The following is a 71,512-nucleotide window of genomic DNA, read 5'->3' as shown; positions in this document are numbered from 1 at the left end:
ACCTATTTTGATGATCAAGCCACTATAGAACTCATGTTCCTCCGTCTGGCTGGCTCATATCTTCCGCATCCAGCGCAAATTCCAGAATCGTCATGCCTTGTTTGTACGTCGTGCAATCCGCCACGTGATGATCGTCATGCCTTGTTTGTACGTCGTGCAATCCGCCGCCGTGCAATTCTTCGGTTTCATTAACATGTACTCCCTTGATTTTTGTCTCATCTCCTCTGGAGTTGGTGCATTATCATTCGAAAGTGTATAGTACGTTGCCAGCATTGTTCTCAAGTCGTCACTTTTTACCCCATCGATGAACTTCGAGGCGATGCTGAAATTCCTTCTGATCACTCCTTCTCCTCAAGCTCTCAAAATCATCCAGGAACCGATCGATTGATTCATCGTCCCTTTGTCTTCTTTTTTCAAATCTCATCATAGCTTGGTGGCCCTTCATTCCTGATCCGAATTGGTTCAGCAATATCTCGAAGATCTTGTCCGCAGTATCACGTACCTCTTCCTTCTTTGCAACTACACAGTTCAACGCTGTGCCCTCTAGGTTGCTCAAGATTGCCGTGCAGGCCTGCCTTTCGTCATTCAAGTTCTCTTGTTCCAAGTGTAACCTCATGACTTCTACCCATGTGTCGATGCATCCATCTGAGTCGTCTTTGAATTCCTTTGGTTTCTTGAAGGTTTTCCTGGATTTGCCACCTCCTCTTTCACTCGAGTCTGTATTCCTTGTAGCGAACGCTTCCAGTGTCCTATTCATCATTTCCCAGGTGTTAGCCCACGTCATGGCATCGGGTCCCAAATTAGTGCTCGTGGTGGAATCCCCTGGGCCATTTGTTGAGCTCGAGGTTCCACCCTTCATAATTGTATTGGCCCCCTGCCCCTGCGCTCGCTGCACTCCGGGGTAACGGTGTGGACTCTCGTTTATTCCGTTGTGGTTCTACAAAATCGAATCTTTTGCCTTGCGTTCGATCTGTTACCAGCTTGTCTTGTGATGTAGAGTTTCTCAAGAGTTTGGATTGTATGGCACATGAACTTTCAGCCTGGTCCCTGCTCATTGTGTCGATTCTCGTCTCCAGACTCCCTAACTTACTGTTCACAGTGTCGTACCGTTTCTTCATTTCTTGCATGTCTTTTTTGATAACTTTCTCTCTCTCTCTTTGTCGGTAGCCTCTACCTTGTCTGAAATTCGCTGTAGCTTCTCTTCAGTTGCCCTTGCCAGATTGAAGCAATTGTCCAGGCTCTGGTTCTTATTATATCTTATCTCCTTTTTTAGCATTTGTCGATCCTCTTCACTGTACTTCATAATCAAGCCACTATAGAACTCATGTTCCTCCGTCTGGCTGGCTCATATCTTCCGCATCCAGCGCAAATTCCAGAATCGTCCCAAGACTCTAGAAGTTGTTTTCTCTTGGTTAGCTGTTGCCCCATTGTTAACAGTTGCCTCATGGTTAGCTGATGCTCCAAGTTCGACCTGATCATCGTCTCGATTGGCCTCTGTTGTTATTGCAGAAACTGTTCCAAATGTCTTGCCTTTCTAGGTCGTTGGTGCTACCTCCTCCTTCTCTCTTGGTTTCATTCCGGCCACCATTGCAATCCTCTCTGTGAACGACGTTCTTTTTGTTTGAGAATCTTCTTTTATCGTTTCTGGCGTGTTTCTTGTTGTATCCTCCACGATGTCAATCGGCGAGAACTCTATCGTTTTCTTTTCCTGTTCTTCCGCATTTGGCATTGGTGTCGATTCCGTTCTCTTTCTTTCCACCTCATCAACACTCTGATCTGGTGTCTCAAGATCGATTTCTATGGCAGATACAGTTTGTCTTTCCACGGCGCTTTCTTTCGTGTTGTTTTCCTTGTTGTTTTGGCTTCTTGTGTTAACCATACTCACTGAAAAATTACTTTCTCATTACTTTCGGATCCGATAATGTCACCTTCCGTTGCGACGAGTTATGATTTTTCCTGGACTCTAGTACTCTTTTGTCTGCTATCGGCATCCTACTTTGCCTCATGACTTTTGTTTACAATTCTTTCTAATTTACAATTTTGATATTTACAAGTTTATTTTCTACAGAAAAAAATCTAAAAATTCTTCCCAATTTTCCTTAAGAAAAAATCATTAAGTGATCTTAATCTAGTTGACTTATAGCAGTTTTTTAATCGATCTGAGTGCTGTTTTGTGATTTTACTTAAGTGTCGGGATGCTTCACACTGTCCCAAGAACTCACACCGTAGTATTGGGACACTTCACCCTGTCCCAAGACCTACCACTCAAGTGTTGGGCTACCTCGAACTGTCCCAAGACTTTACCGTACTGTCCCAAGACTTTTCCCGTACTTCCCAAGACTTCTTTGTACTGTCCCAAGACTTTTCCGTACTGTCGCAAGGCTTCTCTGTACCGTCCCAAGACTTTTCTGTACTGTCCCAAGATTTTTTCGCACTGTCCCAAGACTTTTTGGCACCGTCCCAAGACTCTTCCGCACTATCCCAAGACTTCCTGGTACTAACCCAAGACTTTTCCGTACTGTCCCAAGACTTTTCCGTACTGTCCCAAGACTTTTCGGTACTGTCCCAAGACTTTCCGGTACTGTCCCGAGACTTTTCGGTACTGTCCCAAGACTTTTCCGTACTGTCCCAAGACTTTTCGGTACTGTCCCAAGACTGTTCGGGTCTGTCCCACGACTTCTTGGTACTGTCCCAAGACTTCCTGGTACCGTCCCAAGACTTTTCGGCACTGTCACAAGACTTTTTGGTACTGTCCCAAGACTTCTTGGTACCAACTCAAGACTTTTCGGTACTGTCCCAAGACTTCTTCGTACCGTCCCAAGACTTTTTCGTACTGTCCCAAGACTTCTTCGTACTGTCCCAAGACTTCTTCGTACTGTCCCAAGACCTTGCCACTCAAGTGTTGGGACATTTGGATCTCTTCTTCTTCGTTGTTGGGACTCTTGAACCACTATCCCTGATACCACCACTTGAGTTTTAGTATAAAAATTTCCTAAAGGGTTTCAATTACTAACGCCCCTGTTTTTATCTCCCTTTATTATTCTAATTCAAGTTGAAACCCAACTTTTTTGCAGGTGTCTTGTGATCACCTGTTCGTTCAAAACCAATAAAATTATCACCGAAAACGTAAGAACTTAAACGTGAAAAACGATAAAAACAGAAAGATGAACCCACCTAAAATTCCAAGGTGACCAATGTCGTCCTTTCGTGAAAAAAATCTGGTACCTGATTGCCAAGCGTTTTCCTCTCCCTACTAACGTTCTTATGCGGTATTTTCTTTCCGGGTTACAAAAACTGTCTATTTCCGTCCCCCCCCCACCCGATCCTACCAGGGTACCTACCTTAATTCGACCTTAAATTTGGATATCCTTGCTTTGTAATTCACGCGTGTAAGATTATGATGTAACTAGATCGACGATATCGATTAATTTGTTACTGTAACGTGTTCCCCCTTTTTACAATTTGTAACCGCCAACCTGTAACCTAACCAGCCCCCCTTCTAACCTCCCCCCTATCCAGCTACCCTCTTAAGCTGAAAATTACCTTAAGCGCTGGGTGCTAAACCTCTTGAGAGAAAACCGTAGAACCTGTTTCCAAGCTCTGCTCAAGTAAAAACGTTCCTGAAAACAGTGGGGTTCCGCTTATCCAATTTTACACTTATCTCCTATAATGTAATGTGGATTCTAACGATACCCGTTTGACCAACCAGAACACCCCTGTGTGTCCTCCTCTGGTTGTTCTGATTCCGTGCTGGTTGTCTCTTTGGCGTGTACAGCACCTCTCTCTAGCACCACTTTCCCTCTTGGCTGGTCACCTCTTCCAGTCAAGTCTACCAGTGGTCTGTCGATTGACCAAACAGAACCCCCCTGTGTGCCTTATCTGTTCGGTCCCGTCGGTGCTGGATGTCTCTTTGTCGTGTCCAGCACTTGTCGGGTTCCCTTCCTGTGAACCACTTTCTTACTTGGCTGGTCACCTTTTCCAGTCAAGTCTCCTAGTGGTCCAGCTAAGTTGCAAGCTATCTATAAACCCTTGACAACGCCCCACACTCGGGCACCTTTTTAAATTGCTGAAACGATCGGTCTTATGAAAACAGTATGGGTATACTATTTAATTAATAAAAAAGGTTTGATCCAACTAATCTGGTATCAAAGTCACTGTCCTTTTTTGTTTTATGGTTTTTGTTCCTTTTTCTATTCTTATAAGGTTTTTGTTTCGCTTTCTCTCTTTTTTGCTCGTTTTTTGTCCCCCTAGTTACCCTCTTTACTCGGTTCGCTAGGCCTCGTTCAAAGAGCGTACCAGGAATTTTCTCGAGTTTTCATAAAAAGCTATCACGGTAAAACCGGAAGGTTTACACGTTCCCGCTGAACCGTACCACCGGTACTCTAGAATGGGCATGCAGCCCGGAGCTGTGTCAAGTGGGTTTGACTCCGTAGTCATGATGTCGTAAAACAGCCAGGAGCGCCATAAGAACACTATGTAACAGTCGCCTACTTAAGTCGCATATGAAGTTAATGAAAAATAGGCCCTATAACCATTGGCTCAAGAGTCAGGGACACTATCTCTTGTGTTTTTCTACCTCGAACGGTCGGAGTCAAATCGGTTCACTTGCGACATGAGACTAAAACCCTCGTTACAGCTTAAAGGCCACTACCAAAATACCCCCCACTCTAGAAAATAAGAACGTCCCCATACTTAGGTCTCAAAAATACCCAAAATACGCGAACGCCGTTGAAAACAGGGTCGGAACATTCCGTTTTAGTTGCTTTTTATTAGACAGTGGATTTTTGATCCATTTCAGATGGATCAACCTAAAACTCGCCCTACCTCAACATAACAAGTATAAAACACTCTCAAGAAAACTAAATTGGGTACTCACATACCAGCACACTCGAGAATTGGGGTAACTAAATCAACTAGCAACTCTAGCATTAGTGGGAATTAGGTTTTATTTCAAGAAGTCTGTAATCAACGAATTCCAGCAAAGGAAGTGAGTTTTAACTTGGGAATTGAGTTTTTGGGGCTGGACCAGTGGGAGACCGCGGTTGTCCACCTTTCCACCGAAGGTTCACTCTGGTCCACTTCTAATGAATATCTTCTTCTTTCGCAATCGTTCTGTCTCCTTTTTCAGAATAAGACAGCTCTACTCTAGTGTTATACTATATCTGGAAATTGCGAATAGCAATTTCCCGCTGCTTTTTTGACCACTTTCCCGCGATTGTAGTTCGATTGTTCTGATCTTATATTTCTGAGATTTTCAGTTGTCGCGAGAAAGTTGAGCATGACATGCTCAATTCGAATTTTTGAAAAGTTCCATTTCACCCCAAAATCACGTTGTTCGTAATGCTCAAGGTCAAACTTCCAAATATGACCGACTGGCACACACATGTACCGAGGATTGAAAAGCTGTTAGTCTGTTAAGCGTAGAACTTCCTTCGTGATACAGGTTGCGAACAGTGCCTGCGTGCTCGGCACAAGAAATGGTAACAAAACTTCGAAAAAAAAATTAAGAGAGCCAAGGTAACGAAAGCGCAGCTTAACAAGTTTCTGAAAGACCCGTAGCGTTACCAGGTCAATCTGCACGAGTTTTTTCCATATCCGTTTTTTCGGTTCATGTTGTAACAGTCGCTTACTCACGTCACATAGGTGAAAAAAAAATTGCCCTAAACTGTTGTCTGAAGTGCCAGGGATACTATCTCTTGCGCTTTTGTACCTCAACCAGTCGGAGCTAATTGGAGGTTCGCTCATGACATGATACTTCGACTGTTCTGATTTCTGCCTCCTTTTTTCATTTATCGCGAGAAACTTGAGCATGATGGCGTCAAATCCAACTTTTATTTGAACCAAAAAAGAGTAAGATTCTTTCGTATCACCGACTGGCACATGTCGACCCGATGTTAGAAAGACCACCGAAAGTACTGGCTTGGTAGAGACGGTTAAGAACATGTAAAGCTCTGTTTAGACGTTAGCCAGTCGTCTTAGGACTAAGTTTTATTTTCCGTTGATATGTATCTTCCGGGCGAATGTTACATAGATGTTTTTATGGCGCTCCTGGGTGTTATTCTTTTTAACATCATGACCAGCAGAACCGATAACGAGCACTCCGCGCCGAGCGGATGCTCACATTAACGTCCTTAGTGGGCCTAAACAGCCGGGGCGGAAGGGTAGTTCGGAACGCGGAAGCCTTCCGGATTACCATGAATAGCTTTTTAACCTAGTTAAGACCGAAAATTCACGAACCAGGAAGGGTGGGGGGATTCCAACCAAACATATAGATAAAACCAAACAAAAACCAAGATATAGATAAAACCAAACAAAAAGTAGTATAGTACCCAAGAAAAACAAAAAACAGTAAAATTAAAAAATCTGTAGATATCATCCCCCAGACAAGATGTGATCCGACCCTCCCGTTTGTTGTTGATAGATATATTGTTGTTACAGGCATTTATATCAGTCAGGATTGTAACGATCAATTTTGTGGCCCGTTTGTGAGGCTTGTACTGTAGGGTATTTGAGCATTTAAGCACGTTAATGATAAATTGCGCTGAATCCGGAAGGGTCAGCTGATTTGTGCTCAATTCGGAAGGGTCTTGGGAGACGACTGATCCGGCAAGCAGTACAAGGAGCAACAAGAAGGTGCTCAACGACAACAGCAATCGACTGTTGGGTATCGTTAACAAGTTTTGTATCCCTTTTGGTACAAAAATTAAGATAGTAATCTGTGGGGGGCTCGACAGTGGTGCACTGTAGTGACCCTTCACCGAACTGCGAATATCCGAGTTAAGCACCTTAATTCGGATATTAAACAAACCCAGAGGGGTATAGTATTACTAATATTATTACTAATTTTGCCTATATTAAAACTCCTATATCGTTTTTCAGTGAAAAACACAAAAAGCAGACCGGTTTTTAGGGTCAAAATAGCGATATTTTGACCCCCCACAAATCGCAATTTTTGAGATATCGATATTTTTTGAAACGGAAAAAAACGCTAAATTAGTGTGTTACATCGTAACTGCACTACTATAATAGATAGAACCGGTTAAGTTTAGTTCGGAAGTGGTTGGAACTATTTTGAAGCCAAAAACCGAATTTTCGTGATTTTGAGAAAACGGAACACTATAAATTCAGAAATTTTTTTGAAATTTTTGAGTTAGGACAGTAAAAATAGTTGTTCGGACAACGTCCCTTAGTGAATCTACAAGTTTTAAAACCCGCTACCCGAAAACCTTCCGGGTTGCAGAGAAATCGAACTTAACGTGTTTGATTTGGTGGATTCATCAATCCGGAGGGGTACAGGTAGCATAGTTTTTCGCAAATTTTTCCAACTAAAGCGTTTTAGATCGGGTCTTTTGCATTGAACTAGAAGATTATAGGCCTTTTGAGCTCGGATCAATACTTTTTAGGTCGAAAAGAACAGAATTGCGGAAAAAGCAAGGCGGAAGCTATAAGAGAGAAATTTCTTGATTTTAGAAAAAAGACGTTCTGGTTAATAACTTTGGAACTACTGGGCAGATCCAGTTGATCTTGGTACCAATAGATCAGAAATTAGCTGAGCTTGTTGATAGGGACAAAACTTTTTCGAAAAAAACGAGTCAAAATTTTTTGAGATTCTTTTTAGCAAATTCACCAATTTGGGAGGGTAGACCGTTCACGTTTTATAAATTTTTTTTAGGAAAGCCCTTACACCCCTACCAAAAGGTAATAGCGGTTGAATAAAGTAACTTTAGGCTGTTCTAGACGAAAAGGGAAGGCTAAAGGCACAAGAAAACCTTAATCGAGCGGAAGTTAGGCTAGCGATAAGACCCTTCACCGTTAGCGTGAATTGTCAAATAAGAGGCTTAACTTCAATCCGGAAGGATCTAGGAAAGGATCACATACCCTTCTTAGTTAATTTAAAAAGCATAATAGCATCGGAGAACGTATCCGGAGGGGTATAGGTTGAAAATAAAGGAAAACTCCGAAAAGCTACTTTTACAAAACCAGAGGGCTCCCAATCCGGAGGGGTCCAAAATTTTTCAAATTCGGAGGGGTCCCAATCCGGAGGGGTCTTGTTTGCACAAAACCGGAGGGGTCCCAATCCGGAGGGGTCTTATATTTACTAACTCAGAGGGGTCCCAATCCGGAGGGGTCTAAATTTTGCTAATCCGGAGGTGTTTCAATTTTGCCAATCCGAAAGGGTCCTATTTTTGCCAATCCGTAGGGGTATTATTTTATTAAAGGACTTAGGTAAAGAGAAAAAAGACTACAGTGAGAGGTATTAGGTTATTAGCAGACAGGCTAGGAATCAGTGACTGCACTGGTAACTTGCCTTTCAATAAAGACCAGACCAAAACAAAACAGGTCCGAACTCGGATATTCGCGACACTAAGTCTAGACTAAAAAGAGCGTAATTCATTGGTGTGGATTGAAACCCAATACGTTTATGTGAAAAGTGACTGCCCTGATGATTTAAGTAGGTCTAGCTCGGGCAGTCCGAAGGCAGATAGGTAACACAGTACTCGGTGGGTGCAATAGACGCCAAGCAGGGAAAGCTTTTTCTTTAGAATACAAGTTCGACTATTGTACTGCGACCGACTAAAAGTACAATACACATACGTTTTCATAGAGGTATTCTTAATCTGTAAAAAAAAATTTTTTTTTTATTTTAAATCAACATAATTTGTGCTTGATTGGGTAGTGAGTACACTATCTTTTAAATTGACTGATAACATCATATTGTGCTAGTTCTCAAAACTTACGACCGATAATCGGTTATTGTGAAATAATTATATACAAGCTGTACTCTGATAACATACAGGGATTCGTGGTCACTATTTAATAGATTCTTGTGATATTTATTGTGTTGTGTCATTATTATTGATAGTCAAACTATAAGGTCACTAGCAATCGAATTGAGTGTATAGACATTAAGAAGTGACAAATTGAGAACGAGTCAAGACAGGTCAAGGATACCTAAACGAGGTAATAGCTCTAGAAAATTCATACCTAAAAAGCAAAGAAAAACAATGACCGACCCTTTTGTGGATCGGATCAAACGAGCCCGGACCGACAAAGGGGAGACGGTTTCAGGCAGAATGGTTAAAACTAGGAGTCAAAATTCCTCAGAAGAACGAAAAGCTATGTTAGAAGTGGAGGTCCAAACGGACCAGGCCATGAATGAGAACCAGGAAGTACATGGACCGGAGGGGAGAGGCAGAAGGCTGGCGAGTGAATCTACTCCGGTAGAACAAGGCCATGATTTGCCACTTCCACCGGGACATTGGACCGAGAGGAGATGTCGGAACTGTCCGACATCTCAACTGAAATAGTGGCAACTAGAAGATCCCCAACAGACAACACCGTGATGGCAGCCGGGACTGAGAAAAAAACAACGTCTTCATCGTTCTCAGAAAAAATGAGGAACACCTTAGGAAACATCTTTCCATTCACCATGGGAGTGGGCACAGGAAATGAAGGTGAATCCCAGGAGGAAGAAGAGGACGAAGACGAGCAAGTGGATTATTGATCTCAAGTCAGCCTCAATAGTTCGACCCAGGAGAATGAGGCATACGTCGAAAGAGAGACTGGAACCATGGACAAATTTGGTGTGGTCAGAACGATAAGCAAAGACGCTAACACACCAGGCCAGTCGAGAGGCTTTGCGATTATGACAAATTCAGAGCCGCGAACTGTGCAGAGTAGAAACAAAGGGCTAGGCAACGCATTGGCGGATCCTGAAGTGGATAATGAAAAGACGTCGAGACAGAGAGTAAAAGCCCAAATCTCGACCAGCACGAAGCTACCTGGGACCGACAGGGTGACACCGCCACTAGTGACGCCACTCGTGGATAACGGGGCAGCATTAGAAGCCTTGAACAACATAGTGGGCAGTATAGGAGAACAAAACGAACAGATGTCCTTAAGAATGAGTGAACTAGAAAGAGCAGTTCACATCGAGAGAGAAAGTCTACCGGAAGAAATAAACCGCAATAGACAAGAAGTTGGTAGGAGCGAAAAACGCTTGAAAAAAAGAACGGACGAGAACATAGCGAAGAACTTGTCGCGAATGACAAGAGAAGCGGAACAGAGAGAGTTACGCTTAAGAGAAGACATGGAGAAGTTAAGAATTCAGCAAGAGCAGTCTCTTGGGACTCATGACACAAAGATAGATGCGATGATGGAGAGTCGAACTCAGGCTATCATGAATAGGTTAGACGGGCTACTAGGCAGCAAGAGTGGGCCAAAAGAAGGGGGACCGAACTCGGGAGGTCCCAGCAGGGAGCCGAAGGTGAACTTCAATGACCATCATAGGAGGAGGACATATGGATCCACTAGAGGTAGGGGCAGTTCATCAGGCTACGCCACAAGGGATAATAGAACATGGGGACCGAACAGTAGACCAAGTTCAACGGGGAACAGACAGACCTCTAACGAACGACCAACGCAAGGCACACATGCGACTGGGAGAGATGATTCCGGTAACAGGAGACATGCGAGCCCAGGGAGGAGTCATGTGGGTCAAGGGGGAAACACTCACGGTGATTCGGATTGCAGGGATGAACCGAATACAGAGCTTTTGACAAGGTGTGATGACACTCAGGCGGGGTACAGCTTTTGAACCTCTAAACAGGTCTTTACAGACATTCCTTACAAGGTTATCCAAAACCAATGAACGCAGTGAGAAGTCCAAAAGAGTCTTTAAGAAACCAAGATGCTACAAAGACGAATCTGATGGCTGTAATGATACCTGGATAGAGGTAATGAAACTGCTTTTCGAGGAAGAGGACTTTTCGAAAAGACAAGAATGCAGTGCGCTCACCAGTAACTTGGAAGAGACAGCCCTGAACTGTGTCATGGCCAAGAAGCAATATCAGCGTGATACAGCCGAGAAAATCTTCGAGATCTTGTTAAACCGTTTTGGATCAGAGGTGCAGGGGCACCAAGCAATGATGCGCTTCGAGAAACGGATGCAACGAGAAGATGAAACGATAGACAAGTTTCTAGATGACTTGGAAATGCTGAGAAGACGCAGCCAACCGGATGAATCGAACCGAAGGATGAACCTGGCATTAGCCTCAAAATTCATCGATGGTGTGAAGAATGATGAACTTCGAACAATGCCAGCAACGCATTACACACCACTATCAACCAATGCGCCAACACCAGAGGAGTTGAGGCTCAAGTCAAAAGAATATCTTTTGTTGAAACCTCCTTCGAGATCTGGATACTATAAGAACAATTATGGCAACTTTAACAACGGACCAGCAAATCAAGAGAACAACTGGTACAAACCGAGGGATGATATGGACAAGAGACGCTCTTGTGCCAATTGCAGTTCAACGGACCATCATGTATCAGTTTGCCCAACTTACAAATAAGGCATGAAAGCAATAGGCTTTAGCCTCGAGGACGAAGATGCGTCAGATGTTGACCATGAGGACTTCATGAGAGGAGTAATTGCAAAATTTGGCCCGAGGTGTTTCTTTTGCAACTTGGAAGGTCATTTTAAATCAGATTGACCGCAATTCTGGGATGCAGTGGCAGACATCAAGCATCCTAGGCATGAGGAAGCTTTATCAGGAGTGAAAGCCAGCAAGGCTCGCCTGTTGAGTGAAGCTGAGGCGCGCAGAAAAGACAAACTGCAAGAGCTGGCGACGAAGAAAATGCAAGCAGTAACTAAAGCGACATGTGAACCGGAACCAGTGACTGCGGCCAATGACTTCAAGATTGATTATAGGGCAGCCGCGAGGGATGCTCTAAATAGAGTGCAGCAGGAACTGGTGACGAAAGAGATCGAACAAAAAATGAAACTCGAGCTGGAGAATGAGAAACTAAAGGAGCAACTGAATACCTTTGAAGCAACGGAGGTCGAAGAGACTAAAACGCCAAGCAGTTTGAGCATGAAACTTAATGTGATCTCCATTCAGAGGTTCGGCATGGTGCCACAAGGAAGCAAGATACAGTCGATAATCTCAGTGGCTGGACACCAGGTAACCAGGTAATCAGAAATCTGAGTGAACCATCCAAGTTCACTTTGATGCATTTGGACGCATATGCAGATTATCTGAGGCAGGTGGAGCCACGCACTGAGTCGAGGGCTGTGCGAGCACAACTAACAACGGGTGGCCCTCGCATAAAGAAACTTCATGGACGCTACCTGGAAGTCTATGGGCCGTATCAAGTGATGCTGAACGTGGATGGAATCAGTATCTACACTAGGACTTATGTAACAACAGATAGTGACCAAATAGGGCAGATCTATTTGGGTGAGGAGGAACACAAAGTCCGCAGGATAGGTCATGACGCCATGATGGAACAAGATGCAGTACACATTGGGTATGAAGCAGATGTGACCGCACATCTGCTCGACGCCAACGGAAAGAAAATCGGAGTCACAGGACTTCTGGACACAGGAGCGGTAGTGAGTGTGATGCCAATAAAAACTTGGGAAAGAATGGGCTTCACGAGGGAAGATCTGATTCCAATGAATCTCCTACTGGCCGCCGCCAATCGAGGAGCGATCTACGTAGACGGAAGAACACCAAAAACGGTTCTCCACATGGGAGGACGGGATCTTTGGATGAGCTTCCTGGTGGTAGAAAATTTGGACAGAGATTTCCTCAGGAATTTTGACGTGATGATTGACTTGAACAACGGTCTGATAAGGATTAGAAACCCGGACCGGAAGTATGTTAAGAAACCGATTATTACGATAATAACAGACAAAAACAAGGTACCAATTTTTTTAGATAGAAAAGTGAAACTACAGCCAGGACAGGCTGTGGTGGCAATTTTTAGAATGAGAAATTTAAATTCGTTAAGCGATAGTAAACAGGTTTGTTTAGTACCGAATCCAAATAGTCAGAGTTCATTGATTTTAGGCCGGAGCTTCTCGGTAACGCGAAACGGACTGTGTGTCAGTGTGTTATTGAACACACTGGACACCACGGTTTCAATCCAGCGTGGAAAGAAGCTTGGTTACGCTTTGCCGATGAGGGCCGACTATGAGGAGACACAAAACTTGAAGAAACATAGTATGAAAGACTGTCCTTATCATGCCAATAAAGATAAAATTTTAAAGAGGATTAATGAATTAAAATCTATTCATAAATTGTTTTCAATGAAATCCGAAACGGACGACGGCTTATCGAGCTGCTCGAATTTTCCGAAACGCCCCTCGTCATATGAACTAGAATCTGACAAACCGGTTTTGCCAGAGATAGAACATTTAAAAGGGAAAATAGGTGAGGGAGATTTCGAAAAATTGCGGGACCTCTTAAATCGGAACGCAGATGTATTTTTAAAACATAAGGCGGATAACGGTTGCTGTAATTTCGTCGGACACGAAATCGAACTTGAAGAGGGCGCCGTTCCCCATAGGGAAGGCGCAAGACGAGTGACGCCACACAAGTCGGAAGCGTGCCGAGCGGAAATAGAAATATTGCTCGAATACGACATGATAGAACCCTCTAAATTGCCATGGGCTTGCGGTGTAGTAATGGCGAAAAAGAAAGGGGGCAGCTTAGGTTTTGTTGCAACTTTCGTTACTTGAACGCGGTAACGATAAAAGATGCGTACCCGATACCGCGAATAGACGAGAGCCTCTCTAAGCTTGGTGATGCCAAGTTCTTCACCACATTGGACTTGGGTTCTGCCTTCTGGCAGGTCCTTCTGTGGAAGAAGGATAGAGAGAAAACCGGATTCGCGTGCGAATTAGGGTTGTACCAGTTGAAGAGGATGCCCTTCGGCTTGTGCAACGCAACGGCCACTTTTCAAAGACTGATGGCTCAGGCTTTGACCATAGTGACAAAGAAGTACGGGAACCTTGTGATGTGTTACGTGGACGACGTGTTCATAGCGACACCAACCCCGGAAGACCATATTGATTGGCTCGATGAGGTCTTTGGATGCATAAAAAGAGCAGGCTTGAAGTGCAAACCATCGAAATGTGAAATCCTTAGAGATTCAATCAAGTACCTGGGAAGAATGGTGGACAGTCATGGTGTGAGGCCGGACCCGAGAGCAGTAGAAGCAGTGTTGACATGGAAGGCTCCAAGAACGGACACACAGCTCCTGAGCTTCCTAAGTTTTGCCAACTACTACCGGCATGCCTACAGAAAAGGGCATGTATGTTCTTGACACAGACGCATCAGTAGTAGCCATCTCAGGAATATTGCATCAGGAGCAAGAATGGAATGGAAGAACGGTTCTCCGTCCCATTGCATACGGCAGCAAGGTCTTGAGTGACACTGAGATGGAATATGGCGCACCAAAAGCAGAAATGTTTGCAGTAGTCACATTTGTGGAAAAATACCGCGCATACTTGGGGAGCGCTCCCTTTAAGTTACGCGTAGACAACAGAGCGTTATCCTGGTTGAAGACCTACTCGATGGATCAGAGTAATATTGGTAGATGGATAGTAAGATTGGATGGCTACCATATGATAATCGAACACAGGATGCGTGATAAACACCAGAATGCTGACAGCCTCAGCAAAAAAACTGAGTTCTATGAAAGATTGGAGCAGAAGCAAGCCAATCAGGCAGAAATAAAGGAAGGATTTTCGTTTCTGGACAAAGAAACTTACAAAGCGCTTCCCTTAACGAGATGGTTGGATAAGTCTGGACATCCAATTCCAGGGCATCCTGAGTTACTTGTAGAGAAAGCAGCCGAGATAAAGATCCTATCCAAGGAGGACCCGGTCCCCTTGGATCTGTTGCTGCGCTCAAACCTGGTCCAACAAGAACTCTCTCGCATGAACATAAACAGCCTCTCATTATTGGATAAAACGGTGCAGGTCACACCGCAAGTGATGCGGATGCTGAGTGGATTGTTAGAAAGAGAAGTGACCAGAGATGACCCCGAGTGGACAGCAGCAGTGGCTTCACTAACAATCAGGGAGAAGGTGAAGATCATACCGTCCAGACGACAACAAGAAGAGAACGAGAGGGATTGTAGGACAATAGTTCAGCAACTAGTATCCTCAATACCACACGAGGTTTTAACCAGTACTTCTTACGGACGGAAAGAACAGGGGAGCAGTACGCGAAGGAAAACCGTTACCTTTGTGGACCAGGATAGAGAAGGTGAGAAGGTAGAACAAAAACTGCTGCAAGATTGTTTGTCCGGGGAGACGAATGATGAGAAGGGCCAGCGAGTACAAGGTCAACACCCGGGACAAGGAAGTTTGCCGGGGAATCTGAGATAGATGAAAACTTTCCTGATGTCCGGGGAGTTCAGATGGATGCGGAGAAGGCACAGACATGATCTGGAGGAGCGTGCAGACTCCATCACAACCTCTTCAACAGATGACAATTCCCGAAACTCAGAAATTGACACCTATTCAGACAGAAACTCGAGCTCGGGATCAGAACTGTCCGAACTAGCGATCCACACACTACTAGTGGAAACTCTTGCAAGGGATCTGGACAGAGAGGTGTACCAGGATCCTGACAGTGATCGCTACCTTATACCAAGCGATAGAGTCTTTGACAACGCAGCGGATGATTTGGAGACAATAGCGGTATCGAAACGTTCGATAAGTCTGTTGCCACAAAAAGAGGTAGTCAGGACTGATCTTCAGCCGTTCAAGCAAGAAACACAGCCGCTGGCAAAGATTTGATGCGTTAAGATGGAGGAAGACACACACCAGCCCAATGAGCTCAATAGTCAGATGAGGGTCATGAAGACGTACTTGAAGGCGAGATACAGACTCTCGGATCTTCTAAGGGCGCAAAGAAATGATCGCATGACAAGCAACCTGAAAAGGTGGATCGAGAATGGTTCTCCGGATAAAGGGGACCTCGAGGAAGACAGTTATCGTCTCCTGAGACAGTACTTCATGCAGAAGGAAGGGAGGTTATATTTGAACAAGGACGGGATTGTGGCTTGCAAAAGAAGAGAAGAAGACAGAGTCCTATACAAGTATAACGCGATAGTGTTGCCGCAACTCTATCAGACAGAACTATTATTCAGATCGCATGATCAGATGGGCCATCAGGGAATCGACAAAGTATATCAGAGGATCCTGAAGCGCTTCGAGTGGCATGGAATGAAAAAGGCATGCGAGAAGTGGGTAACAGCATGTCTGTCATGCCAACAGGTCAAGGATCCAAGGAAGTTGCAATTTCCTTTACAATCGATCGAGTCGTCTGAATTCAACGAGGTGGTGCAGATAGATCACCAAAAGATATGCATGACAGACAGTTGTTATAATCAGGTGTTGGTCATGATATATCATTTCACGAAGTATGCAGAGGCCGTGCCCTGCATAACTACCTCGGCGGAAGAGACATGCGACCACCTGATCAATACGCGGATAGCGAGACATGGTTGTCCGATTACGTTTCAATTGGATAATGGAACAGCTTTCGTAGGAGAGCTTACGAAAGAGCTTATGAGACGCTCACAGGTTGCTCAGGCTCACTCCACGACATACCACCCCCAGACGAATGGCTTAATGGAAAGACAGAATAGGACGTTAGTGTCGATGCTGAGAGTATATTGTTCCAGGTACATGACCGATTGGGACAGATACCTTCCACAGGTGATGGGAGCCTATAATAGCACGCAACACTCCACCACTGGAGTTAGTCCACACATGATGCTAACTGGACACGAGAAGTCTTTACCCTTAACCTTTTTCTACCCAGAGTATGAGGGAAAGAAAACGTCTCCACAGGTCTACGTGAGGGATGTGATCAGACGTCAACAGGAGTTGAACGATTTATGTAGACGAAATACTCAGCAAGCACAGGCAAGGCAGAGAAAGAAATTCGACAAGAAAGCAGCTGGTGCAAAAGCTTACTCGGTGGGGGATTACGTATGGGTATTTCAGAACGTTATACTACCGAAAAGAACGAAAAAGCTCCTAAAAAAGTGGAGGGGACCCTTCATGATTACGGAAGTGCATCAGGAGGGACGCTTTTATAGACTGAGTACTGGCCGAGCCGCTCATTACGAAAACATTAAGCCACACAATCCATCGACAGAAGACTGGTGTATACCTGCAGACTTGGAAGAAGGGGATTATCTAATGATGGATCCTGCTTGTGAGGTCAACGAGAAGGGCACCAGGGAGAAGAACGATGGAAAAGAAGTCGTGGAGGAAGGAACGAATACACCGCTGGACCTGGATCCAAACGAGGTGATCGAAGCGGACGATGAAACCTTACCCTATGCAGAGGAGAATTGGCAGGATCCCGAACAAATGGAGGTTCCCAAGAATTTGGAACCAGATCTTCCGTTCACGATACAGACTCGTCAGACGGACGAGACAAGACCCAGAAAGAAATATAACCCTAACGGTGACGACTTTGTAGTGGATAGGATAGATCTGAAGAAGATAGTGGAAGAAGTAGTGGGTCTAGAAGAAATAACTGTGTCGCAATACATCGACATAGTCGATGATCACGACGATGAGTGGGTCGACGACCGGTCGAAACCCGAGGTAGAATTCGACGACGAGCAACAGCATTCATATGAACAAGACTTGACGAACCGGCGTGTCTTAGAATGGCTGAACGAAATGACGTCGGACCCAGAGGAGACCAGTGTCACGATTCAAGAAGTAGATTGTGAAAGCATAAGATACATGAAGACCGAACGAGATGATCCTTCCTGGGCTGCCCAGGAAGGGCGACTACTCATTCCGGCTTCCAATCTCGATCCGATACCCGGTATGCGATCGACGGGGACGTCGATGGGTATTTTTGTCCGGGGAGTGGAGGTAGGACTTACCCACACTGAAAATTTGATAATAAAAAAATTAAGAATAGCAAGAGAGACAGGAGACTTAGAAGCAGAAACAGGCGAAGAACCTAAGAAACCTGACATAGTGAGGGTAGTTGAGTCATATTTTAACTTACCAAATGAATATTCAAGTAACATAATACTAACAGACAGTGATTTCATACTCACAAATAGAACATGTGCGATAGCAATCACAGCAGACATGAGTTTTAGGACAGCGTTAGCGGCAGATTTTAAAAGAGAATAAAAAAACATAGAGTTCCTATGGAAGCAAAGACCAGGGGTAGGGGGCGTAGCGGCCTTACCTCCGGCGGCGTCACAGATACCGGTAAAATACCTGTGCTTCTTGGTAACGAGGGCGACGGAGAAGCAGCACGTGGACCCAGAGAACCTAGTCTTGTCCTTGACGAAGTTGAGGGACTTCCCCGTGGAAATGGACGTGAAGGAACTCTCGCTTCCAGTGTACGATCCAAACAGAGGACTACTGCATCCTCGGGAATTGTACGCGCTTGTACACGTGATATTCTCTGATACTAATATACAAGTATATTTACATAAGAAATATTACTTAATTATAGGCCGAGTGACGTGCGAGAGGGTGTTAGGCTAAAGACTAAGTTGTGTGTAGTGTGTGATATGTGTGATATGTGTGATATGTATGTTATGTTATGTGTTATGTTATTAAGTTCTTGGGTAAGAAGGGGTTAGTGACCATGAACAACTGAATGACGATCTTAGGATTAGATCCAAAGTTTGGACTGTCCAATCTTAGGTCGAATTCCAAAATTTTAGAGACCGATTGATTTTAATAAATTTTAGGATAAAAATCTTTTTATCTGACTGTTTTTAAGTAAATTTTGACAAGAAGTTAAGATGAAACTGACAAATGTGATATTCGTGACCTCTTTTCTAGATCCTGATTGATCATTTAATTGCTCTCTTGAGTCAAAACCTTGAAATCAAATCAAATCGAATCTGAAGAACAGTATGGAGAATTTCAACTTGGATGAATTGATGGACCTGGCAGAGGCATATGTAGGACCGATGATAGAAGCGATCTATCGTCGGCTAATGGATCGAGACTTCGCTCTGGAGGAACCAGAGGTAGTCATGTTGCTGACCGCCCTGATACACATCTTGGGGCATGACAACCGTGGGGACCGCCCCACGGAAGTCCTATTGATGGCAGCATATGGAGAGAGGGGAGTACTAGATCGCCCGAACATGAGAGTGATGAGGTGGAGAAACGGGGCTCTCTCAGGGAGTGACTTGGCGAATGAGCCTGGATTGGGAAGTTCTAGGACTTACCAATCAGGTGAAATGCCTATACCCTCCAAGCCCAAACCCGAGCTGACGAGAATGCATCAGGAGATGAACAGCGAGGCTGCCTCGTCTGGTTCACCACTGAGAGCAGCTGTGCCACCAAAGAGGGCGAAAGTAGAACAAAAAGTTCAGACGAACCAAACCATGCAAGAACTGGATGGGATAAAGGACGAACTCGAAAGGACAAAAAGGGAGCTGGACGAGGTGACTAAGACCATGCTCATTGCGGAGGACGACAGAGACATGTGGAAGAGATTGTTCGAAGACTGTAAGAAAAAGCAGGGTGAAGAAATTGAGTGCTTGAGGCAGGACTACAAGGAGCGATCGGAACGTAGGGCGCTGACAACGGCCGTGGAGAAGGTGATACCCGCAAGGAGTATTCCTTGTGGGCAGTCCCCGATGGAGCTCTTGACGCCTCGAGAAATGAGTCAGACAACGGAGACACGGCTCCCGACAGCAACAGATCGAGTGACAATCCCGGACCCTAGTGACACCTTGGATGACACCGTCGTGGAACAAACGGTGAGGAAGCTGATAGAGACAGCTGGACGACTGGTCGCCAACAAGAATGCACCAGGTTCCAGGGTGACTGCACCCTATGGAACGATCGACGACACGGGCAGAGTAAGACTCTCCCAGACCGTGATCAGACAGGGAATAAACGACACGACGCCACTAATGGGGAGCTCTAAGGCCCCAGAGAGAAGAATACAGAAGATGCCAGCGAAGAAAGTGCCACGTGTAATAGACGTACAAAAGAATAATCAATTGAGATATAACTTCACGGGAGTTCCGGAGACAGATCCGAGAGCTTGCTTCAATCGAGCGACTTGGAACCCGGCAGTAAACCTGCAACAACCGCCACTGGGGACATCACATCCGATACTGAGAGACAGCTTAGTCAGAGTACTATCGAATTTGGGGACCTCTTGGGTCACCAAGGTGATGGCGTTCGGAGGCGCGACGATAGCCCAGTTATATCGGATGGTGGAACTAATGAATCCAGGGAGGATCCCCAAAGTGATGATCCTGGTTGGAACGAATGACATCTCTAGAGGTTCGGATGAGCAGGAAGCACTATGGGAATCAATGATGGTGTGCTTGTTTACTACTCTCTGAAAGAAATTCAACTGCGCGGTACTGACCGTTTGCACTAGGAGCTTGACAGCAGCAGGGAGAAGGCACAACGAAGGAGTCGTCAGGTGGAATAATATCTTGAGGAATCTCGCAAGTCGGAATGCCGGAAGAATGATCCTCATGGACATCGAACATGAGTTGAGAGCTATGGATCAGGCCAGGCTGACCACGGACTGCATCCACTTCGATAGTATAGAAGGACAGGCTTGGTTGAATCGAGTCTACCAAGAGCGGTTGGATGAGTTAGAAGTAGAACTATTTGACACAGGAAAGCTGAAGGAGGAAGGAACATCGAATGACACGGTGATTACCACCTTTGTGCCTCCTAGCCTGGAAACACGCTTGGAGACGGTCCCGGCCGTCACGAACTACAGACCACAGAGCTCCAGCGAACCAGGTCAAATCAAAGGACAGACGTTCAGGATCGATTGGGAGAAGCGCCGGTGAGGAGGACCATTCATCCTAGGAGAAGACTAGGGCCTGTCAACCCAATGGAAGAGGCAACTAGCACGTCTAGATCAGACACGAGATCGGAGACGACAAGTACCAGTCGAGAGGAGAGACGCCCGGATAGAGGCTCGTTGATGTGGTCAAGACCCATACCATCTCCCTGGCATGTGTACAAGGACGAACTAATGAAGCTGGATCTCCAGAGGGTGAGCTTCATCGAGGATGCCAGGAGGATGCTGAATGGAGCGAGGCTATCCGTCAGTAGACTGTACTCGGTAACAGGCGAAGACTGGTTAATAGCCGCTGGCATAACTTTCAGCTCCACGACGGCCTTGAGATTTGCTGACCTAGAGGGACTGCCCTCTAATAACACAATGGGACAGTGAACGCAAGACCATTGCAGGACGTGAGGTTGAATCATGATGAAGGGAATCGAGAAGAGAGACCTGGAAGATTTCTGGTAACAAGGGCGCCGATCGGACAACATGTGAAGGTTTTCAGTCAGTTGAGCTCACCCCCAGGTCATGTGAAAGATAGAATATACCCGAAACAAGTGAGTCAAGATGGTGACGTCCAAACGTACGGCGGATTGAAAGCAATAAAGAGATATGAGACCATCTTTGCCGCGTAAGACAAAGCAGAAATGAGGAAGGCCAAGATTATGATAGTAGCGAATTCAGAGTTCGTGTACACTTCCAAGTCTTTGTTACGGCCGGATGTCATAATGTTGGCACCGGTCGATCTGGTCCTACTGCAAGCCGTATCTCTGGCTATAGGGGTGCAAAGACAGACGGACATGAACCCAATCACGATCGTGTTTGCTGGCATCAATGACCATTTACACAGTAGAGGTTTTCTGAGCAGACTCAGAGATCCTACAACGGCAGAAAATGCTGTGTGGCCAGCGATAAAGGATATCCTTGAATCAATGGGTGAAGTGTTGGATTCGACGAAGGAGGGATCGTTCACCAAGGTGACACCGGGAGTAGTGTTCGCGCTGTCTCCGGGGTATGCATGTCTCCCGGATGGATTGAAATTCGTGTATGCGATCGTGACCTTGCTCTCGGAAGGGAAATATGATGTGATCATATCGGCTCCAAATCGCATGATAGAGATGGAGTATTTGAGACCACTCAGGGCTGAACTACCTGCGGTGTGGTCAGATATCTCGAACGCGATGAGAGGATTCAAGGACCATGCGCTGCACATGTTAGTGTTGGATGAGGTGCTGGGGTTGGAACTGTCCAATTTCAGTCGACAGCTCAAACTTAAACCGGGAATAGACGACGACCATCGAGTGGTCATAGCGATGCCGAATGACTTTTGATTCCGAGCAATGGAAGTGACAGGTGGAAAAGCGAGAAGGAAAAATTCCCAGGAGACTAGAGCTCATTTGGAGGCGATGGTTTTGAGGACCAAACCGGAGGCCAACCAGTGGCTACATCTAAGTCCTCGAGTAGCGGCATTGGGTGCAGATTTTTCTGAGCAAGGCCCCGTAATGATCAAGAAGATCCATGCCTACTTGTTAAAGGAGGCGAACCTAGCGGAAAATGCTGAAGAAAAGACAGCTGAGTTTGTGAACAGAATGTGCCAGATTACTCTGGAAATCTTCTGGACCCAGGAAGTGAAGGAGGAAGAAGGCTTTGAACGGACAGATAGCATGCTGGAAGGGTTAGGAATGCCGGAAGAATGATCCTCATGGACATCGAACATGAGTTGAGAGCTATGGATCAGGCCAGGCTGACCACGGACTGCATCCACTTCGATAGTATAGAAGGACAGGCTTGGTTGAATCGAGTCTACCAAGAGCGGTTGGATGAGTTAGAAGTAGAACTATTTGACACAGGAAAGCTGAAGGAGGAAGGAACATCGAATGAAGGAGGAAGGAACATCGAAAATGCTGAAGAAAAGACAGCTGAGTTTGTGAACAGAATGTGCCAGATTACTCTGGAAATCTTCTGGACCCAGGAAGTGAAGGAGGAAGAAGGCTTTGAACGGACAGATAGCATGCTGGAAGGGTTAGGAGCCGGATGGACCGCATCCTTCTTGGCGAAAGTCTACCCGAAAGTCTCTCACTACTTGATAAAGGAATTTCTCCGAGCAGTAGTGGAAGTATCCATTGTAAAACTACTAGCCTTGTTCGTGACTTTGAAAGACAGAAACAGAGAGAATCAACCGTTACGGATTACAATACAGTAGACGAGAATGATGAAGTCCACCGAGTGATGATGGAAGTGGAACCATTACTGGAAGCTTCGGGAAAACGTAATTGGAGGAGCATCATGTTGACGCATGACGAGTTTCCCTGCCACTGCTTGCTGCAGACCTGGTGGTATCCCGAGCGTAGTAATCTGGTGTTGATCTGGGACTCTGGAGAGCTGCTCTCCATGGGTTTACCAGACTCATCACGGCCCATAACGATAGTGATAGTGGGAGTTATGATGGCGATACGATGGCTGGAGGCTCATGTAAGAGAAAACAATAGACAGGAGGCACCGACGAGAGAACAGTTGCAGAAATTGGGTTGTCTAAAAGATTTAGATCTTTTTGAGACAATGTGCAAGATTCTAAACATTCCGATGGAAGTGAAAAAGATATGGGCAAGAAGACGATTGATGCCATGGTTCAGAGCTAACATGACTGCATGGTTGTACGAAAATGCCAAAAAATACAGTGGATATCAGCTGGACATTGGAGCAGGAGCTTTCAAGCGAGCTTTTGTGACTCATCGGAATGCAGTGACCACCGCTGTAAAGAGAATTTCCAGGACGAGTGAACGTAGTGGAAAGAAGAAGGAAGAGATGTTGAAGGAAGATTTGGAGAGAAACGTGACGTTGTGTCTCCACAACAGCTTCTGCCGAAACAGAGAATCTAACGTGGATCCCCTACCTTGTTGCAAACAGAGGGTAGAAGAGCAGAAGTATTGGAGGACTGCTTCTAACAGCGTCAGAATAGCTAACGATGTGTTGCAAGACACAGAAACTGAAAGTGCAGAGTCAGTGCCACAGGAGGAAGAGATGGAACATTGACAAACGGTCGAAAGAACAAGAGGCAAAAAGAAAGAAAGTTAGAAGATTTTAGAAGTTTTAGAATTTCTAAACGAAGAAAAGAAGAGAAACAAAGGAGTGACGAAAGAGAAGAAGTTAAAACTCAGAATTGTTTTATGTGTGTGAAAAAACTCAAGTGAGAAACTAAGCAACCAAGTTGTAATTGAAAACTGAAACATTTAGTTGAGCTTTGAACATTAAAGAATTTGTTGCATTTATAAATTTGCATTTGATTTTAGTCAGTGGCTTTAGAGACACTTACTATTTATTTAGAAAGGCTTGAGTAAAGAGTATACTTAAATATTCCAGCCTGCATCACTGTTTTTAATCAACTAGGAGAACTGATCACTTTGTGGTGATATGAAAGGTTTGGGTAATCTCTCGAAGAGAAAGATTGTTTCATTGTTCTTTCTAACCACAGAGTTTCTTAGTTTTAATATTCAGGACAATAACAAGCAAGATTTCCGAAGGGAAGAAGCATAGTAGGATCATTTTAGCTTGTTGGTTGGCAGGACTGTCCTGCAAACCAACATCTTTTAAAAATCTAGGAGAAAAGTTTTTAATCAGGGCATTGACATTGGAAGTCAGAAAAGATGTTTTTATCTTGGGTCATATCCACAATGTGCAGATTAGTGAAAAAATTTGAAGGCTATAGTGATGTAGTTTGATGCCATTTATATTCTGCAGTGAGTCGATGTGACGCGGATAAAAGTAATTTCGTGCATTTTGTAAATTCTGCTCGATGTCACTGTACCAATTTTACGAACATTGCGAGATTCAATGAGGACATTGACCGGACTGTCCGGGGAGTATGTGACATTCGACCAGAATGGACGAAAATGCAGATTCGAAATTTTAGCAACTAGCCTTCCGAATTGGCAGTTTTGAAGGATTAGCAGTGTTATTGGAACGATTAGCCAAACGGTGAAGGCTAGAATATTCTGGTGTTTCAAATTTTTAAGTTTTCGAAGTATGACGTCATATTTCTGAGAAACGTCAGAAACGACCATTTTGGCGGAAGAACCGAAATAGAAGAAGAAGAAGAAGAAGAAGAAGAAGAAGAAGAAGAAGAAGAGACTTTATTAGTGAATGATACTACAGATAAAAGTGAAATTTTGAGTTTGCATAATTCAAGCTTTGAGTTAAATTGTTAATGTTCAGGAACGACATGTGTTGCAACGGCATTTGATGAAAAAAGTGCATGGATTATTGAGATTGAAGGTTGATTGAAGTTGCTGTTTAAGGAAATTGAAGAGTAGAGTCTTGGTTTGTGAGACTGTAGTTGTAGAGTTGATGTCGACTTTTGCTATAACACTATTGACGCTATGAATTGTTCTTTGGAAAAAGCTCCCAATACCATTCTCTGACTGGATCTGTTACCCGGTCTCGATTCACTAACAGTAACATAGTCATTAATATCGAAGTCATAACAGTTATGTAACAGTTTGAAGAAGAGAAGACAATCAGTAAAAATAATTTGATAGCAAATAGGCAGTATGTTTAACATCACAAGACTGTCAGTATAATAAGTGGAATGCCTTTTTCTGGAATTTTTCCAAATCACGTAGCTTTGATAAATTTGGGTACCAAATACAAGAGTTATAAAGTAAAATGGACCTCACACAAGAAATGTACATTTGAGGCTTAGTTTTAACAGGTGAGTTGAAAGGAACATTACGCTTTAAATAATGAAAACACTTTGTGGCTTTACCAAGTTTCGCAGAAACATGGTGATTCCAAGACAAAGTAGGCGAGATATAAATACCCAAGCCTTTGATATGATCAACAGAGCATATTTCTGACCCGTTAAGATAAAGGTTGAAAATAAAGCTATTGTTTGAAATGAATTTAGTTTTGTCTGGATGAAAATCAAGACCGTTTTGGGTTGCCCAGGTCTCTACCGAATCTAAATCAGACTGAAAATTGTCATGACAGTTGTCTCGATAAAGCAGTTTCAGGTCATCAGCAAATAAAGACGGTGAGGAATACTTTACAACATAAGGAATAAAAGTGGGCCTAGAATGCTTCCTTGTGGTACACGCTAGAGATGTAACCTTTGCAAGATAGAATATTGTTAATACGTTCTCTTTGTGAGCGATTGGAAAGATAAGATGAAATTAACATGATAAAATTTTCGTCAAAACCAAAAGAACGACAACATCAGTTGCGATAGCGATAACGACGAGAATTGTGATTGGAAAACAACAACAAATTGCAGAAGTAGCAGAGACCGTTCCGAGTTGCAACTATTGTGTCGCTACAACAGTTGCAAGGCCGTTGCGAACAACGGTGAAGGGTGAAAGACAGCCTTCCGGAAGGAAGATAAGGGTCTTATTTCCCCGGATTCAAGAATCCGGAGGGGTCTCGGGACTGGAACTTAAATCGTTTTATACAAACTTTTAGCTTCCCTATTATGTCCTGAATTGAATTTAATTAACATCTGAATTCATTTTGTTAGGAAGAGAAGCTAGGTGTTGGGGGAAAGGGTTGATCCATCTTCGATGAAGATGACGATTTTTATCTACTGAGCAAAAACAATAATAATTCAATAAATAGTAGTAGCCCTGTTTTTAGGAGTGACCTCGTGGTCTGGAGATACTGAGACCCAGCCATGAGCTCACTATTTCTGCATGTAATCTAGTTAATTTGAGTTTTTTGACCGAAGCCGAAAGCAGTAACGTTTTTGTCGACCCGATGTTGGAAAGACCACCAAAAGAACTGGCTTGGTAGAGACGGTGAAAAGCATGTAGAGCTCTGTTTAGACGTTGGCCAGTCGTCTTAGAACCTAGCTTTATTTTCCGTCGATATGTATCTTCCGGGCGAATGTTACATTAGTTTTCTCATTCTGATTGGCATGATTCCCAACCACTTGACTCTTCACTTTTCTTCACGTTAAACTTTACTTTTCCTCAGTTTATGAAATTTCAATGGTTTTTTAAACGGTGATATTCTGAAGGTCTAGTGAAAAATTAAGCGCAATTTCAGTTTTTTCCTCTAAATTGCCTGTTTTCAAGGGTGATTTTGGTAGCCTTCATTTTGTTTAAATTTGCAGTGAATGTTGTCCAAAACACCCTTGAAAACTGGTATTTTAGAGGGAGAAAATCTTAATGAAGAAGAAGAAGAATTTTGCGCTTAATTTTGTCCTCTAGTGTAATTTCGGTTACAATAATAATTTCTGACCTTCTGATTTAATGTTTCCCATTGCCCTTGTTTCCCATTGCCTTGTTTAACCTTTCTTCCAATTTTCTTGAATACTAAGAGTACCAATTTTCTGCTATCCACTGGTGAATTGTGACTGTCTTCTTTTGGGTACGAAATTTCCTTCAATTGTTCATTTCAAATAAAGGTGCACGCTTCCATATGTCTTGGTCATGTTCTGTTTCAGCCGCTTTCCCGGGTTACCGAAAAGTTCGGCTATTTTAAGCTGAATTTTTGTCCGGGAAATTTTTTTTTGCTATTCGTGAATGCGGTTTTGTGGGTATGCATAAGTTTTGAAGGTTTCACAGGTAAAGAAAGGCTTCGCTTCTGTGTTAATGTTGCCGGATAAACGCATTCAATTTCAGATGGAAAGTCTATATTGTGTATATACTAATTAGTTTTTATGTTTTAGGAGGCTATGAAAATGACATGTAATAGATTATAATACAACTGCTATTCGGAAAAAATTTGAGCCATTTTCGTTCCGGCATGATGATGGGCTTTTGGAATTATGCCTCGTCGGGTTCTACCGACGTAAAACAAGCGGAGCTAATAGAGGGAATAAGCAATGAAGTCTTAGCGTTCGTATTTACGGCATTCGTTGGTATTGTTTCCGTGACTTCATTGATGTACAAATGTTTTGCCAGAGCCGTTAACCCTCAATTGCACCCGGATTCGATGGAACACGTCGAGATGACTCGTAGCGCCCGAAATATGGATGGAGGAGAAAATTCAAGTCGAACTCAGGGAGCTTTTGGGAGATTAAACAGCGAGTCCTGTCCCATATGTCTTGTGCCTTTTCGCAATGCCGATCCAGACTCTTCTTCCATGCCTGGATTGGCAGTCGAAACCAATTGCGGTCACCTTTTCTGTTCTGAATGTTTGTTAAGGTTCCACGAAGTGTCAACAGTGATAAGTGCATTGAATTGTCCTGTGTGCAGGCAGCAAGTGACCCTTCTTATGTGGGACAGGTCAACGCCTCTAGACAGACTCAGCGAGCAGCAACGAAGACAGGTATCATCCATACAGACATACAACAGACGATTCTCAGGTCAGCCTAGATCTTTGATTGACATTCTTCGAGACATGCCCATTCTGATTAGACACTTCATTCGCAATCTTTTCTCAGTTACAGGAATCAGACTTCTTTTTAGATTTCGCAGCTTTGTGTTCATTTCTACCTGCCTCATATATATAATTCTTCCTCTAGACTTGCTACCAGAAGCATTATTTGGCATTCTAGGCTTAGTCGATGATATATTTATTATTCTATGTGCCATAACTTGGATTTCAATCCAGTATCGTAACCAGATCTTAAATGATGGACACTAATACAATGCTTTAACTCAGTGTGAAATAAATTCTTACCTATTTATTATTGCTACATATCATTATGCACAGCTGTTCTTTTATTGAATTCATTTTCCTTGATTTATTTTTTGCTGTTGATATTTCACAATATCACTAGTCAATTAAACTTGCATTTCTAGCTAGCGAAAACACAAATTCATATTTTGATCTAGGAGGGATGTTTATATTCGGAGATTAAACTTTTAGAGGCACTACTTTGGTGCTTGATAAAGCAGTTGGGAAGAAATCGACCGTTTCGGTTTGAGCATAATATATCGTAAAGAACATGAGCAGCTTGAGCGGCGTATAAATTTTGAAACAGTTTTCAGATAGTGAATGATTTCCGAGGTGGCACACAGCCTCAAAGAAGCAAGTTTGTTTGACAGACTATTTCGGCACTTGAACTTAACCAAAATTTTTGTAAATGGATGGAGCGACGGAAACGCCCTGTTCGAGTTTCTGAACATAATGCCTCAAGTTCAAAAAAGAAGCTCCTTCTTAGAAGTGCCTTTGGACGTTCCTATCGAAATATCAACAGACAAGGCCAACACGAATGAAAAAGTAGACTGTTTCACCGGAAAGTTCAAGTCTCCTCTGAGTTTGCAAATGAACATGCGTGAAGAAACGCAAACTTGTCACTTTTGGAGCTGTGTTCCCAAACACGGATGCAGGGCAGTTGTGTTACACTTCGCTGGTGAGTAATTAATGATTCAAGATAAAAAGTGGGCTTGAGTTTTGATAGAAAAACATATTCCTTTTCCCTTAAGCCTGTCTCAACAAAAGACACCTTTCATCCACTTTTGATACATTATTAGCAAAAATGGGCTAAATCGTAAGCCAAACTAGAAGTTGTACTTAAATCTGCTAGCACATGCTTTTGAATTTTATCTATTTTGCAACCTAAAATTCATGGTTTATGGCTGTCACCAACACTCTTTATTGTTACACTAGCCAGCAGCATAGTTTATTAGTGTGAACTTTTCTAATCTAACTCGCAAATTAAAGCTTTCATTAAAAGTTCACTTATTTGATGGCCTTTTTGCTTTAATTTTGTAGCATTGGACATTTCAAAGCATTTGTTCTTTGCTTTTTTTGTGGCTAGTGTTTGTGAAGTATTAAGAGTCCGTGGCTGAGTGGTTAGTGCGTGAGACTCTTTATCTCTATGTCGCAGATCGTATCTGAGACGTAGCTGAATTTTTACTATTTCGAAGCTTACTTCTACTTTATCTCATTGATTTTTAGAGCTGTTCTTGTCGTTTTCTCGCTATTGTTCGCGAAGCGAAGTTTCGCCTCTCTGTCAAAGATAGCTCTTGAGCTCTTAACAAAGGCAAAACTTTTGTTTATCGCTGGACGTTTTGCGAAAACAAACGTTCTTGGAAATTAAACTGCATTTGGCTGACTAAATTATACATTTTTGGTGTGCTTGAGTTTTGTCCAATTTGACTTGAATTTCTCTGCTAACTTGTAATGTGTTGGCAGGTACAGGAGATCACGGTTATGTACGAAGAAAAGTATCTTTTGCGAAGCCACTTCTTGAGCACAATCTAGGGTCTGTTATTATTGAAAACCCTTTTTACGGAGTGAGGAAACCAAAAGAGCAGTTCAGATCCCAACTCAGATTTGTCTCCGATCTTCTAGTGATGGGCACAGCACTAGTTATGGAAGCGAATGTCATTATGAGGTACTTGGAAAAGCTAAGTCTGGGCTTTCCCTGTTTAACAGGCATATCATTAGGTGGTTACACTTGTTCCTTGGCGGCCACAACCTGGCCAAAACCAATTCCTGTGGTGCCTTGTTTGTCCTGGACTACATCATCAAACGTATATACTCAGGGATTGCTGAGCACATTTGTTAACTGGCCTAAGCTTCAAAGTTCAATGCCAGATTTAAACCAATTCGAATATCAAAATAGATTCATTAGATCTGCTTCTAGCACAAAACTTGAAGACACAATTTCAGCACAAGTTTTGTTGTTTCAACTGCTAGAAGCGGCCACCCATTTAGGAAATTATAGTGCCTTAGTTGACCCTAGATTAGCGACGGTTGTGGTTGCTACGAAAGATGCATACATTCCTCGCAATACAGATGATTTGACACTTAGTGTTTGGCCGGGAGCTACAAGGATCGATATTGAAGGCGGACATATGCAGGGAATTTTGAATCATTCTCACTCTTTTCGTGATGCTATTCTTCAAACTGTAAATAGATATGAACATTTATACTTAAAAACTTAGCAACTTATCATTTTCTAATGTCATTTTTCAGTTAGTTATAGAGTAATGAGAAATTATCCGCGGCTGACTGATGATAACAACCTCTGCACCTGTAAAATTAGAAGCCTTCGCCATCTGTTGATCAAGTTTTAAGATATGCACGTTGACCAACGAACGGTTTCGAAAACTTTTAGTCCACCTCTCCGAATAATACTCAAAGATCTGTTTATATTTTGATACCGTGTTCACGAATGGTGCAAGTCATATTGTTGCTCAAAATCAAAATGTGTTTTCATTATTTTTCTGTCTTTCAGATTTTTGAATCGAAACCAACCACTGTCTAATACAATTATGTCTGCGGGGTAAGTCTTTACCGGTCGTTTCAAGCTACTTTACTTTAAAATCCGAAGGAATCTTTTGTCCTGGACGCTATTGGGGGTATAAAAGATGCTATTGTAGAACGAACCTACAGCATGATCCAATAAAAGTTTCCTTAAATCGTTCAATGACCAACTAATTGAGGGTTCCTTCAGAGAAGCAGAATAGGAGCGTTCGGAAAACCCAAATTCTCTTCAAGTTTATCCAAAAACTGTTTTTTTAGCCCTAGCTCCTCACTCAGCCCATGAACAAAATAAACTATTCTAAAGGCGTTTTTTTAAGTCCTATCTTAGTATCGAGCCTTTAGCATTCATAGCCTTGAAAAATACTTATGAATGGTTAAGTTGCAATGTGAGGCACTGGCAATGTTTGTAATTTGCCTCGAGGATAAATAGTCTTGCTCTTCATTGATTGGAATTCTACTAAATAGATGGCTTTGTTGTGTTCAGAAGTGAAGACTCGTCTCGGACATGGAGCAGTGCCATGTTGGCACCTGAGAGTGCGAAGAAGCAGGAAGGTCTGTTCCCAGTGCTGGAAGAGCCGACAGTCATTATTCCAATTGCATCCCAGTCGGCACTCGACTACTTGAGCAGTTTAGGTAATGATACGAAATGCTCTTTTACGATGTTGTGGTGTGAATACTTAACAAGCGACCATTCGTAGCAAGCGACTAGTTTAAATAAGGCATTGAAAGTTCGCGACCGCCTGCTTTGCTGCGCTTACATTTGGCCAGAGTGGTAATATGCATGTGAATCAGTTTTTGCCGCTCAATCTTCTATAGTTTGTTGCCTGTTTCGAATTACCCCTTGATGTTGTGCGACTTTAGGTCCCGCTCACTTGTCTCTAAATAATTACACGCACTCATGTCTGTTATCAATCTACTCTTAAGAGTTTCTTCTTCTTCTTCAGATCTGGAGCCTCAGTTGAAGAAGTTGTGTGTGAAGGATGAACTGGTGTCTGCAACTTCTGCTGGGGACTCCGTCGGCACATTCAAAGGTTATATTATCATATTTGGTTAGATATGTATTTTCTGAGAGAGCTCATTTCTTTATTACTTTTTCTATTAGTTATACTTAATAATGTTGCTTTATCAATTATTTTCTACTCCGTTTGAAAATGCTGTTAAAGGAAATTCTTGTCAAAAAAATAGTCTCGGCAGCATTTAAAATGACACCAAGTTGACGACGTTTTGAGTGGTGAAGATGTAGAATTTCTGAAATTCTAGGTGTCTTTTTTTGTCCAGGAAGTCATCTATCTAGCATGATGAAGAAAAGCTCATGATGATGTCAATTGTTTTTTGCGAACAGCTCTAATTCATTGTCGATATAATCTTATTTATTCACTGTTAATGAACGAAAAGATATTCTACTTATTTAGGTCGTTTTTTTCTGAAAAGTATTTAAAATTTGTTCAGGCTCATTTTTGTTTTTCACGAATTGTTTTTGATCTATTTTCAAATTAATATATTTTTTTTCAATCTAACGAATGGAAGGCAAATTTTTATTTTTATTCTTGAGTTAATGCTTCAAATATGGATATTCAGTTTGATTTCATAGTGCAAATGATAGCTAGTTAAGGCTTCTAGTGACGGAATGAAAGGCCTCAACTGATTATCTCCCATATTTTTTTTTGAAATTCCATAACAATCAGTCGTTTTTTCATTTACTCCTCATATAATTGCAACACCAAGTAGAGTTATGACCTCCGTGATGGGACATTGTTACAATATGTTAAATATATTCTGATGTGAAAGTCTAAGATGAGTTTGTTTGCTTGTGTAGTGAGCGTGGAGCCTGTGTTCCGATCTACTCAGGAGGTGTTGTGTGTGCATGCCACCAGCACTGGCGAGATAGACAGAGTCCCCTGTGGCACCACAATCATCGCCTACGTCACAAAGAACATGGTCACGCTAGAGCAACACCACACTGAATATATCAAGGTTAAATTGAAACATGCTTTTTATCCTTCGCTTCGTCTTTTTTGCAGAAATACTAAAGCAAGTTAAGCGTAGATTAAATTTTCTAAAATTAAATATAAATTTCTCAGAAATATTTGGGTTTTAAGTTTACCAGAAAAATGAGGGAATATTGAATTATATCGTTTTGACAATTGAGTTTAAAAATATTTTGTTCTGAAAAATTTGTACTGAAGTTTACAATTGTGGTTTTGATCTCATTCGTTTTTCTTTTTCATGAATTCGAAATTGATAAATTATTATTTTTTTCAAGATTGAGAACCATTCGATTGACCGGAAGACGTTCGTGCAGAGAGAATCGGATGGCTCTTACACTGTAAAACGAACTTTGACCCGAGGAAATGGGCCAGCCAAAGAAGTTATTCAGTCGTACTCGGCAGAATCAATGATGGGATTCATTTCAGGTACTATAGTTATAGACGGGTACTCGAAAAATTAATTATGAGAGACAAGAATAAGGTAGCATTTCATAAGAAATATTAGGAGCAGATTTTAATCAAGGATGCATGGTGCTCTCTTGTGTAAGGCCCAAAAGCAGCGGCCAAAAATAAGATCTGCCTCCTCAAAACGAGTCGTTCGTTGAATTTTTCGCTTGCAGTTTAAATGATTTCATAATACAACTATTTAAATTCCTATTGGAATCTTCGTGCTTGGAAGAGCATTGACCGTCTGAGAGCATTGGCTTATGGTCGTTTTCACATGTCTTTTTGTTACACAAGCGAAGCGTAGTGTTGTATTACGAAAACAAAAAATTTCTAACCTAAGTTGCGAATAAAAAGTGCTCATTTGGCGACACTTTAATATATTTCAATTTAACCATATTTAAGCTTGATTAGGCATGAAAAATTTAATGCCATATGTTGCTTCTTTATTTTGTGGCTAGTGTTAGGTCCTGGTGAAAAAAAAGATCTTCTGTAAAATGTATGGGATTTGTTGTTTTTCGTTTTTTTTCTTAGGAAAAAGTTTTGCACTTTTCGCAGAAATTTCAGTTTTTCTCAAGCAGATTAAGGTCCTGGGTGAAAAAAAAATGTTCTTTAAAAGTTTATGGGATTTGCTGTTTTTCGTTTTTTTTTTGCGACACTGGAAATTTTTTGCACTTTTTGAAAAAATCTCAATTTTTCTCACAAGCTACTGTTTCTACGATTTCCAAAAAAAAGTGGTACCAATGGAAAAACCGGCTGCTCTTCTATATGCCTGCATATTTTGTATTCAAATATTAAATGCACAAATCTGAGTTGAAAAAGTTAATCAAAAGAACAAATTGAGTGGAGCTATGTGATAGATTTGAAAGAACAAATTATGGTTTTGAAAAAATATATATGGTCTCAGAAAATGTCAAATTTTTGAAGTTCTGCCCGTTTTTGGAAATTTTTTTCTTTTTCAAAAACGAACCTGCTGAATCTGACTTTAATATTTCATTAAAAACAAATGGTGATTAGATTTTCTCTATGCTATCTGTTTACCCTAATTTTTGTGGAAAAGTTGATATGGACTTCGGAAAAATTCCTTTTTAATTTTCTACCGTTTTTTTTAGATTTTTATTTAAATTCTTGTCTTTATTCTCAAATACTACTAGCTAAATCTGATATTAAGGGTCTAATCTAAAAAATCAGCGAAAATCTTCAATCTAAAAATAAGTTGAACTAGAGAAAAGTTTATGGATTTAGGAAAAGTCATATTTTTGATCGGTTATTGGAATCTTTTTCAATTTTTTTTTCAAAAACTACTGAGCCAAATCTGAAATAAAGACTTCAATTGAAAGATCCAGAAGTATGTTTCTCCTTTAAATAAGTGGTTAATCCCCTACTTAAATTAATACTAGGGTTTAGCCTAAAGTCCATTTTTGAAAGGGTTTAGCTCCGCCTCTGTGTCGGAATTGATGTCCACTTGCTCTCTGTTTAGGGTAGTCCAATATATAACAATAGTAATTGGTTTCAGAGGGAGCGAACGTGGTGCTGCAGAGATACTTCTCTTACGAGACCCCGCTCACTGAGTTGTTTGACACGATGGACTTCATTGCATTCGACGCTGACTGCAATCTGTGCAAGTCCAATTACGTGAGTCAGTTACCTTAATCAGGACACCTGGGTTTAAAAAGAACGGGACCTAAAATGTCACCTTTGGCCTGCTTTTTTTCTTGAATAACTCGTCCAGTAGGTATCTAGAGTAATATTTCGAAGAGCTCAGAAAACTAATTGGGTAGTGGCTGACAATAAAAGACCGGCAAATATTTGAAAGTTCTTTCACGGAAATCTTGTATCTGCGCCCGATATGGGATATTGTTTTTTTTCTATAATCATTTGCAGAAATTCGTTGTCTTGTAGCGCCATGTGCCATCACTCACCGCCAGTAGCGGATTGGGGGGGGGGGGGGCTCCTCAGGGATTCGACCCCCTGCCGACCCAAAGGGTCCCCCTTTTGAACTATTTTGAGATATCCGTTTTGGCTGACGGACCCCCTAAATTTTTCTAAAGGCGCCTTGGCGCCAAAAAATGCTAATTTTGAGGGGGAGCGCGCGCCGAAAAAACGCGATTTTTTGATAAATATTTTTTTAAAAATGCAGAAAAACGCCTTTTTTGGTGTTTTTTAAAAATTTGCCTGCGGCGCAGAAAATTTGCTCAAATTAGGGTCTTTATAGTGTTTTGAGAGAGCTCAGAAAATCATTTTTTTTTTTTTTTTTGAAAATCCTCCCCCTCCCCTCGAGAAATTCGTAGATCCGCGCCTGATCACCGCTAATTGGTTTTTAAGGAAGTCAGGTTAATTTCGCATCGAGGCGGTGTGTAGAATATGGTGGGCGATGAGTTTTTTCCAGTTTACCATCCACCTCGTAAAATTACAATAAAAATTGTTCATACGGTAATATGCATGGTAGGAATTATTGTCAAAACTTGCAAAATGAAGACAGAAATAAAGCCCATGTTTTGAATCCTCATGATGTGTTAAGAAATCTCTGGAAGACATAGATGTGGAAATTGACAGCCAGCGAGTGAGAGTGAGTGGCTTCGAAAGGAGAGTCTTCCCCCACGAGCACTCCCGTCCACAGCCCCCCATAGTGGTGGAGCCCCCCAAACTCACCCCAGACATGGATGCCGTGAAGGACTCCGCCAGCAAACTGCCGGCCACCTGGCAGTCTTTTTACCTCGCCTCTGGGTGAGGAAATGTTAAATATGTTAACTATTCGATGTCAATATCTCTAATTTGACCATCTCTAATATGAACGCCAAAATTGATTATTTCTCCTGGTAAAAAAATTATCTGCAGTCAAAAATCTGTATCGGTAGATGAAATTTCACTTTCGTCAGAAAAGTTGACATAAAATGAGAAATGGAATGGCAATTGCTTCTACCTATTTATTCATAAAATAAAATAAATTCTTTAGAGCAGGCTCAGAAATCTTTTATACTTTTTTTCTATCTTTCAAGAACTATTTCTTTCTTCAATCAGAGGATTACATAATTCCAGTTCAACGCCACGAAAAAGTTTCCCAATCGTCTGTCTGTCGAGAAAATATCAGAAAATCTGTACTACGTCTGTTTCGACTAAATTTCCTCTCAAAAACGAATTAGCACACATTCTCTTTCTTTAAATAGCTAGACGTGAATTTCTAAAAGATAATTTTGTTTAGGCACCTTGCCACTCGGCTCCAGATTGGTTCTCCAATTTCCATGACAATCCTCAAGCTGCCTCTGAAACCCATCGCAGGTAATAATTTGGTACCATTGATGAAGTAATCTCATCGGAGATGATTTTTCCTCAATAATGGTGGCCATAATTTTTTGTGAATTTATAGGAAAGATAGTTAATTATTCAAGGGAAACTAAGAAATTGAGAGTTTCTATCAAAAAGTGAATTTTCTACGTGGAGGATATTTTTTTCGATATTGTCATGTTCGGGTACTATTTGGTTACCCTTGCGATAAGCAAGGGTATTGCAACCGGGTACTAGACTTTTCCCCCATAAACAACTTTGTCCAAAGGACTCAACTGGACGCTTGGACTCATCTCTACCTTGTTTCATTATGTATTCAATTTTCTTAGCGTTCCCGGCCGTCTTAGCCTGAAGGTAACGAATATGCCTTGGACGGCAAAGGTCCTGGGTGCGAATCTGACTAGGACCTGTTTTTTTTTTCAAACGGGAAATATTCTGTTTCATATAAAATTTTCGGCCTATTATTTGTCTGCTGATCTGTTGTCGACTTAGTTGTCACATCTTGGAATTGTTTTTTTTTCTGTGCGCATTCGTCTTTAATGTTGTTTTTAGTGTTTGATTTACGCCTACATTTTGTAAGTACTTACCTTAACTTCGTATTTTTGTTTTTTTTTGTTTCGCTAAAAAAATTCCTCGGCCAAAATTATTTTGGTCTATTTTTCATCGGCCTTATGACCTAAATGTTGGCCACTTCAACATAAGCTTAATTTTAGCACTCTTCTCCGCACTATTCAATTTGGTTGTATGTTTACCAATCGGTTTGTTGAAATTTCGTTTTAGACACTTCATTTGTTGCAGAAGTGTTAGTTTTTCTCGGAAATTTCTACTGATTTTCAAAAAGGATATCAATTGAAAGACCGCTTACTCCTCTGAGTGCATGTGTACTCCCCTTGAATCTTTTTTTTAAATTTGACCCCTCTGTCTACAGCCTTCGAAAAGCATGCCTGAATATTTGACCCATAATTTTGATTTTTTTCCTCGCTTTCTCAAAAACTACCCTTCTCAAATCTAAGTTTTTGCTTCAATGAATTGCACCATTTTGAAACGGTACCCTGCATGAATGGCTACGACCAATTTTTTTTTTTTTGCACAAAGTTATGGCCCTCGGAATAGTCAAATTTTTGATTTTTAACCATTTTTTAAAGTTTTTGAATATCTCGATAACTACCTGCCATACCTGATATTTTGGGTTCAATTCTAGGAATGGGTTTCACGAAGCTCATTTGATTATGCGAATATGCACAATTTTTTTTTTTAGCTCCAAAAGTTTTGGCCCTCGGAAAATCAAAGTTTTGATTTTGTGACTGTTTTTTTTTTAAAGTTTTGACTTTTCTCGAAAACTTTCCTCCCAAATCTAAGATTTTGGGTTCAATTGAAATTACAGTTGCGTGAACCCTTTGAATAACGGTTCGGCATATTTTTTTCAGACAAAAAGTTTTGATTCTCGGAATCGTCAAATTTTTGATTTGTTGACCGTTTTTTGGACTTTTCTCGCTAACTATCCTGCCAAGTCTGATAATATAGGTTTGATGGAATGAACAGGTTGTTAAAAGCCTACCTTTTTGTTTGGCTGTGCCCAGTTTGTATAAGGTCCAATTCTTAGGTTGCGTTCAATCGAGAAACCCGGCTTTGGAAGTTTTTGTTGCTTAAGCGGCCATAACCTGTTGTTTGCAGAAAAATCTTACGACTTTTGGAAAGTCTTCGAATGTTTTTAGAACTTTCGACCGTTTTTTGGAAACTTTTTGAAATTTCTTTTAATTTACACAATCAAATCTGAGATGAAAAGTTTCATTGACAGAACAGGTTGCAATAATTGTTTCTGCATAAGCGGCGGTTTTTCAATTTTTCTGTAAAAGAATTTTTGTCTCCTCGGGAAAATTGATTTTCTCAAAATTTACTCTTCTCAATTATTTAGTAGAGAAACAACAAAGGTTTTAGGCAAAGTCCAATTTTTGAAATCACACTTTTTGTGCCGCATCAGTATAGCAAATTCATTCAATATCAAACATGTACCTCATGTTTTACCTGGGCCCGTAGTTATTTTTTATCGTGGTACACGAAAATTTTGGTTCACATAGTTTTTTCAACATCTAAAATTTTCTAATGTTTGTTGCATCCCAAATGGTGCGAAGCTCCGCTTCGCCTCTGTGTGTAAAGTTAAGATAATTACACCGACATGTTTTTCTTGAAATGTTAATTAACTTCTTGATTTGTAGAAGATCTGCCTCCGAAACCAGAGGTACCCAAGAAACCACTCAGTTACGAGGACGATGTTGAGCTCAACTCCATATTCAACCAAAAGAAGGTTATCTGGTCACTTGAATCTTTCAATTTTCAAGCAATATTGAGTTCTTTGAATTAGTAGATATAGTGAATTCGGGCTTTCTGTTTCTTTGCAAATCTGTTCTTCGACTCTATTGGAAATAGAGAATTAATGTTTTAGCCTAACTGTGTTTATTGCATTTTTAATGGTTTTTTTTGAGAAGGGTATGGATACGATACTTCGCTTTATTTCTGTTGCGAATATATCAAATATAAATTTTAAAAATTCAAAATTTAAGGTTCAGTTTTCAAATATTAAAAACTAAATAAGGCAAACTCGCACCGAGCTCGCAAAAAAGTCAACAAAATGCGGGAACGGTTCTCTTGCATCCGTGCTGCTTAGATTGCGGCTAATAGCGCAACTAGAATTGAGTTTGTTTTCTCATATTTTCAACTGAAACTCAAACTGATGGGTGCTGCATCAAAGTGTGTAACTATCATAATTGTGCATGCAAAGCGGCACGCATGCAAGTCGCTACGCTACTCCCCCACAAAAATGTATGTTTTTAGAATGAGTACAAATCGAGTCACTCGACGTACTTGAACGAACACCCTGAGTTCAACAGTCTCCTGTCCGACTTCGTGCAGTACATTCTGCTGCGGAAGCCGAACGACGTCGTAGGAGCGGCCAGTGATTTCTTCTCTTCCTTCTCGACCAAACAAGAAGACCTACAGCCTTATTCAAATGCAACTGAGTTCAGAAAGGACTTGTCAATGATTAGGGAAGATTTGAAAGAGTTGTAACGACTCAACAGAACAGGCTAGATATGACTAAGTGAGTTGCGTAGTAAAAATTTTTGGACATTCGCAAAGTATTGTAATAAGGTCCCATAAAATCTATTTTGTATATCATCAACAAATTTCATTGTGAATTGTACAAACTAAAATGTAAATATTGTAAAATTTCAATTAAAGATAGTTTTGATCGGTTTTAAATCCAGTGGAATTTTTCCTCTAGCAAACGCTTTGTTGTAATACGAGCTCCCTTTTTTCCAGCCTAAGTCTTGTTACTGTTGTAGCCCGGGGTCGGGTTGGGCTTGTCCGTCTCCGCGTCTAGGAACTTCGCGACATCCACCGGCCGAAGCCACAGAGGCCTGCAGGGGGTATGACCATGTATTTTTAAAGTGTATTTGAAAAAAAGACAGGTAAAGTGGGGTGGAATGTCTAGTCGGGATAAGTATATGTTTAAAAGCAGGACCGGAGTTGGGAGAACCTACCGTGGGTATTTCTGGAGGGAGATTGTTTTGAGGTGTCAACTTTGATTGGAGGAATACAAATAACCTTAGAGGGTTAGGCTTCAGCAAGGCACTTGGTTTTTTATTGAGTATGGTTGAGTTTTGAAATAAATTCAAAATATTGAAAAACAAAGGAGAAAACTTCGTCTCGGTTTTGAAAACCTACGACATGGTTTTCGTTTAACGGGTAGTTAAATAGAAGTTCAGTGGTTTCTTCGCTAACGCAGTTAAAAATAATAGGGTTTATTTTGCGAGAGGGAAGGCTATGAGTGTGGAAAAAACTGTTTCGGGAAAAAGTGTTCTCATTGTCGAGAAAAAATGGTTTGAAATTTTTACTTTTTATACAGCTTCAAGCAAATGAAGCGATTCAGCAGGCTTATAAAAGGGCGGCAAGCTGTTACTTACGCCGTAAAAACAGTTTTACTCGAAAAGAAAACTTGCATAAAATTGTGGTTGGACTTTTCTGCTATTTATACAGTAGCACTATCCTTTTCAGTTTTTTTACATTTGCGGGAGCAAATGTCTTGTTTGTAATCGAGAACTAGAGTTTTCTGTATACAACTTAATTTAGTCTTACTTGCTCTATCATTGCACCTTCGTAACTTGCAGGTTCATTCCTACTCGTCCATAAGGTAACCTGGTCGACTTTGTTTTTCATGCTCTGGGGTTTGAGTCCCGGCCTTACGTTTTTTCAGTAAGTTTTTTGGTAAAAAATTGAATTGTCGGACTTTCGTTTGTCGGCTCCGCTTTTGTTGACTTATTTGACACATCAGGATTTTTTTTGTGATGTGAGCAATTTTCGTGCTTGTTGCAAGTGTTGTTCATTGTAGTTTCAGGGCGGACTAACACTTTTTTTTACCTTTTTATTTTCGGCTTAACTGGTGTCTGCTCAAAGATTATCGGCCTTGTTTCCGCTTCATAAGTTTTTTTTATTGCTAATTTAAGTCAATTGTTTTGCCTGGCATTTTTGACTAGAATGAAGGTTCATCAAGACATACGAAAATTTTGGTTGGCCTTGGCTTTTTGAACGTTTTTCATATTTTTTCGGTTTCCTATGTTTTTTAATGTAATTTTGATGGGGGTGTTAAAATGATCCTGTTGCTCAATCTGAGATTCGGTCATTAATTACAAATTAATATTTTTTTCGTTTTGAAATAAATACAATGTAGTGCTTTTGCAACAAACTGAATATAAACCAAAATATATGGCAATCATAAAAATAAATATTCACAAATTATTTGCGTTTATTATTTCAGACATTTCAAGTTCATAAACTTGATTACTTCAGTTATGTGATCTATAGCACGTAAGGAGCGACTGATTTTCCTAGTTCGCCCATTGCAAATTTTCTACCACTTCTGGAAACGCACATTGATCCTCAATAACTTGTGAGGTTCTAACTGACTATACCAAATACAAAGCTTGCCTTTATTCAAAGTTTCAATTTCTGCCTTGATTCGAAAAAAAAATATAGACGCTTCTTAGAAATGGACTACTATTTAAATCTATCGCCCACTTGTGTTATTGCATTTATACGGCAGATATTTGGTTGGCAATTGCGTCTTCGGCTTCCTTTTTTGTCGGCACTTGACCCTGTCGGCTAGCGGAGGAAGATGAGTTCGCATTGCTAGTGTTGTTGTTCTGTGCATTCAGTTTCCGCTGGTAGTCCATGCGGTCTGCTGGCTCAGAGGGGCCCCATTTAGCCGAAGGTTGAAGACATTTCTTCACTCTCTACAACAGTAGGAAGTTATAACAAGGATAACCGGTTGATGTGCAAGTAGCACTGAATGTTCCCACCAGTCTTAAAAAATACAAAAAAGTTAGTGTCCTTTTTTTCTGCATGGTGTGATAAAAAGATCTGAAAGAAAAATGTACATTGAGCATATTCTACATTCATAGTAAAATAGGCCAATTGGAAAACAGTTTTTTTTTTTCAGAAAAATGACTAGGAAAACAAAAAAATAATCGTAAAAAAATTAACAAATTTTCAAAATTTAAGTTTTTTACAGAATTTTTGATTCCCAAAATTTCGCTGGAAAAAGTCCAAAAACTAATTTTATTTTGTGGTGAAATTAGAAGTTTTAACGTCTTATTTGCGTGTTCTAGCCCTGCTCGCTTGCTTTATTTGCTCGAAGTTAGACGAACAATCAAAATCTGTTTTTCTGCGGAGATTTCTTGGGAAATTTTTAATAGGTTCGAATCATGCAAGGTCTTCAAGATAATATATTACTCGTCCCCTTCTGTCGATTATTTGTGGTACCAAATTTTGCGTGGAAAACAAAATTTGGAAAAATAAAACTAAATTTCAGCCGAATACAAAGTTCCTCCCCACTTCTAGTGGTCAGAACAAAAAAGTGACCCTGCTGTTGTGCAAGTAGCACAGATGTCAATTTTAGTTCCGAAAATTGCTCATTAGAAGATGTAAAGAAAATCCATGTAGGTTTTTTGCGCTGAAATTATGTAGCTACTTTGAATATTTTTAAAGGAAACAGACGGTTTTTTCTCTTATTTGATGTAGTAGACTTGCTGATATGACAAGTCTGTGTAACCAAAGGACTATCTGACCTGAAAAATAGAGTCCCCTTCAGCCTGTGACACCTCAACTATGGCCATAATTGGGACCATAAGTATGGACATCATGGACAATCCCCAACCCATCAAGTCAGCCCAAACGGGGAAGGGTTTTCCCTCAAATGAGGCAGGCGCATAGTTGTACATATTAAACAAGAATATGGCCAGCATGAGAACTGGTGTCACGATTCCCCAGAGGAGCTTCACAATGATTCCCGGTTTGGATCCGATCATCATTTCAATGTCACACGAGAATCGCTTCACTCCTAGCAGAAACAAAAGCATACAGAAGGTTGCAAAACGTTTGAGCGGTTATAATTAAGTTTAAAAAAAAGATTGTCGGCTTTGACAAAGTTTTGCTAAAAGAGGAAAGTTGATGTTTCCGGCGAGCTTGAAATGTAATTTAAAGATCTGCATTGCATGATCAGGTAGTTTTTCTTAGATGTCAACTTTTTGCAATTAAGATCAATAGCTTTTTCGAATCAATTTTGCATTTTGTAACTTTTTGTTACTAACTAAACTCTACCATGATTTCTGATGTTTCATTATTTTCAAGATAAAAGCACTTAAAAGCCAATTATGAAACTTAAATGATCACATTTTGGATGCGAAAGTTTCGAGTTAAAGAGAACTGAAACAAAACTAAAAATGAAGTTATTACCGTAAGTGTAGACAACACAGATGGTCTCGAACAACGAAAGAAACATGAGAGAAAATCCGGCACTGTAGTTGTCGAAAATTGTGAGCCAGTAGATGCCACTCTGAGTGACCATGGGCAGGGAGATGACGAACATGCCTAGACTGAGGATGGCCACCACTGCTGGCTTGTAGTTGCGAGTGTGGGGGAATTTGTCAAAGATGGCTGTCGTAACTGTCTCCAACATCGAGAACTGAAACAGAACTCACACTAAGTACCTTCGTAAACATAAAAGCGCACATAAACTAGTGTTTAATGTCTTACCTGGCTATCCAACCCGAGAGAAAGAAGCATCAAGAAAAACACCACAGCCCAAATCGAAGATCCCGGGAGTCGAACCACGGCCTCTGGGTAGACAACAAACGCCAATCCAGCTCCCTCGCTTGCAACTTCAGACACGGGTTGTCCAGTTTCAGCCGACATGAATCCAATGACCGAGAAGATGACGAAGCCTCCAAGAACACTCGTGAAGCAATTGACACTCGAAACGATTAGAGCGTCCCTGGCGATGTTGTTTCGAAATCTGTTGTAGCTCGCCATGGTCATTAAACTTCCGAACGCCAGACCGAGAGAGTAGAAAATCTGCTGTGCCGCATCTCCCCAGACCATAGGGTCCAGAAGTCGGTCCCACTGAGGAGTCAAGTAGTACCGGATACCTTCCATTGCGCCTTCGAGTTGAACGGTTTGAATCAGAAGGATCAACAGGAGCAAGTATGGAAGAGTTGACGTGACCCAGACTACTTTTCCGGTGCTTCGGATTCCTCGCAACATGCAAAAGTTGACCAGGATCCAAGCTAGTCCCGTGCAGCCTAAAAGATGCCACTGGAAGCCAACAAACTCTGAGATGTCACCGGTCTGGTTCAACACGTGGTTCTTCCAAAATTCTTCGCTTGCCGGAACCCATTTGACTTTCACGGCTTCTGATTGGCTAGTCAACGGTTGCGACGTCATATTCATCTCACAATCATAGCCGATCATAACGCCTCCTTTTTCATGACAGTCGAACTTAATATTGGAACAGTTTTTGGTGTTCCAGGGATTGTTACACGAGGCCCAAGGCAATTCCCGGCTGAATGAGTTGTAAAGGTAGTATATGATCCAGCCTATGATTACGTTGTAGTATACACAAACCAAAGCACAGATGATGACCATTCCGTATCCGATTCCGTTGAAAATGGGCGCCATCTCGAATGAACCCAGCGGGCCCCGACTGGTGAACTGACCGAGAGCCAGTTCCACATAGTACAGTGGGATGCCAGCGAGGAAGAGGCAGGAAAAGTAGGGAATGAGGAAGGCACCTGAAAAAAATGCAAACAATATTTATAATTGAGAGTACGCTTTAAATCTTTGACCTCAAGATTATTTCAAAACTAATTTGCTGAAAAGCCGACGCGGATATAAGTTATCGCAATAGAGGTTTTTTGAAAAATTCAATTTTTTACATAATCGAATTGTTTATAAAGCTTTCCCAAAAACTTGAGTTTAATTCAAATTGGCGCAGAAATCATCTCGAAAAAAATAGGGCCAGTTATTAAAAAAATTGAATTTTGTAAAATAATACAAAAAGGGTTTTGCGTGATGAAGAGTTTAAGAATATTTCTGCAAAATTTTTGGTTATTGAAGACACCTCTAGATAGGCAGCTAACTGGCGGGCGTTATTGGCGTTTTTCCATGATGGGATTTTTTCAATAAAATTTCGTTAAAGCAAAGAAATTGTTCCCCCCTTGAAAACGAATTTACTAATTATGATTGTTAGTGTACTCACCGCCCCCATTTTTGTAGCACTTGTAAGGGAAGCGCCACAGATTTCCCAGCCCCACACAGTAGCCAATGAGAGACAAGACGAAGTCCAGTTGGTGGTGCCAGTTGCCTCTCTTTTTAGTCACAGCTGAGGACCCGGAAGCATCCATTTTCTCAGATTTGCTCTCTTGCTTAAATGAACGAACCTTTCAAAATTTATAAAATATACATTTCGAAAGTTTTGTAGCAAGGGGGGATGAGTTTTCTTGTATTCGTTACCGAATTTATAAAAATCTTGCTAAAAACTTTATAAAATTAAAATAAAGCGAATTTATGTAACGGGCCAAAAAATTTTGAATTTTCGTCGACTGTTTTGAAAATTGATGTCTTAGCTCTCTCAAGTACTAGGGAAAAAACATGCCAAAAATGACGTTTTTTAAGAAGGTTTTGACTGAAAGTTATTTGTGTTAGTAGGCGCATTTGGAAAGATCTATATTTTATCCAGTCTAAAGTGGATGTAAAATAGTATTGATTGGGGAACCCTTTGCGTGCTCACGGGGTCGAATTTCTGAGGGGGAATTGGTATGGCTAACTTCTACTATATAATATTCCATCGTTATGACCAATTTATGTAATTATTTTTTTGTAAATTTGTTTTTGGCAACATGCTGAGTCAACCAAGGGTTCATTGAATTTAGATGTTTACCAAAAAATAATAATTCTTACTTTAATGTAAAAAAATTTGATTAAGATGTGATATCTGATCTATGATGGATATTTTCTACCTTTTGCTCTTTCAGCCGTTTGGGCGAACCTTCTGATTAGTTACAAGGTCAAATTAGGTTGACGAGCATTGCCTCAGAAGTGTCTGAAGAAAGATTTATAATAAAGGTTAAGCATCAAAGATTTGAATTGAGTTATCGAGACTGTTCGTGAACGAAGTTTATTTATCCATTTCAGATGGGATTATGCTATCAATTAATGACCGCGAGCTAGAGATGATACCAAAAATGTATCAAAGAGTTCTTTCTAAAATTTACTCCATGATCGATGTCAATTAAATCAACGCGGTTGATTAATCTCATATTTTAAATCTAAGCGTGCGCATTTTTTACCGGACTTAATAGAGCAGAACCTTCTTTTTGCATCAACGAGTTTTTTTAACGCCAAAATTTAGGTGTGTCGGGTATTGTTTAGGTCAACGAAGCTGGTTTTCCGAGTTCTCGTCGAATTCTATAAAGACCAAATTTCGCTAATTTGTATGCACTGCAGGCAATTTTTTGAAGAAAAAAAAACACGTCAAAAATTCCGTTGAGGAAGGGATTGGCCAAAAAACTTGATTTTAAATATTAGCACCTGATTCAAATTTTTTTAAACCTCCCGAACAGGATGCATGGAAATAGCAAAAAAAAAATATCGAAATTTTGTTGAAACTTTGAAAAGAAAAAACAACTGATTTTTTTTTGTTTTTGTTTTCAAAATTTAGTATCAAATATTCTACTCGCAACACTCTGTGCTACATGCACAGCCACCGACCATCCTTGTTTAACTTACAGAATTGCTGGTGGATAGGTTGAAGTTGATCCGGTATTTGCGAAAGATGACAATTCTTGATTAATTATGCTGGAAAAAAATCCAATCTCTAAAAGACAGACCGTTTTCCAGAGAGTCAAATCAAAAACTGAACTATGTTTGCTGGAACTCAAGATTACAATTGATAAAAATCGATGCCTTCCGTTTCGAACTGTTACTTTTAATTGTCTTCGCTGAAAATTCCCTCTATATTTCTGTTACGTAATTTTTTTCCGATGGTAACTGGTTGCGCAATGAGAGGCCGTAATATTACGGCTCGTTAAGGAAAGTCAAATATAAAGCGGAAATTATATTCTCCCAGCGCGGGTCCAGATTGAGTTGATTTCTTGGGGCTCTCTTGATTATGGCCCCTTTCTGTGACGCGGATGCCTGAAAAGCACTTTTTAGCCCCGGGGGACAAATACATCGCGATTCGCGTAATTTAAACGTGGCACCAGTATAAAAGACTTTCATTAAGTGACTTTGGATTGTGCTGGATTTGCGTCATTTAGCGTTTCCATTCAAAAAAATTGACCAACTGAGATCGCAATTAATCTCAGCCCTTTAAGAAAAATATAAAAAGGGCGTCCATTTTACTTTCATCTTCTCTTTGATAGACTGAAGAAATCAATGCCACCATTGGACCTTTTGTGTCAAAAGATATTACATAACATCATAAACTACGTGCGTATAATAAATTACGTAACTGCAAACTTCTGACCATTTCCACCACTTCATTTAAATCAGTTAGACCTCTCAATTTTTTGCGACTTGAAGTCTGAAATTAGGAACAAATAAGTATCTAGTTGGCTTGAACTTTTCCATATATGGAATATTTCGGTTCCTTTTCTTCAAGCTTTATTGGAGCGCTATGGAAAAATTTTATTATGCTCTATTCTTCTCCTAAATTGAACCCGGGACAGATTAATCAGCAAAAATGAGGGCTCTTTATAACAGCGGCCAGACAGCAATGAAAGACCAAGTCTGGCACATTGTCACAAGAATTGAATTTGATTCCTTCCGTTTCCAATTTTAGAATCTGGATGCTGAGAGCTCACACTATTCTTCATTTCTTTTTGACCAAGATTTCTCCAAGGATCTCCAAAGCAATTGCTGAAGATAAGAAAACTGAGAAGGGATTTTATTGTTCCTTTCAGCGCCCCTGAAGGTGGTCGGAAGGAACTGTGGATTAGCTTGTTTTTCCCCGCTCGATTGTGGTTAAGAAGGCGCGTAGGGGGTCAAGTGGTGTATCATATTCAAACACTATTGGCCGTGATTTGGGTTCCAAAAAGTTTCAAAAAGTTGTTTCAGTGCGGAAAAAAAACAGACCAAAATTTACTCGGAGTTAAATTACCAGGAGCATTTTTAATTTAAATTTAGCAATGATTCCTCCAGCAGCTCTGTATTTTTTTGCAGCCCTGTACCTTAATAAATTCTTCTTTATCTTAAAAAAAAAACAAATGAAGAACTGATTTTTTTCGGTGAATGTTTTTTAATTTTGATTTTTTTGATACTTTGTAAGCCTTTAACTTTAAACATGTCTGTCGAAACATTCTGTACTTCTTGCGCAGCAATCTGCTATCATTGCTGTTTTGGCCAATGAAAGGGAAGAAGTATTTGTGTGTGTGTGTGTGTGTGTGTGTGTAATTTTGTTCTGACCACTGAAAATAAGTTTTTTTTTCACGTTTTTCTGCATAAGATGAGATACGATGATTAAGAATCAGAATGAGTTGGGTGAAAAATCATATTGATGCCTTTTCGAGTGTGCCTCTAGCAACATAAAAAATTTGCGAGTGTGCCTCGAGCAACATAGGTGCTGCAAAAAATCAGTTAGAAATTTTTGTTTTTTAGTCTAATTGCGAGCGAGTAAAGGAAGTTGGAAAAGGAAAAATAGTGTTTGATAAATCATTTTGCTAAATCATTTGGGCAATCCAAGTTTTCTCGCAAAAAAAAGACAAAGGTAAGTAGAAGTTTTTATTAAATTTTCATGATTTTCAAAGCAACTGTTATATAATATACCCAATGTTTACACTTGCAAGCCTCTTTTTCACAGCATAGCTCAAGTTTTTTTTTAATAACTGTGGTCGAAATAACATGGGCTACTTTTACAGCAAGTGGCTACTACTGTTGTTTTTGGCGCATTTTTGCTTCGTTTTTTATAACAATTAATTTCAGAATTTTTTGATTGAAATGTAAAATTGAAGCCCTAGAGTTGTATTTTGGTTGAAATTAAAAATGTTTTAAAGTTTTTTCTGCGTAGCGGAAAAATCGGTGTTGTGTTACTTTTCAGCCAAATGCTTTATTCATATTAGTTCCTTTTAAAAGCTAGCTCGGCTCAAATTTAACCTTTATACAGCGGTGAAGTCTTTTGTAGTTTTTTAAATTTAAATTTGGGCCTTGCCCCACCTACGTAAAAAACGACAAAACCTGAAACAAACAACAAAATTATATTTTTTTAAAAGGTTTTTTTTTTCAAATTTTTTTTCTGGAAAATAACTTTGTCAAAACATTTTTTGTTATTTTCAAGCAACCGGCTGTTTCTGTTGTTTTTTGGACTCGAAGTTTGTCTATTTCTTGCTAAATTAAATTAATTTACTCAAAACACGTTGAAAGTCAGTATGAATACTCAGTGCTTCGCGCTGATGAAAATGTCTTGTTAGCCTTTAATTTCGCAAAAAATAGAGCAATTCAGTATTAGCAGTTTCAGAGGATTAGTTTTTGCTGATTTGAAAAAAGCCAGTGTTGAAATTCATTTGGATTCAAGAAAAAGTATAACACTCAATTTGTGTTAAAAAAATTTTAAGCGATATTTGAGAAAGTCTAGTTTGGTGATATACTTAGAAAAAAATTTACGCAAAAAATATTCTTTAAAACATTATAGAAAAAAGGAAAAAAGGTTTGAAAATTTATTTCTTGAAAAAATTAGACACCAATGGACAGGGGCGGATCTAGGATTTTCCCGAGGGCAGGGGGCGGATTTTCAAAAAAAATTCTCGGCCTTTTTTTAGGTCGACCAAATTGATATTTCTAGCTCTCCCGAAGCACTAGAAAGTCCCTGTTTTGACCAAACTTTCTGCGCCGAAGGCAAAATTTTGAATTTTTGGGTCGGCAGGGGGTCGATTCCTTGAGAATGAAATCCGCCCCTTCCAATGGATCTAATTCACTATCTAGAATTTTAAAGACGATCGTTTAACTACTTCGAGATTTTAGCCTTTCTTATACTTTTGCTTAATAAATACTAGACAATAATTAAAATGCTTTGCCTAAATGAATGCAGCTTTTGCTGTTGAAAAACATTGGATCAATTTTTGCAATGAAAGCTGCTTGTAGCTTTGAAGATGCTCTCAGTTTTGATAAATTCGGAAATTAATTGGAAGAACTTTTGTTTAAAATGGAATTATTTAACGTCGAATTTAAAGTTATGGGAGATTTTGAATTTGATACCCTACATAGTTAGTGAATAGTTGTAGTTCAAAGAATCGAAAATCAAGATTTGCCTTTTCTTTGGCAAGACTAACTAGTTTTTCAAGAAAAAGCATGGAGCAATCATTTTTTTTTTCAAAAAATGTTGATCGAACAGTGGAACACACCTTCTCACATTATTTTACTCTCTTTTGTGACATGAAGATGAAATTATTAGAAAACTTAATGGATTTAATTTTTAGAATAAAACTCTGATTCAAGTCGCCTAAATTTTATATTTTATTTACTGCTAAATTGAGAAAAATTCTGCGCACTTTTGTATAGTGTATAAAATTTTATAAATTGAGTTTGAAATTGTGATTTTTTAACTCTTTTGATCAGACTTTGATTTTTGGCACCATGAATGTTTGCACAAAAAACAAAACAAAATTTAGAGATTTCGTCGTTGAATTGATAGCAAAGATCAACAGTTAGTAAAACAATTTTTTTAATCAAAGAACTGGTTTTCAGCTCGTCCAGAAAAAATTGTAAGTTGGAAGCATTTATAAAAGTTCAAAAGTATGTATGTCAGAGTGAACGCAGTTGTAAATTAAATCAAAAAGAAGCAAAAAAATTGACAAGTATTTTTTATATTTTTTAATCAAATTTGTGGATAAAATAACATTAATTTCTTTTTCACTTTGACCTGAGCTTTGAAGAAAGTTTTGCCGCATATAGTGAACGTTTAACGATAATAAACCACAACACAAACTTTAAACCGCGTTACTATCCCAAATCAAATATATTTTCGTTTACTAATATTGTTACACACGATATTTTATAACAAAAGCAAAATCCATTCTAAGCCAATCATTCATGCCCACTTGCAATTTTATTCTCTGCAAATTATTTCAGAAATTTTATCGACCAAAGAAATTAGATGATCAAGCTTTTAATCTTCAAAAAAATCTGATATTCCCTTCAAGCTAACTCTTCATAAAACTTTTTTTATTATTATTCAGACGCTCTTTGATTCTAAGTATTACTTAGTGAAGAAATTTTTGATCTATTTGCTTCTTGCTTTATAAATAAAAAGCTATCCACATACACAAAACGTACGTAAAAACACATCATTAATTGATGCTCAGAAAAAGTGATAAGGCAAAATTCAAATGAGGAGTCTAATGTTTTGACGAATAGTGTGATGGCAACAAACTAGTCAGAATGCAAAATCATGAAAATTATTTGTTTGAATTTTTGATATACATTACGAGGCCAAACCGTGCACTGGATAGGAACACAATTTTGTGTCTGTATGTTCCTGGATTCCAGAGACAAGCCTTTAAACATGTTAAAACTTTGTCGGAACGATCAAAGGAAAGTAAAGAACAAAAGAAGAACAAAGGGAGCGTCCTGGTTGCGGAATCCGCTTACAACGCACAAAATGCACAGTTTCGCCTCATAATGTACAGGTAAAAAAAATGGCAGAAAAATAAAACCCTTAATTGTGTAGCTTTAAAGGTACAACCGATGGGTTTTTTTGCTTCAGTTCTAAAATTGGCACGGAGAACCAACCGCTTACAACAGAATAATTGTTTTTGCCTAAACGTCTTTTTCGCTTGAACATAGGCAACATACAGTTGGAAAAGTGTCAATGAATGCAAGAAAACGTAAGTAATTACTAAAATCACTGACTATCTTTTAAAGCAAAAACCAAAATTTTCTAATTTTAAATAGCAAAAACTATGGTTTTGAACATTTTTGAGTTTCAAAAACAATTATTGATTGACATTTTTCTGATGAAGCTAACCTAAATTTAGATAAATGGATCTACACGTAAACTTTTCAGTCCTCTGAGAAATCTTTAAAAAAATCTACTTAGGACATTAGAAATCAATCACGTTTTTGTGAACTTTACTTTTATGCTGTTCGATAAAGTTTTTGCATTTTTTAAATTTTTCCTGAAAAAACAAAAAAAAACAAAGGACTAAAACAATTATCTTCATTGTATTCATCGACACTAGGCAAACTTTTTCACTTTATTGCAATATTTTTTGCCTTCAATTTATAATTTGGATTGTTTTCAGCAAGAGCGTTTGAGTTGAACATAAAACTAAATCTTAAATCAGATCGTGAAAATACGTAAAGAATTTTTTCCAGACTCTTTCTTGTAAAACAAAACGAATGACTTAAAGTTTTTTCTTCCACATGATCAAACTGCAGTCATAAAAAAATTTCATTTTATTGAGTTTAGGTCCGGGATGGCCTTCTCATAGAGTAATTTCGAATAGGGTACACCATTTGTTCGTCACACTATCTAATTTTTGTCGGGATAGGTTCGTGCAACTTCTTAGTCTAATACCAATCCTAAATCTTATATTTCCTAGTATATACTGGTATTCTTGCGAGGCTATAGGAGAGAAAGAGCAACTGCTTTTTAGATTGAATTATTTCTTCTCTGGCTGAATGCATTGATAGTTTCAGCTCTTCAAATTATCATAAGTTTTAGTAATGACTCATGATTGGTTAGTTCTAAATAAGTTATAGTAATAAATATCAAGGGTTACAATTGGATATATAAAATTCGTTTTAAACTGGTTCCATTTTTGCTGTAAACTTTGAAATTGAAAGGTCTAATACCAGGTTTTTAGTTAAGTGAGTTTTATAAAAATGTAAACCCTAAAAATAATATATTCCTTGTTTTTTCTAGGGTGGAAGTTTTTGACTTCAAATCCCATAATGGGCGATGATTCACGGCAGTCTTAGAATTCTTTCGCAGATTCAATCGAGCTATTGAATGTCTTATGAGAAAAAAGAAGAAGTTATAATAAACATTGATACATTATACTACAATTTTAAACTAGTTTACGAGTCTAGCGATGTTTATGATTTCTCATTTTCTATGTAACCACACAACAAATCCTAGTCTTATCATTTATTTTCATCAATCTGACTTAGTTCAAAATTATTTTCAAAATGACCATCTTGTAAATTACCCGAGTCAATTGACTGTGGTACATTGCATGACAACTTTATAAGAATTAGAAATTGCCCAATCGAACCATAACTATTTAGTCTCTTGCTGAAGTTGTGGTTGTTGTTGTTGTTGTTGTTGTTGTTGTTGTTTTTGCTGTCGTTGCTGTTCAATTTGGGAATAAGTAGGAATGTCAGCAGTATTATAGTTTTGAGTTGTTCCAACTAGTTTTTCTGTTTCCTTGCTTTTGTCCTTTTCGCGTTGGAGTTCTTGGCATATTATGATAGATGGATAGCGTAATCAAAAATGAAACAATTATTGCAGTTAACCAATTCAATTACATGAGGTTAAAATATTCTACTATGGATCTGAAGATTTTGAATTATGTTGTCAATTTCAAAAACATTTTGTCGACCTATGTTTAGGCTGGCCAAATTGGTTTACGCTTTAAAAACAGTATTTTTTGGCTTGCTCCGCCATCTCAAATTTAGTACTATTGAGAATAACATTTTTGTGTCTGCCCAATATAATGTGAGAATATTACCAAATTGGGCGAGGGGTCGAATCTGCGGGGAGAGAAAAAGGGTCCCCCATCCCTAAATCCACCCTGCTCCCTACTGCTTTTCCTGTCTAACCTTGGAGATGTCTATCATACTATCATAGAACCCATCTATCACACTTTACATTTTGTTAACTATTCCATCCTGTGCTAGCTGGGGAAATCTCTCGCTACAATTTACAAACTTCAACTTCTAACCCACTTAAATTCTCTAACAAGGTAAAAAAACTCTTCGCAGTAATCTAGCCTTTTATAGGGCGGAAACTCTTCACTGCATACCATATGAGCGGGGGGGGGGGGGTGAAATAGTTAGCAGGGTCCCAAATTTATTTGTACCTAGCAGTTCCCTAGTCCTGGCCGCTTTGCGGTCTCCTTTGGCGGCCACTGAGAATGCGAACGAGAGGATGCAGTTGATGAAGAGGAAGACCACGCCCACAATTGGGGTGACGAAGGCGTAGTCCACTGACAGGTTGCCTCCCTGGCGAGGGAATGGAAAGAGATGGCCGTTTTTAATGCTTAAATTACGTTTAACAACAATTTGTTCACGAGCCTTAGGACCAACATACGCTGTGTTCAGTTCTCTACGGAGAACCGCTCCTGTGTCCCTGGTTCAGAATTAAATGAATTTCTTAGGTGTTTGCTTGTTCAGGGTAAGTATAGTGTTGCCTTACAATCAAGGAAACAATCATAGTTCGCAGTTGGCCTCAAACCATTGGTGGATTTAGGGGTGGGGGCGGGGGAGGGCGGACGCTTTTCCTTTCAGGGATTCGACCCCTTGCCGACCCAAAGGGTCCCCCTTTGGTACTTTTTAAGAAATCTATTTTTGGCCGACCGACCCTAAATTTTTTTAAAAAGTGCCAAAAACGCCTTTTTTGGACTGTCTTTTTCAAAATTTTGCCTGCGGCGCAGAAATTTTGGCTGAAACAGGGACTAAACTGTGCGTCGAAAAATCAATTCGGTTGACCTAAAAAACAAAGGTGGACAAAATTTCGAAAAAATTTGAAAATTCGCCCCCCCCCCCCCCCTCGAGAAAATCCTAGATCCGCCACTGCCTCAAACCACCGACATTTCGAAAGAGCAGCAGAGGCTTACCGACTTCTCCGCTGCAACCCGGTTGTTTTTGTGTTTTCGAAATTTTAGCTGTATTTTAACATGTTAGGAACACGATGCTATTTTTTTGATAAGTAATCAAAAAACCAAACACGAAATAAATGAGACCACAAGAATGGTGGGCTAAAAGCTAGATCCTGATCGGTTGTTGAATTATTCGAGATATAACGTATGGCCATTTCTGTTAGATTGATTTTGTCCCTGTATGACTTGTGGCTTCCTGGCCCCGTCACTGATGATGAGGAGGAGCCAGCCGTAGTTCAGGTCATCTGAGGTCAGAGCGGTTCTCTCTCTGTTCAACTGACTCATGAGAGTGAGATCTGCTTCTACCAGCAAGTACATCAGCAGACACGAAATTATCCCGAACAACACTAAATTGAACAAAACAAACGAGTCTTATTTTCAAGCGACATGAAATTTTAAAAAGTGTCTTTTCTCTGTCTTACTTCACAATTGCTATTTTTTGACTTTATTTGTTGTTTCGCTGTTTCCACAGACAAATAGCTAAAATACTGTATCGCTCATAATAGCTCCAAAAACAAGCGAACTAGCGGAATCCGCAACAAAAATTGCGGAAACCGGAACAGTTTGAGGTACCCACAAACAGATAAAGTTAGATGTCAAGAGCCAAGTTACGCTATCGCGGAATCCGATACTGTAGGCGGAATCTGCAAGCTGTAAGCGGAACCAGCAAATTTTGAGCGAAATGTAAACGAAATCCATTGAATCTGCTTACATTTGCGGAACCCGCTTACAATTTGTGGAATCTGGAACAACTCGCTATACTCGCTCGTTGCGAAAGCCGCGACAAAAAACATATGCCGACAAGATTTAAGTTCCATTTGTTTTAGCGTGGAAACCACGGAAGTTATGTAAATGAAATCCAATTACGTTTTGGAACTAGTTTAAAAACTTGTCTGTGTTTTCATTTAAAAATATGTCGCTGATTTGGCCTCTTAATGACATGTGAAGAAGAGTAATTGGTTGCTAGGCTAGTAGCAAACAAAATTTTTGAACATAATCTTTTTGAAACAATTCTTGAAAAAATAGAACAAAGAAATCGAATCTCAAGGAAATTTTGAACAAATTGACTGCCTCTTTGTAGAAATTTTCATTTTTTTGGTTGTTATTAAAACAGTTTTTTTATGTTTAACCGAGTCCACGGAATAAAATTTAAATAAGTATATGGATCTTTTTCAATTTAATGAACAAACTATAAAAACATTTGTGATAGGTTAGAGAAAAAAAGATTGTGATTGGATTCGGCTTTTTTCTTATAAAACTACAGACCATTTGGCATATCTACGTACGCAGAAAACTAGCATGGAGTATAAAAAATTTTAATCTGTAAAATGACAAAATACAAAATTTATTTTTTTTATGCCTCTTATTTCGAATTTTTGAATCGTATCATCTTAAAGGTGAATCAATGAATTTTTTTTTTGAAAATGAAAACAATTCGTGAAGTTTTTTAGTTTCATCTAAAGTGCTAAGCCTCATTTGCATTTCGAGAGTTTAACTTTCTGGCATTTGACCAATGAAATTTTGCGTCAACTTCAAAAAAATGCTCGAGTCAGGGCAGCGCCCCGAATGCTCCGACTACCCTTCTAGGTCAATAGAGTTTTGTTCAAATTAAAAGAAAATACTATTTTTCCAATTAATACATTACAGTTTGCTAACTCAATTACTTTGTAACCATCATTTCTTGGCGTGTGGAGGGATGATTTTCAAAAAATTCAAGTTTTAAAATTTTTCCATTTCTGTTTTGAATATTTCATCATTCGAAACAGAAGGGATTTTTTTTTAAAATCATTACTCCACGCGCTAATTATTGATGATTGCAAAGTAATTGAGTTAGCGTATTGCAATGCAATAATTGGAATAAATAATATGCTTCAATTCAACTTGAAGCAATTTCTAAGTCGATTTTGATCGTCGCTTACTCGTTAAGAACACGAAAAATTTTTTTCTTTTCACTGTCCGCAATAACTGTCCCAAATTGGCAAAATTGAAACTCCTATTATTTTTTAGTAAGACTGCTTGTATATTAGGGCAAAATCTTGAAGGTTTAGACTGCCCCTAAATCTATATCTAGTTTTCGGGAAAAGAAAAGATAGAGTAAATTTTGTACAAAATCAAAAATCAAGTGTAAAAATTTGAGTCGTGCGAAACAAACACGGCCGATTAAGACTACTCAATTCAATTTGGAACGATTTTTTTTTGTGCGGGATTATTGGCCACTCATAAATAGTTTGCGGTATCTTTGCAGCGTTATGAATTAAATCTTTAAAACGCGCATGATCAAATGGCCAAGTTAGTAATTTTCAAACTCTTAGAAGTTTTCAAATAAGGATCATGAAGTACAAATTTCTTTCTAAATTGATTTCGGGTATTCAATGGGATATGAAAAAAATTTTGTTAAAATTATTATTTTGATCGCCGAAAAAGACTGAATAAAAAATCACTAAAAAAGCAAAAATACTCCAATTTCTTCAAAAGTCGGAACAGAAAAAATCACAAGTGAAATATATTTTTAAATTTGAGCTCAGTAGAATAATACTTTCTGGATGGTATAAAAAACTCCACCCCAAATGACTGGTTAAAAAATCCTGGAGAAAAAAATTGCAGTTTTTTTTAATTATAGTCAAAAACAGTTTTCAAAACTTGAAAAGAATCAAACAAGGATTGGTTAAATAAAATTGTACGCTTTCGTCCGAAACTGACCCAAAAAAACTTTCATGGTGTTGCTTGATGCAACAAAACGAACCATTACGAGGCCAAACTGTGCATTTTGTGAAATGAACAGGATTCCGCGACAAGTCAAAGATTTGTCGCGGAATCCGCAACATTGCTACTTTTCTTTGATTTTATTTGCTGTTTTGAGTTGCACGGACAAATAGCTAAAACACTGTTTTGCTCAAAATTGCTCAGTATGTGGTGGTAGGCAGTTGACCACCTAGCGTTGAGGACATAAGGTTGAATTTAAGTTTGAAGTGTCTTATGTTAACGATCATCCGATCACTATGAATTATAGACCTGTCCACCATGTCTATCATATTTAACAGCTTTTGCGGTGCTAAAGTAAAATCTGACTCTTCGTGAACTTTCGGAAGATTATAGTTTGCTCATCAATTATTGTTCCATTTTTACTTATCAACTTTACTATTAATTCAACCGTATTATTAGTTCAGTTTTCAGATAAGATTTAGGGAATATCACATGGCGCAGCCGGCTAGGAGTCCCTTCATTTTGAGTTAAATCGTCAGCTGAACCCTCCATATCCATGGGAGAAATGAATAGGTCAATTTTTTCTTGCTGTATCACTCAACTAGAAGTGTGACACGAACATCCTAATATCAGATCCAGCACCGGTACATGACGACCCTCCATCAAAACTTGAACCTATTCCAAGTTCAGAATTGACGACAGAGGCGGACAATAGAGTCACAAGAAACGAAGCAGCAGTCAGAAAATCAAACGAAGCAAATGAAGAACGACGGAAGAAGGGACCCAAAATAAGTCTAAAGGTCTACTACCATGAAGCAGACAAACGAATAAAATCAAATTCATTCTTTGCCCTAGGAAATGAAGGGAAGAAGAGGTTCCTGCAAGAAAACGCAAACACAAATCTCAATTCAGTGAAATTCAATTTTTTCACGATGCATGTGAACAGTTATCCAAACGTGAGAGAAATTATATCATCGAAAGGATGCAAGTTTACAACGCAGCACATGGAGAAAAACAAAGCCTTGAATCATTTTATCTTTCCCTAGCAGGACAAGCCTCAAAAATGCGGATGGACTGAGGATATTGAAAAGTAGGTCATTCGTGATATATTCATTGCAAAAATGAGATTCTCTGACATACAAAGAGAGCTTTGTATTAGACCAAGAATAACGGTAGAAGACACCCTCAAATTGGCGTTGCTACAGGAGAAAAGATAAGCAACAGCGAACACTCTCCAAAAGCAGAACCCGTCTGCAGCGAGCAACTTGACGAACTTCATTAATTCTTCTTATCAATTTCGGGTAAAGCAAGAACCACTAATGTGAATCCTAACTAAGAACAATGTTCAAAACAGAATGAACAGAGCGCTAGGGAAGGGACATTTTAAACCAAAATATCAACAAGACCAACCAAACACCCAATCTAAACCATGCTATTTCTGTGGGAAAAAGTTTACATCGGAACACAAGGCCAAAATTCAGGCAGGGGGAACAAAATGCAGAAGCTGCGGAAAAAAAGGGACATTTCGGAAAAAATGTTGTAACAGCACGCAATGTCGAGCAACCGGAGCCAGATAAAAAAGAATGCAACTTCATAAATTCAGACAGCGAAGAAAATTACTCAGTCTTAAATATCTGCGAATCATCCATTCAAACGGAAATAGTCAAAATTGAGAAGTAATTAACTCCGCCACCGGTGAAACTAAGTGCCTTAGAACAACGCTGAAAACAAGAGGCTCATTGTTCAGTGCCACAATTGACACCGGGAGTCCATCCTCATTTGTCAATAAACGCGCAGCAGAAATTTTATTAGCGAAAGACCCTAACGCAAGAATCATATCCCTAGATAGGAACCCGATAAACACAACTTACGTTGATTATAACTACAAGCCCATCAAGTTTTTTGGAATATTAGAAATAGATATCTATTCAACCGGTGAAAACTTAAAGGCGCAAAATTCTGAAAATAGGACCAGGTGCCTATTAGCATTACACATTCAACCAGAACTTGGTATAGTAACAACAAAGCTAAAACCCCCTAAAAACTCAATCAACGCAAATTCAGAAGAACAAGAAAACGAATCGGCCGAATTGATTTTTTGGAAGATTCGGTTTGTCAAAAACATACATTTATGTATTCCAAAGACTAGGACGTTCGAAGAACCACAAGGTGTTCACCCTATTCAAATCACCACTAATTCTAATTCAGGAGAAGGGCAGAAGGGTGCCAAACCACATCCAAGCAAAAATGAGAGTAGAAATTCAGAAACTTAAAAAAGAAGCTCACATAGTAAAACTAGACAAACGCACAAGTGATCAATTCGTAGCCCCAGCAGTTATCACAGCAAAAGAAGGATGGCGAGTAAATTTAGCGATTGACGCGAAATCAACGAATTCGCAAAATCTATAAAAACCCATTTCAAATGCAAAATCTACAAAAACTTCTTAATTCGGCGGCTCAAATTATCACATCCAAATCAAAGGGCACAGCATACTATGTGCGGAGTTTACTGGAACATATAGATTTAAAACGGGATTTATGGATTAACAGACATGACGAAGGAATTTCAGAAGGCGATGGACAATACAATTCAAAAGATAGAAGTAGTATTCTGTTTCTTAGATGATGTTTTAATAGTGTCGAAACGCTCAGTCACAAAACACAATGAAATAGTCGACGAAGTCTTATCAAGATTAGACAAAAAGGTTTTGCTTCAAAATTTAGTAAGTGCGAATTTTCAAAAACTTACCTAGCCTGGTTAGTATTCAAGATCGATGAGACAGGAGTGAGACCGAAACATTTAAAGATAGAAGCAGTGATGGCGCTACAACCACCAAAATCTCCGAAATTGCTCAGATCCTTTGCGGGCATACTGAACCACATGTCCAGATATATACCTAACCTACAAAGCCACTTCGACCATCACTGAAGCAAACAACAAGAAAAATTTATCTGGAGTGAAGAGGCAAACAATGTTTTTCAAACGATACCAGAATTATTCACCAACATTCCGAAAATGTACCATTATGATGCAAATCTGATGCCAGTCACAAAGGACTGGGAGCAGCACTAGAGCAAGAGTTAGAACCAGGCAAATGGGTACCAATTGCCTTCACTTCAAGGTTTCCGAATACATCCGAACAAAAATACAGCACTAACGAGCTAGAATTGCTTGCAGCTGTCTGGTCATGTGAATTTTTCAGAAATTAACTGCTGGGGAATCAATTTCAATTTTTAACCGATCACAAGGCTATAGTTACAGCATTAACAGAAAAACGCGGTTATAAAACCTACCAGTCCAGATTAACCAGATGGGCAGACAGAATGTTGCCATTTGATTACACAATATCCCACATTGCACGCGCTAAAATAGGAATGACAGATTACTTGTCAAGAAGCACCCGCTACTTCTAAATACGATGAATAATTCGAAGTCAAGACTATCAAAAGTTTGGATGAGGCATGTAGAGTGATAAACACGACAGCAGAGAACCCATTAGATCATGAAAAAATTCAGTTAGTTCAGGCTCATCAAAAAAAGCACAGTGCAAATACAAAGAAATTTATCTTAGGTTAACCAAACAAAAGAATACAATTAACTACCCGATCACCGGAGGAGAGTGACGACAATTTGTACAAAAATTTTATCCAATCAAGTCATTGGGATACAATCGCCAATTTTGATGGAACATTCGACATAGACGGCACAAGTTTTATCCAATTACAGACGAATATGCAAATTTACATACATCCGCGAGAGGGCGCAACGCCATGCGATTTTCACATTAGCCAATTAGATTAATTAATCAAATTCACATCTGTCATGTACATATCGGAAATTTACTTGGCAAATATTTCAACAAATCAAATCAAAATATGCAAACTTACAACTCACCGCGAGAGGGCGAAAAAATATGCGGTGGAAGTTTTAACCAAGCAAAATTGACTATTCTTAATTTATTCACAAATTTGCCGCATCTAACCAGATCGCCACGAGAGGGCGTCCGAGTAGAATCTAACCAATCAGAGCAGGCGAAATTTTTTTCAGTTAGAAATACACAAAAATCATTGTGTCCGACTTTGCATCTAAACTACATCAGCTCAAATCTCCAAAAACCAAATAATTCAAGACTTCCAATTTTTTAGAGGAATAATATGAGTAAACTTGATCATCCTTCAGTGAAGCAGACGGAAAGTCCAATCAGTGAGAGAAGTAGGGCTGAAATTGGACAAACAGCTGAAACAATTACTACAAGCAGGAAACGGAAAAGGATCACACCAGTCAACAGAATCAAGACGAACTATGGTCGAATTCTTGGAACTTCAGAGCAAACAGGGTAAAGAAGTCAGTGAAGGTCACAACATGATTACAAGCACGGTCGGGGAAAAAAGGACACCAGAAGTTCCAGTAACATCAGACAAAAGTCCTTCACAACAGGCCTTCATAACATCCTTGACGCGGACCTACTGGGGGATTTGACAACGGAGGATAGTCAGCTAGGCCAACTAAGAAAACATATCCTAGCTAAGGATAGAGAAGGGTTTCTTTGAGTTGGACCTTTCGGGAACTTTTGGGACCATGCTTCAGTGATAAACCACTTTATCATCATGGACAACAGGGTGGCGATTCCTAATTGTCTGAGGAAAACGGTTATGGCCCGACTGCACAGAACACACCCAGGCCAGGAAGCCATAGTGGATGCTGCACAATATCTCTGGTGGCCAAAGATGCAGAGAGAAATCATAGATCTATGCCAGTCCTGCAGATCATGCTCCGCGTATGGTAAGAACCTTACAACATTCAAATCTTTCAAATTTTCAGAACCTCTGCCAGAACTATCCGGACCAAATGAAAAGCTCCAATTGGGTTTTGCTGGTCCCATGTTTGATTCAAAAGGGGAGAAAGCTATTTTTCCAAATACAATTGAACAATTTTTGAAATACCCATCTGCTATGATCATCAGAAATTCAGGGAGTGAAAAAATAATCAAATTTTCAAACAACTATATACATCAACATAGCATAACGAAGAACTTAAGGCCAGACCAATATTCTGGGTTAAAAAATGCTAAGCTAGCAGAATTTTGCAAGTCTAAGGGAATGAACCAAATATTCTGCCCAGCGGTTGCGGATTGGTGGAAAGATGTCTTCAGACAATTAACAGAAATTTGATACAATGCAATTGGGCCCAAATTTTGAGGATATACAATCAATTATCATCAATCAGTCAAATCATCGATATTGGAAGATATTCAGATAACACGTTATAGTACTCTAAAGAAGTCAACATTTGAATTTCATTACGGCCTGAAATTAAATACAGAAAGGTCTAATTTTAGGAATAAACTAATCTAATCTTCAAATCTAGATCAAAAAAAGCTCGAGATATCCATGCGGAAGCCAGAATAAATGCGGGAATCAATCGACTCAAGGACTAGATTGAAGGTGGTCAAGAAGGGAATGGTGAGCAGAGACGTGTCACCAAAACTGAATAGGTCAGCGGAAGAACCAGATAGCATCAGGGCTCTAGAGAATCTGGCAAAGGCAGCATCTGACTGGAAGTTTCACAAAAGGCACCTCACACACAAGGAGGTATCAGAAGCGCTGAGGAATCTGACAGACAGAAACCCACTTCTCGCAGCAAGTCTCAGAAGCGATCTCAACCAGGGGCCACTAAGATTCAGAGTGGAACAGGAGACGCCAGTACAGAGGCCTACAGTAACCTTCAATTCGATCTTGTTCAATATCAGGAGAAAGTGGTTGCATATAGGAAGATTTTGAACGGGAAATCTTGTTGGCCTTTATTCTAATTGCTTAATGGGAAAATTTATAAAGTAACTAACAACAACGACGTCACAGAAAAGGGGAAAGTAATAAGAAAGAACCACATATCACTTAAACCGAAATTCAAATCATTATATTGTTCAAGTTTAGGTTCAGAGACACCAGCTGCAAGCACGACAAGGAGGCCTTTAAATCAGCGCAGCTCGAGTAAACCAAACAGACCACCAGTACACATTCTGCCGAGGCCAGACGTTTCACCGGTATCATCGTCGACTGAAAACTCGGATACAGAAAATAAGGAGGGACCATTTGCGAGATTCGATGGACTGCAGGCAAAAACGTTGAAGCTGTATACATCACTGACTAAAATAGCTAAAAAAAATCCACCAACGTTAGCGGCCAGATATATATCCTCGCCAAATGTACTCCGAGACATTCCAAGTGGCGGAATCATAGATTTGACTATATCCTCGAGCAATTCCCCAGACATGAAGTACAGGTGGTACTGTCAACAGTGAGTAGGTCAGCAGCACAAACGACTGGCAAACGAATGTCCAATCATAGCAAAGGAGGTGCAGGGAACAAGCCAGTTGATAGCGGAAAACTGCCCGATATCTTCAGTACCGATAAAAGAGAAACGGCAAGAGATGAACCAGAGCCAAACAGAAGCATGCCCGATATTGTCGGTCACTATAGAGGAGAAGTCGGAAACTCCACCAAATAAGGAAAAAGAGACAGAAGCAACAAGCTTCGGAACTACTTCAGTGACGGCGGAACAGAGGTCGGAAGTAGTCAAAACCTCAAATAACTTGAGGCAGGAGAAGAGAAGAGAAAAAAAGAGCGGAGATGGAGACAAAGACTCACAAATTGCAATTAGTTCGAACAGATCATCGAGCAGAAGCAAGCGACAAACACAGTTTTTCGGAAGCCCACTGAAACATTCAGTTAAGAATGTAGAAGAGAAATCAGACGAGGAGAATTTTCAGACTATACCAATTTCACCGGGAGATATTCCGTCATCGTCAGGAAACACACCGTCACCATCGCCAAGGAGGAAACTAAGAAGACCGATGTTGTCGGTTCTTAATCCAGCACAAGTTCAAGGAAAGAAAACTCTTTGAAATTTTAAACTCCTTAACTCGTTGATTCGACTTATTGTTTATTGTGAATTGAATTTCATACGTTGTATAAAGTTTTTCCAGAGGGAGAAATGTTTTGGTAAGCAGTTGACCACCTAGCATTGAGGACATAAGGTTGAATTTAAGTATGAAGAGTCTTATGTTAACGATCATTCGATCACTATGAATTAGAGACCTGTCAATCATGTCTATTATATTTAACAGCTTTTGTGGTGCTAAAGCAAAATCTGACCCTTCGTGAACTATTGGAAGATTATAGTTTGCTTATCATTTATTGTTTCATATTTACTTATCAACTTTACTAAAACTTCAACCGTATTATTAGTTCAGTTTTCAGATAAATTTTAGAGAATATAACACAAATAACAGGCAATATTGCGGACTCGGCAACAAAATTTGTGGAATCTGCAACAAATTTTGCGAAACCGGAACAGTTTGTGGAAACCATAAACAAATAAGAATATATGTGTTAAGTAAAATTGGGCTGTCATGAATTCCTCAACTGAAGATGGAATATGAAAATTGGAAGAGGATTTCGCGCATTGGAAGCGGAATCCGTAAATTGCAAGCGGAATCCGCATAGTTTGTCGGAATCCACTTACATTTGCTGAATCCGCTTACATTTGCGGAGCCCGGAACAGCTATTTATATTTGCTTGTTGCGGAATCCGCAACCAAAGCTAACATGCCGACAAAATTTACGTTACAGGTAATTTTACGAGGATTCCACGGAAAATTTGTAGGTGGAATCCACTTACATTTTGTAACATGTTTAAAGACTTGTTTCTGGAATCCACGAACATACAGACACAAAGTTGTGAGCCTATCCAGAGCACAGTTTGACCTCGTAATGATATGCAATTGTAATTTCGACTTTCGAAGAAAGTAAGTAATTTTTATGCATGGGTTATTTTTTTGCTGTAGGTTGGCAACCGAATTCAGGTTTTTCTTAAATTGTTTACCCAATAAAGATATTGGGTCACTGAATTCAAATGTGGAAATATATTCTTCCTGCAATCCTCTGTGTCTAAGCTCTGAGTGATTGAAAGTTGCGAGAAAACTGAAGCATTGTGGACTTTTTTTATGAGCGCTTCTTTTGACGAATATGACTACTTATATCAAACGAAAAAAGTCAATCGTACCACAAAAAGTGAAAAATAACCTAAACAATTGTTTCAACTCGATCAAAAATAACAACTGAAACGTTTCTATGTTGGTTATAGTTTTCGGTCAAAAAAACAGACTAAAAAATACTATTTTTATGAGTTGTTTTTGAAATACTTTTGTCGGCATCGAAAAAAAACTTCTGCTCGGGCCATCAGCTTGGTTGTCTGAATTAATTCTGGAGGTATTTCAATTGAAGCTCGGAGATAATTGAGAAGGGTGTAACCTTAAAGCCTTTTCAGTCGTGACTTTGATTGGAAAAAGTTTCTACTAATTTAAAGCAGAGATTTTACTGCAGAAAATGCTCACTCCAAATAATCAATCTGGAAATAAGCAACCAATGCCAATTTTATTCTCTCGAAATTTTTCATTTATTTATATTTATTAATACTTTGATTAAATTTTTTTTTGTAGCTGTTTAAAGTTCATCTCTCTGGAAAAAAAATTGAATCAAAAAAAGTTTTGATAAATTTATGTTTTTTGTTCGAGGACAATTGTTGCGCGGATAATTCTGTGAAATTGTACAGCTGCTCGCAACAATTTATCGAGTTTGGACTTACGTGACAGGGATGAGAAAACTACCATTGCTACTCTGTTTCTAGCCAAATAGACTGGACCTCCGACCAGTCCAGCGTAGATGCATATCTGGAGAATGAGCAGGATCAACACTAGTACACAAGTGAGTACGTTGGCAGCCGATCCAAGACTCAAGTAGCAAGTGGGGTTGTCGAACCCGGACCCATTCACGAAATCTGAACCCGGTTATAATGAAACCATCTGAATCTTAAAGTCGTACTATATCAAAAAGCAGGGGCGGATCTAGGATTTTCTCGAGGGGGGGCGTATTTTTTTTTTTTTAGTTCGACCAAATTGATTTTTCGAGCTCTCCCAAAGCACTTTTTTTGCCCCTATTTTGGCTAAATATTCTGTGCCGCAGGCAAATTTTTGAAAAAACAGTCAAAAAAGCCGTTTTTGGGCACTTTGTGAAAAATGTTGACAAAAAAATCGCGTTTTATTTGGCGCGCGCTCCCCCTCAAAGTTAGTATATATTGGCGCCGAAAGCGCCATTAGAAAAGTTTAGGGTCGGTTAAATGGATTTCTGAAAAAGTATCAAAGGGGGACCCTTTGGGTCGGCAGGGGGTCGAATCCCTGAGCCCCCTCCCTAAATCCGCCCCTGTCAAAAAGTAAAAAAGAGTAGATTTTTTTCAGAGTGGTTATACAGGTTTTAAAAAAAACAGCATTACTGTTTTTTGAAATGTTAGCACTATATTAAGAAACACTGAAGTTTGCTTTATCCTGGCCCACATAGAGAGTAAATTTTAACTCATTAACTGTTTAAATAATTTACGTTCAGTTGGTAAACAATGAAATAAAATAAGAATCGTGTATTTCTCGAATGTCGTTTAGACAAAGAACTGAAAGCCATGATCCCGGATTTATTTTGACCCAGGCAGTCTTTAGCACTTCTAAGAGGGTTGTCGTACCTCAACGTATGATCTTCTAATTCTGGAATCCGAATGGATCGATAAACTGATATTCTAATGCGCAGCGAGATTTAAAAAAAAACTAGCTTTAACCAACGTTTACTTGTGGTCTGACCATTCCTTTGGTCGTCATTCGAGAGAAGATCTCTCAAGGTCGGCCAACCGGCCATATGTATGTTTATAACATAAATCAACATAAATAACATGCATATATATATATATATATATATATATATATATATATATATATATATATATATCTAAGTTTAGCCGATCCATGCCGGATGACATTCCCCCTCGACAAAGTTGGGGATGCCTCGTTGTGTCTCTTCTCTTCTTGTAATGTTTTAGTTGGGTCTACGCGGCTCACCCAGATTTCGTCGTCAGATTTCTGTTGTTCCACAGAAAACTTCCTTTGAGTAGTTGTTGAGTTTGTGTCGTTTTCCGTCTGGCATGATCTCGTTTCTGGATGGTTGGTGTTTTTCTTGTGCTCCGTTCGACTGGGTTGCACTGCCTGGTTGTCATTGAAAATAATCTTAGGGAAGTTTGATTTCTTTCTGAATTCTTCGGCCTTCTTTTGTGCAATCACTTCTCGTGCATCGTGAATCTGGATCGTATTTTTGTTTGGCGAGTGTTTGGGCAAGCTGGTGATTGTCTTTTCCTTTTTGTGGGTGGTCTTTTATGCCATTGTGGATCTGAGAGACTTTCCTCGCTGTCCGACGATCCTTGCCACTGTGTAGCTGACTCAGTGCTTTGTCCTTTGGGATCGGTGCTCTTCAGTTACGTAGATATCAATTCTCCTTTATATCCTCGTGTTTCTGGTCGTCTGCTCATAGTATAGCGATGGATGAAATTTACTGTTTTATGGACTGGGTGTATTTCTTTGAGATTTGAGGAGTGAGAGAGAGAGCTGACTGTTTGTTGGCGAACTTTGAGTGAAACTGAATTTGAGTGTGAGTTTGCGATTGACCGCGTGCGGAATGTTTGGAATGTTCGGTTGTTAATTGAGCGTTTGAGTTAAATAACTCTTTGCTTTTCGCGCGTTTTTTGATCAGCTCAAACGGTGCTTTTTTTTAATTCGCCAGATTATTTAGAATGTCGTTGTTGTTTTCTAAATTTTCATCCTCAGTTGGTGACGTCAGGTCCACCACTTCTGTCTGTTTGGCACCACCGTGTTTTGGGCTGATGGCCTCGATGAACTTTAAACAAGCTTGGTACTGTGGGGTCCTGTCCGTGAAGCCCATTTTTTGTATTAGAGACTTCAAGCTTGGGTATTCAGATTTTGGCTGATCAGGTGGCGAGTCTGTTTCGAAACGAAACTTTTTTTTCTTTTTGCACTTCATCGCTTTCTTGTTCGTTGATTGTATTTATTGTTACGGCATTTCCAAATGCATTTTTAAGCGCCGATTGGCGGTTTCGTGTCAATCTCCTTTGGGGTGCCAGTGCTGGTGGTGTATTCTTCTGGTTTTGACGTTTTGGTGAAGTAGCTATATCTTCAGAAGATGTGGTGGATCGGTTGTCGTCGGAATGGCTCGATTCTGGCTTCTCGGGTTCTGTCGTCTTCTTCTCTAAAGTATCGTCTGCTTGTAGGCTCATCCCTCTTGTTGTTTGGAGTTTGTGTGTTGGGTGTCGAACGGTTCTTTTTCCCGTTGCCTTTGCCTTTCGCGTTGTTGGGCTGCTCGTTTGCCGTTTTAGAGTCTGCTTCTTCGTTTGCTTCACTGGCAAACCCGTAGTCTCATCCTCCTTGAACATTGCGTGTTGTGGCGCGTTGGGATTTTCTATGTCTAAAAAACGTAGACATGGTCCAGATCTCCGTGCGGATTTATATGCGACATAATCACTAAGTCGAGATGGTCAACATGGCCCGGAAACTAGGGGGTTACGTACAAAAGCTGCTCCACTGTTCCTTAATAATCTTGGTTGTTTGCCGAATGTTTGTACCCATTCTATGTGTGGAATATATGTTAGACTTTTCCCGTCAACCGTTTTATATCTTTGTTCAAAGGTTTTTGGTTTTTTCACTTTCGTTGCTATTTTAATGGTCTTTCGTGCCACTTGCTCTATGCGTTTCTTAGTATGTGCGTCTATTGTTCTCTGTACCCCTTTATATCTTACGTGAAGTTTATCTTTGTTTAATTCTATAACTTTAGGACCTGCACTTGTTTTTTGTTGTGTCGGAGAATTTGCTGTTTGTGGTTTCTTTGGCATTTCTGGATTTGTTTTCCCTTTTTCTCTGATTGACACCTCGTCCTCCGACCATCTTTGTAGACCATGCATGATTTCTGCAGGTAATGGCGGCTTTGTGAGGTTCTTTCTATCTAAACATGCATGTTTTGCGTTTTCCCAGCTTAAGTTATTGGGTGAACTGCTTGTTACTACATTCGACAGAGAGGTGTTCGGTTTTCGGTCCATGTGTTCCTCGAACAGTGAAATTTTTGTGACGCCGTGTGGGGTGATTTGTAAGGTTTTTATAATCTCGGCTACATCGGAAGCTAGCCGGTACGGTGTGATTGTTTTATCAATTGTCGTCACTCCTAACCTGCGTTTTAGTGTTTGTATCATTCTTTCAACTACTCCCATTGCCCTATGGTCGTCTACCGGTGCAAACAGTAATTTTGAAAGTTGAACTTTCTTTGCTCGAAGTCTTTGCGCCTGATCGCATCTTAGTCTTCGTGGGATACCTTTGTTAGAGATATACCGTTGCATATACTTAATAGCTATGTCTGCTGTTGTGTTGGCAACAACTTTTGCGATTGGGAATTTTGACCATTTATCTATTGCAACCAATATATACGCATCCCTATTTAATTCATCGGGGAGGGGTCCTGCGAAGTCTAATTGAACTTCTTCGTTAGGTTCGACTACTGGTTCCATTAGAAATGAATGTTTTTTCCCTATGATAGGTTTTAAGTTTTTACCATGTTCGGTGCAATGTTTGCAGTTTTTTGCCATATGTACAATGGTCCTGTGAATGTGGGGAAACCAGACGTATTGACACAAATCCAACATTGCCGTCGATCCTGGATGGGTCAAATGGAGGCTGTCGAGTACTGTTTGGGTGCTTGAGTGGGCGGAGGTTGCGGTCTTTTTTCGTGACCGCGGCTATAAAGCGTACTCCCAGTACCCGTTGGAGTTTTTTCCTGAAGAGGGGCGTATCTTCTTCTGCTTCCGTCGTTTTTGTGGCCTTTTCTAGGGTAGCGACCATTCCCTCTGTTACTAATTCAGGACTGGCCTCTAGTGATCTAGTTTCCGTCATCGTTGGGGATGCCTCGTTGTGTCTCTTCTCTTCTTGTATTGTTTTAGTTGGGTCTACGCGGCTCACCCAGATTTCGTCGTCAGATTTCTGTTGTTCCACAGAAAACTTCGTTTGAGTAGCTGTTGAGTTTGTGTCGTTTTCCGTCTGGCATGATCTCGTTTCTGGATGGTTGGTGTTTTTCTTGTGCTCCGTTCGACTGGGTTGCACTGCCTGGTTGTCATTGAAAATAATCTTAGGGAAGTTTGATTTCTTTCTGAATTCTTCGGCCTTCTTTTGTGCAATCACTTCTCGTGCATCGTGAATCTGGATCGTATTTTCGTTTGGCGAGTGTTTGGGCAAGCTGGTGATTGTCTTTTCCTTTTTGTGGGTGGTCTTTTATGCCATTGTGGATCTGAGAGACTTTCCTCGCTGTCCGACGATCCTTGCCACTGTGTAGCTGACTCAGTGCTTTGTCCTTTGGGATCGGTGCTCTTCAGTTACGTAGATATCAATTCTCCTTTATATCCTCGTGTTTCTGGTCGTCTGCTCATAGTATAGCGATGGATGAAATTTACTGTTTTATGGACTGGGTGTATTTCTTTGAGATTTGAGGAGTGAGAGAGAGAGCTGACTGTTTGTTGGCGAATTTTGAGTGAAACTGAATTTGAGTGTGAGTTTGCGATTGACCGCGTGCGGAATGTTTGGAATGTTCGGTTGTTAATTGAGCGTTTGAGTTAGCATCTAATAACTCTTTGCTTTTCGCGCGTTTTTTGATCAGCTCAAACGGTGCTTTTTTTTAATTCGCCAGATTATTTAGAATGATGTTGTCAATCAATTCGAGGTCTTTTTTGAATGCATTAATTGATGCTACAAAAAAATTCCTCATCATACTCACTGGAGGTATTGCCAATCTAATTGGATTACGGGACATATAGTCTATTAGTCCCTTTTTGTTCCCCGCGAGGTGTTTGATATTAAAATGAAATGGTATGAGGCAATCAGTCCAACGTGTGAGCCGGCTCTGGCTTGTTTTTCATCTTTCGCTTGCGTTAAAAGCACTGATTAAAGCTTGATGGTCTGTATTGACGGTGAAATGTTTCCCATAAAGATAGTATTTCAAGTGTTCAATTGCCCAAACTACGCCTAATAGTTCTTGTTCGTCTGCTGAATATTTTTCCTCGAGGGAGTTTAGTAAACGTGATGCATACGCTACGGCTCTCTGACCCTCTGGTAAATTTTGTGAATATTGTTCTAATGCTGCCCCTAACCCTGTGTTAGATGCGTCGCAAA

At 40.0% G+C, this 71,512-nt stretch overlaps 4 protein-coding genes across 5 annotated transcripts; 3 read left to right on the top strand and 1 right to left on the bottom strand.

The window, feature by feature from the left end:
* The first annotated feature begins 27,275 nt into the window (after positions 1-27,275).
* On the top strand, positions 27,276-28,320 carry LOC134848126 (E3 ubiquitin-protein ligase RNF170-like). The gene has a single exon (XM_063865481.1). It carries the CDS (start codon positions 27,375-27,377, stop codon positions 28,215-28,217), a length of 843 nt encoding a protein of 280 aa, XP_063721551.1. The 5' UTR covers positions 27,276-27,374; the 3' UTR covers positions 28,218-28,320.
* Positions 28,321-28,549: 229 nt separating this feature from the next.
* Positions 28,550-30,492, top strand: LOC134847933 (protein ABHD18-like). The gene is made up of 2 exons (XM_063865226.1): positions 28,550-28,929; positions 29,715-30,492. Exons 1-2 carry the CDS (start codon positions 28,572-28,574, stop codon positions 30,467-30,469), a joined length of 1,113 nt encoding a protein of 370 aa, XP_063721296.1. The 5' UTR covers positions 28,550-28,571; the 3' UTR covers positions 30,470-30,492.
* A 238-nt stretch (positions 30,493-30,730) lies between these two features.
* LOC134847932 (ciliogenesis-associated TTC17-interacting protein-like) lies at positions 30,731-39,729 on the top strand. The gene is made up of 10 exons (XM_063865225.1): positions 30,731-30,810; positions 31,276-31,424; positions 31,736-31,822; positions 32,608-32,765; positions 33,055-33,205; positions 34,740-34,858; positions 35,745-35,950; positions 36,426-36,502; positions 38,725-38,813; positions 39,341-39,729. The coding sequence occupies exons 1-10, from the start codon at positions 30,800-30,802 to the stop codon at positions 39,572-39,574; spliced, it is 1,281 nt and encodes a 426-aa protein (XP_063721295.1). The 5' UTR covers positions 30,731-30,799; the 3' UTR covers positions 39,575-39,729.
* Positions 39,730-41,178: 1,449 nt separating this feature from the next.
* LOC134847644 (sodium- and chloride-dependent glycine transporter 1-like) lies at positions 41,179-47,022 on the bottom strand. Of its 2 annotated transcripts, none has more exons than XM_063864796.1 (6): positions 46,628-47,022; positions 45,099-45,264; positions 43,598-44,631; positions 43,298-43,526; positions 42,631-42,902; positions 41,179-41,796 (listed from the first exon to the last, which is right to left on the bottom strand). In XM_063864796.1, exons 2-6 carry the CDS (start codon positions 45,241-45,243, stop codon positions 41,596-41,598), a joined length of 1,881 nt encoding a protein of 626 aa, XP_063720866.1. In that variant the 5' UTR covers positions 45,244-45,264; positions 46,628-47,022; the 3' UTR covers positions 41,179-41,595. The 2 variants fall into 2 exon arrangements, with proteins under 2 accessions (XP_063720866.1, XP_063720867.1); XM_063864797.1 differs by lacking the exon at positions 46,628-47,022 and adding an exon at positions 45,859-46,255.
* Positions 47,023-71,512: the final 24,490 nt, after the last annotated feature.

This window comes from Symsagittifera roscoffensis, chromosome 6, assembly GCF_963678635.1.
Source record: "Symsagittifera roscoffensis chromosome 6, txSymRosc1.1, whole genome shotgun sequence".
NCBI classification, from domain to species: domain Eukaryota; kingdom Metazoa; phylum Xenacoelomorpha; order Acoela; family Convolutidae; genus Symsagittifera; species Symsagittifera roscoffensis.
Note: the sequence above shows the minus strand (reverse complement) of the source record. Positions and strands in the feature narration are given on the sequence as shown.

Coding starts and splice junctions, on each gene's coding strand:
- LOC134847644 (XM_063864796.1), bottom strand. CDS start 45,243: ATGGATGCTTCCGGGTCCTCAGCTGTGACTAAAAAGAGAGGCAACTGG. Junction 43,527..43,597: donor CTCTCGGGTTGGATAGCCAG/GTAAGACATTAA, acceptor GTTCTGTTTCAG/TTCTCGATGTTGGAGACAGT. Junction 42,903..43,297: donor CTGTGTTGTCTACACTTACG/GTAATAACTTCA, acceptor TGTTTCTGCTAG/GAGTGAAGCGATTCTCGTGT.
- LOC134847933 (XM_063865226.1), top strand. CDS start 28,572: ATGATTTCCGAGGTGGCACACAGCCTCAAAGAAGCAAGTTTGTTTGAC. Junction 28,930..29,714: donor AGTTGTGTTACACTTCGCTG/GTGAGTAATTAA, acceptor ATGTGTTGGCAG/GTACAGGAGATCACGGTTAT.
- LOC134848126 (XM_063865481.1), top strand. CDS start 27,375: ATGATGATGGGCTTTTGGAATTATGCCTCGTCGGGTTCTACCGACGTA.
- LOC134847932 (XM_063865225.1), top strand. Junction 33,206..34,739: donor AATGATGGGATTCATTTCAG/GTACTATAGTTA, acceptor AATTGGTTTCAG/AGGGAGCGAACGTGGTGCTG. Junction 35,951..36,425: donor TCTTTTTACCTCGCCTCTGG/GTGAGGAAATGT, acceptor AATTTTGTTTAG/GCACCTTGCCACTCGGCTCC.